Below are 65,458 nucleotides of genomic sequence, written 5' to 3'. Positions count from 1 at the left end.
CATGAGGGGCTGGAAACCTCATAAGGCTCCTAATATCTTGGGCCCAGGATACTTTGATCGCAATGCATTATATCCTTCTTGCCTGATCACTGAGGTCGAGGAGAGTTGCTGTCAGCAGACCACCATGATTCAGATGCAGGGCTCTCATCTACCAGAGCTGCACATTCAGTATTGTGGAGCCAATGCTGTGGACCTCTCTTCCTCTTGAGTTCAAACCTATTGTACTTCAGGTACCTGGTGAATTTGTTCTTTTTTTGGAGTAGGGGTTTTAAAAACAAGCCTTTCTGATTTTATGGTGAATTTAAATGATTTTATCCATTGTATCTCTAACTTCATTGTTTAATGTTAGACACTGGTTTTAAGCGGAATAAAAGTGGAATAAAAAATAATGTATTGCATTTGTTAGTTGATAGATACAAAACAAGAGAAGTCTCAAAGCAACCTAAAACACAGATAAAATCAATTAAAAGCCAAATTTTAAATGACACACATTTGTAAAATGCTCATCCAATAAGACAAGATAAAGTCCTGCCCCACTAAAATAGTACCAGAATAAAAGCTAATTTAACAATCAAAGCCTGGATAAATAAAAATGTCTTGGCCTGGAGCCTGAAAACCAACAATGATGGCACCAGACATGTTTTGCTGGGGAGAACATTCCACAGATGGGGAGCCACTATTGAAAAACTTGTTCTTATGTAGTCACCTTCCATACTTCCCTTGGAGAAGGCCTTTGTTGAAGACCACAAGGTCTCAGATGGTTCATGTGGGGAGAGGCAGTTCTTGCAACTCACTACACCCCAACTCTGTAAGTCTCATGTTTAAGTATAACAAACTTCAGAAAAAATACTTGATGTTTTTTTAAAAAGTGATAATGTCTGCAGTAGTCTGGTCAATGTCTGCAGTAGTATGGGATTTGAAGCTACTGGAGAGTACATTTTGGAAGGCAATATGATCTCAGGACACTTTTCAATCCAGAATATATCCACATAAAATGCTTTGGTTAATGCAAAACAGAAGACTTCCAAAGATGTTCAGAAAAAGACACAATACAAATTTATTTTAAATATATTATAAAAGAAAGTCCATTCATCTCTTAGAAACACTATACCTTACACCCAAATGATTTCCAATTTATCAAAGATTCTAAATTAAAGTGCTAGACATCCTTTACCTCCCCCCAACACAATAGGACAGTGTCCTGAGATGCACAAAATAAATACACTGGTTTATGCTGCAACATCCAATTTCAAACAATCTGTTAAGCATGCATTACAATGTTGAAACAAAGAGTCCCTGTATAACATCATCTCAAAACATAGTTGGCCACTTGATACTATTGTTGGAAGAGAGATGGGGTTTTATCCAACATAATCCTTACCATTTCCTCTCAGAAGTAAGGCTTACTGAAGTCAATGGGCTTACTCCCAGGTAAGTGGTGTTACGATTGCAACCTTAGCCAGTTAGCTTGATTATACAATGCAATGTCATTAACTTAGTTAATATAATTTTATTTAGGATAAAAAAAAACTCCTACCTATTTGCAACAATGGAATGTGCTTGCATGGTGCTAGCCTAATCAAATTGAAACTGGAAATCTCTGGGTGACTACAGAAGCACTATTAGGATGGTCCTGAACAGAATGCAGGTCAAAAAGCCTTTTATGAATGGGTAATGAATTTTTATCTAAAATGTCATCTTGTTCCATATATGATTACATGTGACATCTTAGAAATCATATAGAGTTTATAACACTGAGACCCTAGAAAAATCTAAAGCCAGACTACATGTGAGCATTTGCAGCTACACTTCTCTACCTCCCATCACAAATAAAGCAATTTGTATCAGATATAATTTAAAAGGTTTATTTGGGAAGACGTGCTAAACCCTAACCACTCACCCTGTCTTCAGAGCATCTCCTTGGGGGCTGTTCCCCCATGGCACTTTTTGCTCATCTAGGCTCTGATATAGGAAATGAGCCTGGCGGGGAGTGGCAGGTGTGGGGAAGGTTCAGCGCTTTCTCTTTCTCTCTGCACACAAACTCTTTCCACAGGCTCTCACAGGTACACTCTTTTTGTTTTAAGACTCCCTTCCCCATTTGTTTGCTGCCATCACATCTAATTTTGGACATGGTTACCCACAAAACAGAAGCAAATTCACAAAGTTGAGAAGACACCTCTATGCTGTTAGTATCTTGCAGACACTTTCCAGTGAAATAAAATTGGTGGAAAATGCCTCAATGTTTACAGCAAGTTAAGGAACCTTCTAGAACTCTACTTCATATCTGATAGGGTGCCTAGAAGGACTCTGCAGCAAGGCCTTTGAGCATTTCTGTACATGCTAAGCAGCAAGTCCTGTTGAAATTAGTAGGAATTCAGCTAGTTTTGATATCACAGTATATTAAAAAGCTAATCAGACTGCTTACACTAGTTTAGACTGTCTTAAACCAGGGGTGGTTATATCCATGTTAGTACTGTGAGTAGTTCTATGAAACATAAAGCAAACTACTGTAAGTCTTCTGCTCTTTTCAGATGTGGTTTTTTTTACATCACAGCTTCATAGCAAAAATCTAATCAAATTGCGGTATTGTTTTGATATTATTATTATCATCATCATCATTATTATTATTGTTTCCCCAGCCACTCTGGGCAGCTTCCAACAGAATATTAAATACAATACAGCATCAAACATTAAAAACTTCCGTAAACAGGGCTGCCTTCAGTTGTCTCTTAAAAGTAAAATAGTTGCTTACTGCCTTGACATCTGCGGGGAGGGCGTTCCACGGGGCAGGCACCACTACCGAGAAGGCCCTCTGCCTGGTTCCCTGTAACCTCACTTCTCGCAGCGAGGGAACTGCCAGCAGGCCTTCGGCGCTGGAACTGTGTCCGGGCTGGACAATGGGGTGGAGATGCTCCTTCAGGTACACAGTACCGAGGCCGTTTGATGGTGAAAATATGTCTTTTTATATATCCCACGAATCCTTGTAATGATAAAGCCACTTGTGTCACACCACTATGGCCTACAGGAACACTGTACTCACACATTGTCCTGATAGCTAACCTTTCAACTGCTTGAGATATGCTGTATAGAGGCTTTTGGGTCAAACTCTTCTAGGTGTTTGCTCCGTTGAGTGAAACAGATACCATTGTGAAAAAGGTATTCAAGCATGTATGAGTGTGGAAACAAGTTGCTTTACTGCTTCTCTGTTATGATGCTGACTAGATCAGGCTTCCTCAATCTCGGCCTCCCTGATGTTTTTGGCCTACAACTCCCATGATCCCTAGCTAGCAGGACCAGTGGTCAGGGATGATGAGAATTATAGTCTCAAAACATCTGTAGGACTGAGGTTGAGGAAGCCTGGACTAGATATTGACAAATATTTCTAATGAATGACCCGTACATTTATGGAAGCTATCCTGTTGATTTATTTTGATATTGCAGACTATTGGTGGAAGACACTGCATGGTGAACCTTGTATGCCAACATTTGGGATCAGGAGCCACTTACGAAACTGTCAGAATCAGCCATCAGAGGTATATAGGGATGCTCATTCATGTTCTTTACACCATTTTTGTTTTGAGTAATGAAACTTAGCAACTGGTTTTCTAAACCAAGACCATAAACTTTCCATTCTACAATATGAACTTGAAATTGGATATTTAAACACAAAAATCTTCCTAAAACATCACTAATTGCACATTGTACTGTACTCTTGTACATCCAACATCCCACTCCAGTCCAAGGCACTAGGAAATTGTTCAAGTTTAGGTACTTGCTGAACATTTGCATTTAAAAAGGCACTTCTTTATTTTAATGATGCTGTTAAATTTGATTTTGATAACATTACTTAAGACCACAAAAGGTGTATGTTTGAATGCAAGAATTTTTTTAACCAGATGGGGTTATTTCCTGCAGCCAAGATATTCAGATGGCTTTGAAGGATTCAGATAATATCACTGCTAGCAACAGACACATTTCAACCAAACCATTGAAAACATTTAGATTTTTGAATTGAGATGCCATGCTGAAATTACTGCAACCACGTAGGGAGCCATTTCACACAAACTGCTTGCTCAACCTACCCACCGCCCCGCCCCCACTACACTCTCTTTGATCCACCCTGTGGAGCTGCTTCTCAAGCAGCAATTATGCTGAAATCAAAAGTATAAATCAGGCCTGACTGGAACAAAACACGGACACCCAATGTGCATGTTAATACTGTGCACACTGCTTTCCTCCAAAAGCCTCAGTGTCAGCACAACTGAACAGTTTTTTTGCTTAGCACAAGGAAGTTGAGCTCAAGTAACTGAAGTGTGACCAGGAATCTTAGCTACATATCCTAAAATATTCAAGAGCAAAGTCTTTTCAGTTTTGTTATCTGACACCCTTATCATGCATGCAAATATGGTTTTATAGACTCATGCTTTAGTTATTATAAATATAAATAAAGCAGAAGATTAATTACAGTGGTACCTCGCAAGAAGAATGCCTCGCAAGACAAAAAACTCGCTAGACGAAAGGGTTTTTTGAGCTGCTTTGCAAGACGATTTTCCCTATGGGCTTGCTTCGCAAGACGGAAACGTCTTGCAAGTTTGTTTCCTTTTTCTTAACACCGTTAATACAGTTGCGACTTGACTTCGAGGAGCAACTCATAGAACGCGGTGTGGTAGCCTTTTTTGAGGTTTTTAAAGACTCTGGTGATTTTTGAAACTTTTCCAAAACTTTCCTGACACCGTGCTTCATAAAACGAAAAAAATCGCAAGACGACAAAACTTGTGGAACGAATTAATTTCGTCTTGCGAGGCACCACTGTACAGATAAAAGTAGTAAAATGCATTTTCATTTCTCAACCAGCAGGTGGCCTGCTAACAATGCTTTCAAACCATTGCCTGGGGCTTTCCAGGATTGAATGCATTACTTATGTGCAGAGATCGCCACTCAGCCAGAGTTAAATATGTTTAAGATATTTTGTAACTTGACAAATATTTATATTGCTGCAGAGAGGAAGCTCTTAAGAATATTTGAACATCTGGCTTTTGGTGTTTGGTTTCAGCAGGTTAGTAACAATCACAGAAACTTTCCTAGAGCAACATAGTAAAGTGTCTGAGATTGCAAGATAAAAATTCCCTAAATTAAAGTCTCACCTCAGTCATGACCTTGTAAGACAGCCTTGCACTAATACTGGTCTACTTTGCAGGACTGTTGTAAAGATTACTACTGCATGAACACTAAAACATTACAGTACTTCAAACTCAACCTATGTATTGACTATTCAGCATAATTATGTTTTCACCCTGCCTAGACAATGGCCTTCAGTTTTATTGCAGAGAAAACATTACAGGGAACAAAAAGATGATGGGAAGTAAGTAGAGGGGTATGTGATTCTGCAGCGAAACGGGGAATATGAAATCTGAATAAATGGCCATTTTAATTTTTAAATTCCAGTTACTTCGCCATCTGGTTAGTAGCCCACTGCAAACAGCACTAGTTCTTAGATGTATCATTAACTGAAGGTGTACTAGCTTGCTAAATTAGACACATATTACTTTTTGTTGGAAAAACATAAGGATGACTGGAACAAACTAGGAGCAGAAAATTCAGCTAGCATGGGATCAGAACTGAGGTGAAAGAAATTAGTGTTGGAAGAAATAAAGGAAAGAGGTCATGACCAGCAGTCTATACATGCACAAGGAAGTCTTCACACCCAGAACAGCTCTTTCCTTTCATATTGGTGTCCTTAACAGGAAATCCCTGCATGTGGATTATTTCCCTTAACTGAACAAAATAAATAAATCTAAGTATGAATTGATCTTCTGAGTGTACCATGAGCCATTGTTTTGATAACCAGTGACAGACTAGTGAGGTAGAACTGGAAGAGGCAAATTAGCACCTGTTAACACATGGGAAGGCATTAAAAACAATCCTCTAAAAATCCCCACAGGAAATCATCTATCACTAGTGAAATTTTAAAACAGATCTCAGCCTGAGTTGAACAAAAATGCAGGTTTAACTACGTCAAGAAAAACTAATGATATCAAGGTCTAACTGAAGCCAAGAGAATTGTGCTGTAAAATATTTTGCCCAATTCACTAACCTAAAAATATTGGGCAATGGGAAATGCTAAGTAAAACTGCAGCTAACACAGAACTGGGGAGTTTGTAAATTCAAATTTGTGAATATAAAAAACTGACAGGAATCACACTCCAGTTATTTTCAATGAAGATTTTAAAGATGATCATTTAAGTCATTTGGAATGAGATGCAGGGAGGCCTAAGCTGTGAAAGATGCTGCACTGTATGAATCCTTTACTTTTGTAGAGCACTGCAGTTGTCATTTTATTGCAGGATATTGTTGTGCATGCAGTCCCAGGTGTGGCTGGATGTTATAAGTTGGTTTAACAGGTAAGTTAACAGGTAAAGTTAAACACTAAGAATTTCACTTATTTGGAAGTCGGTCTCACCCATGTTACTGGGGAATTAAATTTCATGGAGTGATCTTAGAATTTTAGCCCTAGTTCTGTTTGTATAACTGGGTCTTTTGAGTTCAAGTCATATGTCCATGAAAAGGTATATTATCCATGACTCAGCTGATTTGCCTAACTCAGGGGTCTGGCAGAGGATCTGTCTGGTGGGTGGGATCCTGAGTTCCCCTCCCCTCCCAGGTAGACTACTTTGACAGGTGGGTAGGGCCACCCACCTGCCAATAAGCTGGCATTGCCATGTCAGGCAGCCCAGCTTCAAATGAAAGAATTGGGAGTGTACTCCAAGAGCCTTTCTGACTCTCTTCTTCCTACGTTTGAACTCAAGCTGGGCTGCAAAGGAAGATGCCTGTTGAAAGGGGTTTGCATTTAGCTTTTGACAGGGGATGGGCTGCAGTTGGAAGTTCCTCATGCAGCTAATCCCCACGGGGTTTGTAGTCCACCAACTGCAAACCTCTCTCTTGGTAGGGAACGGCTCTATCCAAGAGCTCCAGTGCAATGAACAACTTCATGCCACCAAAACTAAGGGTCAGTGTAAAAAGCCAGTGCCAACACTGCTCTTAAACCATCTGGACTGGAGATATGCATTATCTTAACACTAATCCTTGGCTGCTGTATGGATCTAAGGGTTTGGCTTTGAGACAATGTGGTGCAGGATTCATGACAGTTGCACATTACCCTTATGAAAAATATGCAGGCTTAGATGTGACCTTAATAGCTGAAAAACTAGAAGATTATGAAAGGATACGGTCCTGCATTAGATAACTAGGTTTCAATCTGTGGTGTAATTATAGCAATACAGATTTCTAGACATCTTGTTAATGGGATGCAGCATCATCAAAGTAAAGACTGGCCTGATAGTCACACCCTCTCCTGAGATTTTCCCTTTTATTGTTTTTAAAAAATTATTCTTTTAAAAAATTTGTCATCTCCCCTGTAAAAATTATAGCTGTAATATATACATATAGATAGTCTTTAAAGATCAAGGTTCTTGTTAAAGTTTTCCAAGACTGTTGAATTTGTGTGTTCAAATATCCACTGCTGTGTTGGAGAGGAAGGATTGCACGTGCTCATGAAGATTTTTCGGTCACTCTCACTACAGTCCATGCAGCTGCCACTTACTGGGTGGTAAAGAGTCTTGTCCTAAGGATGAAAATTAGAAATCAGTTTGCTGGACTTGAATATATGCCACAGACTTCAGAAAGCAGCTTAAAAGAAAAATGTATCTGTCATTTTATCACTTATCATCTAACAGCAGCTCTTCTTTAGAAGTAGCATTTCTCCACATTTATTGTACATTGCTTTAGCTAAGCAATTTCAAACAAATTAATTAAATATATCTATCTTCACAACTGAAATAAAAAAAATGAGTACTGATAAAGAAAATCACTCTTCCCTTATTCAAATCAAACCGGTTATCTACTAGACCTCACTTGGAATAGTGTTTCGCGCAAGCATATTGTTAACTTACTGTCCTTGTCTTCAACACTTGCTTGTATCCAAATCTTTCTGAAGCAGGCACTGGAATGTCTGGGCTCCACCTCACTGAACTTCAACACTTCTTCATGTGGCTTAAGAATGCTAGAATTGGGTTCACTGATATTATGAAGCAGGGGTCAATGATGAGATCTGAACCCTGAGATTCCTTGCAAAGATGTCTTGCCCTCATGACAACAGTTTACCCAAGCATGCCTTACGATTCCTTATTTTGTATCGTGGAAATTTGTACTTTATAGATACTGCAATTATCATTGCTTTTGAGTATTTCTGCCATCCATGAATATAATCCCAGGCCTTTGCTCCTTTTTAAAAAAAGGATAAACTTTTCAAAGCCTATGGCCCATCAGTTGTTGTTGTTGTTGGACTCCAATTCCCATCAGCCCCAGCTAGTTTGGCTAAGGGGAGTTTGGTGAGGGGAGTTTAAGTCCCCCTGCTCTCAAGTAGAAGCCCCCCTGCTCTCAAGTAGAAGAGTAATATATGAGTGGCATGATAGGAAAAGTTCCTACCATGGAACAGTTGAATACCACTTTATATGGTACACTTACAACAAGCAGGTTTATTTGCTATCTCTGGTAGAGATGTTACTATGCCCTATTGTTCTTTTAATAAAAAGGGGATTCCACTTAACATGTTGTCCCAAACATAGGGACAAAATATTACAATATGAATATTTTTCAAGATATTACAGGTAACCATAATGCTGAAGTAATGGTTTCCACATTCTGAGTAATAACACACTCACTTTCCTGTATTTCCATAGCTGATTCCCCTTCATTCCATGACAGTCATAGAGAGTCACTGGGCTGTTGTGGGAAACAGCATCAAAACAGAATTTCTTTGTGTGCTGGGGGTCTCCTGGACGGATGTCCTCTCGCCAGCTAAATGTGAACACCTGCTAGGACAAACATCAAACCCTCAGAACAAACGATGAGGACAAAAATCCAGACTTCTTTGTTTTATGCATCCCTGCACTTCAGTACTACTCAATGTGAAGAACAACTACCCTCTCCTTAGGACAGGGCAAGAAATATAGAAATAGAATTGTGGCATTGTTAAGAAACGCAAACACTGAAAAGGAGCTCTACAATGGCAGTTGTGTTTGAACTGGAAGCCTGCAAATGACCGCCCCCCCAGGCCATCTAATACCAGTTGTCCTGTGGAAAAGAACATCAGTTGCTCAAATGGAGCAGATTGATTTTGGTTTGGTTTAAGTGAGTGGTTCTTGAAGTATCTATTGTATGTTTATAAATATTGTGAGCCACTTTGAAGTTAAAAAACAGGATATAAATATACTAAAAAAATAAATAGATATAAGGGAAGAAAAGAAATGGAACTAATATAGGGTGCTTTTTAAATTTTATTCAGACCAAGTGAATAAAATGAACCTAACTTAATCAAGCTTATTAATTTCAATGAGTCTACTCTGGAGCAAAACCCAGCTGACCATAACCAACAATCTGCCACAGTAATTTCCCTTAGTTGAAACTGATTAGCACTGAAAGATTTAACAACAGGAAGAAAAACGAGAGACAACAAGATTCACTACAGCAAGAGCAGTTCTACAATGTGTGGTTATTGGAGCTCTATAGGCTTGTATTCTTTTGGAGGACAGCAGGAATATCTCTGGAGTTGGAAGTACCACCACACCAGTTCAGTAATGAGAGGACATGGAAGCAACTGCTTCGTGTTGCTACTGTTAGTACTAATAAAAAACAAAGGAAATCTCTTTATGGAAGAATTAGACCAAAAATATATTTCAACATCCACATTAATTTTTACAACTCAACATAAAGTGCATATAAAACTCATGCAGGCCTTTTGGATTTACCACATTTTTCTGTGTATAACACGTCCCTGTGTATAACACGACTCCAAATAAAGAAATCCCCCATATGCACTATCAGTGTATAGATGACATCCCCCCCCCCCAATTTTAAACTTGAAAAAATAGGGGAAAATATAGTCTTATACATGGAAAAATATGGTAGTTTCAAAGTCAGTTGGTTTAATTTTCCATTTCCAGGCAACTGAAATGGTAGTCAGCAACTTTTCATTTTACATATTATGTTAGAATAAAGCTGTCACTTCTAGCATCTTATACATTAGAAAATGAAAATATTCGGTGAAAATATTCCCTAACCAGTTTAATCTCTCATTAGCATCCACTGGAGTGTTAATTATACCTCCCGCAACACTAAGTGGTCACTGGATATAGTAGCAGATTCATTAATATGGTGTTTCAGAAGATACTTAGAAATGATAATGTCAGTGCATAGTACAGTTGCATGACTAGTGTCTTATTAACCTTTTCCTGTCTGCCTCCTCTCTATTCACCTCAGAATTTGGCTCCAGATAATACTGGTTTTCTGCCACAGCACTCATGCAAATAATTTAAAGTACTCATCTCCTGCACCCCAGGTGTGTTTACATACCAAGGCCTTCAGCTTGATAATCAGCATCTGTGTACTATCTAGACCAGCAGATTACATTCTACTCCCCTAGCAACCCCCCTCTTAGTCTTACATTAGTGAAGCTATTGTCGTATTTCAGTAATACATACTTTGCATGAAGTAGTTCTTTCTAAAACTGCCCGTGGAAACACTAAGAATGAGATATTTATAAAAAAGAATGCAAATACCTGCACACTGTTCCAGGCAGCTTCTCCTCTGCCTTTCACACAGGCTTCAACCCGTAGTGGGGAACCAAGGGCTCCATGTTTGGTATCTGCACAGAGGCCGGTTCCTACATTACGGACCTGAAAGATTAAGTTGCTGATTAGCTTTGCATCTAACTTCTTGACATAAGTGGCAGTCAAGGAAACTGAAGTACAGGTAAAAGGTAAAGGAGCCCTGGATGGTTAAGTCCAGTCAAAGGCAACTATGGGATGTGGCGCTCATCTCGCTTCAGGCTGAATGAGCTGATGTTTGTCCACAGACAGCTTTTTGAGTCATGTGGTCAGCATGACTAAACCACTTCTGGTGCAACGGAACACCGTGATGGAAGCCAGAGCGCTCAGAAACACCGTTTACCTTCCCACAGCAACGGTACCTATTTATCTACTTGCACTGGTGTGCTTTTGAACTGCTGGATTGGTCCCCTGCTTACACAGGGGCTACATTCTGAGGCACCGCGCATGTTATTGAAATCGCGTATAATAGAAATGCACTGAAAAAGCCTGCAAACACCCCATTCTGCCCTTTTAGTGACATTTCAGTGATGTCTTTATGATGTTTCCAGGTCATTTCTGGGTTTGGTGCGATGTGCATATACATTGTCACACACATATTAAATGTGCGTAAACAGGGGGCTGAAATAGAGGCAGCCCCCATGCTATCCCATAGCAAACGCTGGCATAAATGCAAAGACACAAGACAATATGATTTCTATATATGCATGTGTGTGGATGTGACAAGAATTCTCAAGAACTGAGAAGCCAAGAAAAGGGATCTAGAACAATCTGCTCTGTGTTTCAAAGGAAAAGAAGAAGCATGTTGAATACACATCTGAGCTTGAGAGCCATTTAACAAGTGGCTTCAGTGGAGAATTGTGAAGGCAGTGATATTAAAAAAGAAATGATCAAAGCCTTGGATTTACTTAGGTCAGGGTTAAACCTGATAATGGGCTGTCAGAGTAAGTAAATCTTAAGCAGCAAACATACCTCAGAAGTTCAGTGTGTATTGTTTTCAATAGTTTTAGTAAAGTTAGTCTTTCTGCTAATGGATTCTGAAGTGTATTGAAAACAACTTTTTCTAGCCATATTCATATACATTCATTAAATTCCTGCATGACAGGAATATGGAAACTGGTGTTGTTAGATCACACCTCCCATCATACATGGCCATTGGCTCTGTTGGCTGGCACTTATGGGAGTTGGAAGTCCAGCAACTTTGGGAAGGCCTCAGGTTTCCCATCCTTTCTGTAAAGTTCTGCACCATCAAGTATGTACAGAAGTAAGCATGCACAACAATTTCACTCAAAGATGGACTCAGCGGGTACTGGGAATCCTGTGGTTTGATCTGCAACCATACACCATGGCATGGCTGGGACTTCTTGATACAGCTGAATTTCTTGAATAAACCAACCTCTCCCCAGGCAGCTGCTGGAGGCTCCACTGGTGGATAGAACTTTTGCAAGTCCCAAGCAACTTCATTCATGAACCACTTGAAACTTTTGCAGTTGAGATTACTGCGAAGTTCTTTCTGAGCAGTCACATCTCCTGCAGACAGATGCCGATATTCAGGTCTCCTCTGGTAAATGTACTCTGCATATTCATCCATCCACACCTCAGCAACACGCTTCAGGTTCTACATAGTTGACAATATATTTGAAATGAAGAATTGAAAAAAAGCAAATCCATAAATTTGAATTATACAGGATCCACATATGAGAGATTAATTAGCTGCCTTATATGGAGACATGCATAAAGAGCTTTAGGGACTTCGAAATACTACATTAATAAGTCCAAACCCAATCAGATGGTACAGTAAGACGACTGCTCTTCCAAGGAGTCAGACAACCAGAACATTCTATAAAGGTTGAATTAAACTGGGCCCTGAGCATCTACTGTATTTCATCAAAAAGAACTTTAAAAGTAATTGTGTTCTTTAGGTAGTTAATTGTGACTGAGGGAGAGAGAAGCCTTTTCAGTCATGTTTCTTCTTCTTCTTCTGTTACTGTCTTTTCCCACCAGAGGGAGTATCTACCCTTTAAAATACATAATTCTGAATACCAAATAAAAGCACTCATCTTTGCATATGAAAATTCACCAACGTGAGAGGACAAATTCACTCATGCGAGAGGACAAACTTTTAATTTCTGGGTAGTAACAATGAGGATCCTCATGTGTACATATTTTGAATTATCCTGAAGAATATATTAATGTGAATCAATCTGATTTCAGATGTCCTGCCAGTTTAAAGGAATCATCCTATCATTGACACATTTGCCCTTCACTGGGGGGATGATGTTTGTCATGCTAATGGGTTTTTAATACATAGAAAGCTAAGGATAAAGGATAATATCAAAATGTGGCAGCCAGCTCAACCAACAGCCATTGTTATACGTAGCCTTGTTCAGTTCTTAGTCTAGTGCAGCAACCTAATCCAATGAGTATCTCACAACAGGAACAAAGGAAACTACCTTATACTGACTCAAAGTACTGATCTATCTAGCTCAGTATTGTCTACAATGACTGGCAACTGGTTACCAGGGTTTCAGACAGAGAGGTGCCATGGGCCTTCTGTATGAAAAGCAGATGCTCTACCAGAGAGCTGTGGCCCTTCCCCCAGAATATTTACCTATTTCTGTCTGGTTTTGAAATGGGACCTTCAGTGTATTAGGCAAATGTGACAACTTCTACACTACAGAAAGATGTAGCGCAACCCTTAGAGCAACTATTTTTATGGTTTGTGAGAGTTCAGCTTGTGTGCTATCATTTTCTTGCAAAACAATGTCAACTCCCAAACTTCTTGCACTAATGTTAAAAAATGCATCTCACCCACTATCTTTTTAGAAGATTGCATCTTGACTGAATACAAGGAACAAAGGAAATTTAGCAAGACAGGCTCTTACTCTTGCCAAGCTGACTCCTGAAGGAACCTTGTAAGGAACATATTTTCTGTAGATATGACCAACACGGGAACAAGGAATATCTTCCATACGACCCCCACACATCCATACCTGTCAGATGCCAGAGAGAGTAAGCACGGATCAGAATTTTCTGAATATGATGGAAATCAAAGCTTTTTCAAAGTCATATCAAGTAGTAAGTTTGTTACCTTAGTAAACTATTTTTAAAACATCATAAATGCATTCAGACCTCATGTTATACAAGCTTTTAAAGTTGTGCATCTTTGAAACTATGTCACCACTGTGACATAAAAATACCACCAGATCCAACACCAAGAAATGAACCTAGCATGAATCAAAAGCAGTATGTAGCTTAGGTAGTTTAAAGAATTCTGAAAGTTAATGCACATGTAAACACATGACTACTAAAGTTGAATACTTTTGTAGATTCTTATGTAGTGTTATTATGAAAAATCTCAGAGTTATCTGGAGAAAGTTAAAGATTTTAGGTCACACATCAACACCTTACTTGCTATTTTGTAACTCTACTACAGTGTCAACATGCCCTTCCACTGCTGCTTTTGCAGAAATACATATGCTGATGTATTCCTGAAATTAGCAAAAGTGCATAACTATTTTTTTTTAAAATGGAGCATAAATTAACTAAATGCTACTTGCAGAATTATGGCTCTATTTATGTCCAAGGAAGGTCACAAAGTGTCAGACACAACTAATCGACTAAACAACAACAACAAGGGTCAACAAAATTATTTTCTCTTCAGGAAGCATTGAATCTGTGCCAACATTCTCTAGGAACTTTCCTTGATACCTAGATTAAACATGGATATAAGTTTTGCCAGTCTAGGTAATTGAAACAGATGTAGTGTTGAGTGCATGCATTCCAGTAGGCTTATTAAATTTAAGTACTTTGATTAATAATGTACATAATCTGTATTAAAGTACCATGCCCATTTATTAACAGACTGGCTCTGAAATGTCTTAAAAAGGATTGTCTGGCTAGATTTGCTAAGGTAAACATTTTAATGATCCAACAAAGGTTTCATTAAAACATTTCCCAGCTTTTATTCTGTAGAGGAAACTAAATATTAAGCAGTCTTTGACTTGCCTGTCAAATATGAATTCAACAGTGGTGAGAATGTACTGCTCACCATTGGTTTTGATAAGTGACAACCCTGAATCAATTTTTGAATTCAAAAAGAGCAGTTTCCAGATGGGCAGTTTCATTAATGGATACAAGGAATGGGGAAGAAATTGGTATTGTTAGCATTGTAATGTGAACCTACCTCATTCACATTTACTGAGCAAATATGCAAATTGAAATGCAGCTATCCTTCATTTTTTTTTAATTTTAGGATGCAGTTCCCAAACTTAAAGTTATGTATAAAAATATGTGTATTAGGGGGAGGTGTACACATTAATGGAAATAAAGTTTAAAATGCATTATATTAGACAATTACTTATGTTAGACAAAATTGTATTAAAATGTTTATATTAGGAGAAATGCAAGTGAAAATGCTTGCCTATTTCCATGTAGGATTTTCCAAAATGTTTATGAAATAATGTGAAAATGGGACAAAAGAAGAATTAAGATAAGAAATATGAAGAACTGAGAGGAACTGAAACCGACTAATTAGTCCATTCTTAATGGATACACTGGGTGGTAATCAATTAAATTTTACTCAGCATAAATCTACTGAAAATAATGAACATGAATAAGTTGCTCTATTAATTTAAATTGGTCTACTCAGAGTAAAAATTAGTTGAATATTATTATTTTAATTTATTACCACCCCTTCACCCTAAGGTTCCAGCGGGGATTGCAACAGTTACAACAATGTTTAGGGGCATGGTTTTGGGTAACTGAGGGCAACGTGAATATACTAGCTCCACCCAGGGTAGGAGTGTGTTTAGCTATGTTAGCTGAGAACATAATCAGCCTGAGAGATTGATGCTTTTCATCTGGGCCTAAGCCTCCTTCTCGCAAGAAATGCTTGGATGGCAAAGGATCTTCAAAAGCAACTGGGGGAAAGCATTTCCCCCATGAACTTCACAGTGTGGCCATAATTGTCTCACAGCTACAAGAACACTTCCAAGCAAAGAAATTAGATCAACAGCGGACAGGCTAAAATTAAAATACAACAGGTGATATACATCTAAGTTATACTCAGAATAGGCACACTGAAATCAATAGACAGTAACTTTAAATGGGCCTATTCTGATCCTGACTAAAACTGGATAGCTCCCAATATGTAAAGGCCCAAAACGTCTAAGAAGATGGAACCAGTGTTGTCTGACTTACATAGCATTTCAGAAATATCTTCATTATGAATTAACACATTCCATTATTAAAAATTACAACTTCTGATTACACAATCTATTTGTCCACTGGCTTATGAGATCCTGTCAATGTGCTGCAGATATCCTTCTCTCACACTTACCCAGCTCAACTGCTTTTAAAAACACTCATGTTTTCAACTGATAATGTGCTACTCAAACACAAATCTAATTTCAAAAGCAGACATCCTATTCATTTTCATTGCTGCTTTGATTCATTTTATTAGCAATCCCTTTGTGTGATGACAGAATTCATTACAACCTGCATAAAGAAAACTATCATTCTCTGTAAAAAGAGAGATTGGTAGAAAGAGAGCCTTATACACTAGAAGGAAAAAGAAGGTAAGAATTAAAAAGGTAGCACTGAAATTAAAAATAGCAAGTGTCTATCAAGCAGCTGTTCTTGGTAGAAAACAGTAGCTACTAGCAGACAGATAAGATACTCCTGATTTTATGTATGTTGGGCAGCACACAGCTCATTGTTGCCTCTTAAACAATGCCAATATTTGTCCATCTGCATTCAATAACAGGATTGCACTGTTTATGCCTTGCAATCACCCTGTCGCTTGTCTTATTTTACAAGAAAGGAGTTCAGACTGGCCATACCAAGACTATCTGCTATTATGAGGAAAGTCAATGTTGTGTAGTGGTTAGGGTGTAGGGTATAATAAAAAAATTATAAACCAAAGCATATATATTATTGTGCCATAGATTACATACTTCTTAAACTTCCACCCTCCCAAACTAGTTAAAAGCTACCTAAATTCCTATCTGTGTAGCTACTGATCCCAAGCAGAGGCCTATATAAACAAAATCTATTCAACACTGTTCATAGTACAAAGCACAAAAAAGCTAGCTTTATATAAAAATCACAGCTCTGACAGGGGAGAAATAAAATATCATGAGAAGTAATAACTAGCATTAATCAGTGATATACAATAACTCTGTAGAAAACACAGCACTAAAAATGTAATCCAGTGCAAACATATTATAAGCAGCAAGAGAGAAATCTGAAAAGCAAGGTTCTTCTGTTTCTAAGTCTTCCAGAGAACAGAAACTCTGTTTCTAAGTCTTCCAGAGAGCATAAACATGTAAAAAAGTTACATGCATACATGCATTTTAATCAGCAGCATCATAATTTTATTCGTATTCTTCCTTTCCATAGTTTAAAACCATGTCATGTCTAGTTTGTCCCTTGAAGAAAGTGGATAGCTAAGAAGGAAGCAGGACTGCTGTAGAATCCCCTAAGACTTCACATCCAAAGCCAAAATAGGAAAACCATCAGAGAAGTTGGATAGAGATTCCATGTCATTATGTTACAACCAGCAATCTGATCAAGAATAAGCAGAGAATCAGAGATCTGCATCAAATCTCAAAATATAGCTGTCATTCCAAGCTTGATGGGTATCCTCATTGAACTATGAGTCTGTCTATACTTAAATGCCTATTTTATTCAATGTAAACATTTGCTCTAGAGGACAGGCTATATTTACACTACCTAATAGTCCTTAAAAATAATCTTGCAAAGAGAAATATCTTTTGGGTGAAAATTAAACACTTGGAAACATTTTTATAGTAATTCAACTAATTCCCATCAAAAGCAATACAAATTGTACATTTCTAAAATCTACCTGAAGAAAACTGGCCTCACTTGCAACCAGCACAAGGTAAAAGCTCCTTAACCGCTGACTGCATAGGACTACTTCATCCTCATCCAGAGCAGGCTATCAAAAAACTTTCAAGATACAGGAATCTTTTTGGAGAAGCAGGTCCTTCCTATAAGCTACATAAGACAAGAGACAATTAGGTTCCCTAATGTCACGCAAACATGCTCCAGTGAGTATATAAAGGAATTCCCCTACATTAAAAGAAATGAAATGATAAGTGCAGTAATTAACACTATCCTTTGTTATCTCCTAGAATTGCTGGGAACTGATAATTTCCCTTTTCTTACACAGTTCCCCAAGTAATAATTCCCTAGCAATAATCTGGAATAGATTAATGAAGGGAGGGGGGAAAGTTGGTCAAAAATGGGTTGAAAATTTGGTCTTTGAAACATAACATTTCCCATTTATTTTACTTGGAAGAAGTGCTAGGTGGATTCTTTGTGCTCCTTTGGAGGCAGCATCTTTTTATGTTTAAACAGATGCAGTTTTGAAATTGAATATGAAGTTTCATAGCTGTTAGGCCTCAAAAACCCTGTGTTCTTGTTGCTAATGAACAAATCTTTTATTCTTATTACTTTATCAGAATTTCTATCAGCCACAGATGAAAGCATCAATCTATCATAACTCCTGAAAACACACCATTTCAGTGAAACATCTTTTTCTGTTGAACAATACAAAGAAAGGACGACTTCTGCTGGGATTTAATTAGAGTGAATTTAACCCACCATAAATTATCATCCTTGGCCTGAAATAAAACTCTGCAATACAGTGTGCAAGTAGGCAGATGAATGAAGTATTCTTATTTCCTGCAGATCGAATAGTGTCTGCTCCAGCATTTCAAAGACAAAGAGCTTGCAGAGTCACTGTCATCACTCTTGGAAACTACTGTTTTTGAAAATGTCCGAATTGGAAGAGATGAATGCTGCTTTTACCATCTCCTGCAGAGAATTACATTATTACCCTATTTCTTTACCCACACTAGTAAAAGGGATAAATGGAACCTACTGTAAAGAAATCTCACAGAGGAAATAAGAAACCTTCAATATGTCTTTATCACTTAGCTTTTTGTAGTTAAACAATAAGATGAAAATGTTGTTTGCTGCATGTTAATTGTCAAATTAATGTAGTTTGATGGCTTTTTGCATCACAGTTCAGATTTGAAAAACTACTTGGGGTGAGCAGGAAAAAAAAGTAATTATAATATTCAGGGAAGGGCTGTTGGCATGGCAAAATTATCCCCTGTGATCTTTGCAAGTTGGTTGGATTCATATTGAGGCAGTGGGGCTTATTTACTTGGATGCAGGACCTACTAGAATGGCTATGTATTAAAAAAAATTTCAGAAATAATTGCAAACACAAGGCAAAACTAAAGCTAAAACACAAAAGCATTGGAGAATAAAGACATTAAAATATTTGCTAACTACAGTAACCAAGTTGTTAATTAATCTAATGTTTGCCTTTTAATCACCAGAAGTACTGCTGAAGACCTCAGTTGTATTTATTCTACTTAACAAATTCTGGTAAGTAAACTCATAGCTCACATAGGTCAATGAACAAGCTGATCCATGAGTAGCTAGCTTCTTAATTTGATGAGGTGGCCACATGAATTTATTCATTTGTTCCAGCTTATGACAATAGAGTGTTCTATGTACAGAAGACTATAGCAGCAAGCCATTTTGTTTCATGACACTTACAAAAATAATATTCTATTCATTCATTATGCTCCTGCTTCCTTGGCTTACTATTGGCTACGTAACCAGCTTAGCAGAAACCGATTGCCTTTCAGTTTGTCTATCAATCACTCAAATATTCACTTCTCATATTACAGATCAGGTATCATTTAGCAGTTAGCATGTAACCTCACAGAGGCTTTCGATTCTTAGCCATATTTTTGGTTTATTACAGTAAAATGTTCTTTTCAAGAAATGTTGCAGAAATCCTTTCAACACTTTTATTTTATAAACACACAAAAAAACAAAGACTGCAAACTGGTGCTTCATGTCTATAAACTACTTCATTATTCAGCATTTTTTCAAATAAAAGTTTTCAGGGAACATAACTCACCTTAAATGATATTTCATACTGTTCTCCACCCCATATTTCCAGGCCTGCATCATATCCTCCCAGCTCCCAGAACCACTTTCTGTCGACTGCAAACAGTCCTCCAGCCATTACAGGAGATCTTAAGGGGGGAGGGGGAAATCCTTCACATTACAAAACCTATCATTATAGTTATGCCACCATTACATCCATATATCAATAAATTACATTCCTGAAATCACATTTCATACTTAAATATTTTTTCTACTGCTCCACCTTAATATTTTTAATCTATGTGATGTTGTTGCACAGTATATCTTTAAACTATGAACCCAGGAGAACTTGGCAGTTTACTTCAGAATGAATTAACGAGACCTCCAATAGTGGAAGGTGTCAATCTGTGTGGGAATACAGCCCACATTATCTAACAAGAGCCCAATGTTGTACCTTTTAACATTCTTCCTCCCCTTAATTGGTCTAGGCGGCAAAGCGGCCTCGGTCCCGTATACCTGAAGGAGCGTCTCCACCCCCATCGTTCAGCCTGGACACTGAGATCCAGCTTTGAGGGCCTTTTAGCAGTTCCCTCATTGCAAGAAGTGAGGTTACAGGGAACCAGACAGAGGGCCTTCTTGGTAGTGGCGCCTGCCCTGTGGAACACCCTCCCATCAGATGTCAAGGAAATAAGCGGCTATCCTAAAGACGCCTGAAGGCAGCCCTGTTTAGGGAAGTTTTTAATATTTAATGCTGTATTGTTTTTAACACTAGATTGGGAGCTGCCCCCGGAGTGGCTGGGGAAACTCAGCCAGATGGGCGGGGTATAAATAATAATAATAATAAATACTCTGAATCAAATCTTTAATTTAACAATGCTGCATTTTTACCCACACATAGCAACAAAGGTTAAGAAAAAATAAAGTGTGCTGAGGTTACCAAAGCATGGACCAACCTGGCGAGGCTATTCTACCACTATATTAACTGAATTCATAATTATTAAGAAAATAAAGTTTACGTTTTGATTTAATTTGTACCAGCATGCAATATGTTCTATTAAATACCCACCATTCTGACTTATTTCAATTATGCAATTGAAATTATTTTTATACATCTGAAATGGACCTTATTATCTCTTTTCAAAAAGTTGTAGTAGACAGAGATAACACAAAAGAATTTTATCTTTTGAAATGAAACATTACTTGTGATGGCCAAGGATAGTTTCTATCCGTTTGAAAGCACCAGTGTCAAGAGCCTAGCTGGTTAAACACCTATTCACACTTTGTTTCATGAACTTACTCAAAAGGGTCACTCGGGTCAGGTTTCTGTAATTCAGGAGGAATGGGTATCCGCTTGTAATACATCTCCCAGTCAAATGCACCTCGCATTGCATCTCCAGCTTGTGTTTCATAGCCAAAGTGGTCATGGTCAATTACATCAATCATTGGACAAACAATAGTTTTGCGATTTCGAGCAATGCGGTCTGGGGAATAGATAGAAACATGTAACATTATTTTGCTACAGATGAAAGGAGTTGCAAACACAATTGTTTCTACAATACTCCATAAAGAATATATTCAGAAGAACAGTTACACGATTTTGTGATTTTTCTCCTCTTTCCACGAAACACACATGGGTAATCTAATTCAAATGTGAACTATCTACCAATCAGGAAAAAATTATAGTCTTGCTGAATACAGGAGTTTCACATTCATTGGTGATTTTTCATGCTCTCCCAAAGACTACATAAAATAATAGTGTTGGAAAGGTAACGTTTGGGAGCACATATACACTTGGAGTTGAATTTAGTCTACCTATTCAGATTTACACCTATTAACAAGTTGAGGTAGGGGATTGCACAATGCACAATGCTTGTGAAGCTGAAGTCCCCAATGCCAGTTGGCAGAACTAGTGATAGTCATTGAGAACTGCAACTGCTTGAGGATCAGAGCCCTTAATGTCTGTGAGATCACCTTCCAAGAGGGAAGTCCATCAGTCTGGCACTATCCAGGTCCTAATGACAGCAGTAGCTGTGTGGGACAGGCAGACCTCTGGGAAGAGGTGCCATGAAACCAGGAAACTATGGTTCAGAAGCAAGGTGACTGAAGGATAAGAACTGAGAGACAGACAAAGGACAGTGAACAGAGGCAATGGGCTAATCAAAGAGGAGTCTCTGAAGAAATTTCAGCACTAAGGTTATGAAACACTATGGGTGAACGAAGAAAGTGCAACAGAAGCTTAATAAAATGGGACAATGGGGGAAGCTGTCTAAAAATTGTGGAGCTGTGGAGACACTGAGGAAAGAAGGGAAAAAGAAGTTTAGAGCAAAACCTCATGCAGTCCTGGGGGTAGCATTGGCTGCACTTTATTGGCATAAGGGAAGTAAAAACCAGGGAAGGCCCAAAAACTTTGTGGTGGTTCTTAAAGATTTGAAGCATTGGCTGGGTAACTGTATTTTAACAGCTACATAGATAGGGAATGCACTTACTAGGGCTGCAGCACTGTGACATTGTAGCCTTAAGAGGACAATTAGGGCCAAGCAGCAAGAGAAGGCCATTTTTCACATATTATATGTGAACTAAGCAGGCCAGTTGCAGGCTTCTAATGTTGAATGTCTATACACACACATCTGAAAAGCCTGTTTACCTTGGTATTAGACAAAAATTAACAGATATCCAAATGCCTCACTATTTTGTCATCCAAATGTTATATTCTTTTCTGTTTATCTGTCAACCAAAACAAAACAAAGCAAAAATAATAATTCAAAGTGAGAGACTACTCTGCGTGGAGCAAGCAAACAATTACCAGCCAAGCCTTGTTTTAAACAATGGTCTGTTAATAGCCTATTTTTTCTATAAGTTCAAAACTATTTCCACAAGCCAATATGCCAGTCAGCCATAATGTGTTTAAGTTCTGTGTTAGATTCAGGCAGGAAATAATTCAGGCAAAACATCCTCACAAAACAAATAAAACGACTTTCTAACTTGAATTCACCAACACAGCTGGATTATATATTTCACTGGGCTTCAGCGGTTGCAGCCTGATCCATGGTGAGTCACAACAGGACCATCATCCAAGTATATGGTAAAATGCATGTTTTATATATCTTTGCCTAGACTATTAGACATGAAACATAGCTAAATGTGAATCAACTGCAGCTAAAAAACTGAAATCAGAAAAACATCTGAAATTAGAAACACTTTTTAAAGATCACTTTGCAAGCGTTGAAAGGAAGACATGATCAAGCAACACAGCCAGAGCCATTAAAAAGACAATCCTATTTTGAACCTTCATTTTATCCAAGTACCTTCTCACCCTTTCTCAAAGAGAATCACACTGAGGCATTATCTGAGTAACTCATGTCAGCAGTCTTTATATATGCCAGATACTGACTTTTTGTAGAAAAAAGTTCTGAGAAGTCCCAGAGCAATAAAATTAAATTATGGATGAAATTTTAGTTTTAAGTCAGATTGTAAGCCTCTGTATTTCATATAGCTAGAAAGTATAGCTAGAAATGCCATATCAGGACATGTGATTATCAGACTGAAATACATGTTGATATTGGGAATTTATTACGAAATTGTAGTGTTACTTGTTATGCACTGGCTTGAGTGATGTGAATGCATTAGAAAGGTGGGATAAAAATCATATAAATAAACAATGAATGAGATAGTCTGCTTACCTAAAAGGGGTGGCAACCAGTTCACATTGGCCTCACAGTGAGAGTCCAAAAAAGTAATAACATCTCCTATAGCAACAGAAGCTCCCAGCATACGAGTTCTTATCAACCCTTCTCTCTTCTTAGTTCGGAGAATCCTCACTTTGGGAAACTGGGCCATATAGTCCTCCAAGCGCTTTTTTAAGTGTTCTGCATGGAAAATTAAATGATTTCTCATCCAGTCCTTTACTCTTTATTTCTCCCCAACTTTAAAACCCAATTTCCAGAATCTGGAACACCTTTAAGGTTTAATAGTTTTGTGTTTTCATAATTTTGCTATCTTATCATTTTTATATACTGGTATCTTATATCTAGACTATTAGACATGAAACATATCTAAATGTGAAACAGCTGTAAATGAAGCAGCTAGAAAACTGAAATAAGAAAAACACCAGAAATTAGGAAAAAACTTTTTTTAAAAAATCACTTTGCAAGCTTTGAAAGGAAGACCTGATCAAACAGCACAGCTTGAACCATTAAAAATACAATCCCATTTTAGACCTTTCATGTTGGTCAGGTTAGATATCCTGAGAAAAGCAAAGTTTCATAATAGATCACTGCCATTGCTTTATTCTAGCTACAAACTTTAAGATAATAAAGTATTGGTAGTTGCACAGAACCTTCACCAGGAAATTAAAGTATTACATATAATTCAATAACATACATCAGGCCAATAAAACACAAACACGTGGACAGTAATGGTTTAATTTTGATAGGCATACAACAGGCAAGTAGTTAATCCATAAGCATACTATAATAGTACAAACAATTTTCTTAACCACTAATCAAATAATTTGCTTGACACTAGAGTAAGAATGTATATTACCAACATTGTCAGATCTAAATTTCAAGTATGGGGTATCATATGAAGGGGCTGGAGTTTTTGGGTGTGTGTGTTTTTTACATCGCTAACTACAGTGTGGCTTAAGTCTACAGTTGTAGGAGCCCATACCACTTTGCCAAATCCAGATAACCACCCTGGGATCTTTGGAAGAAGGGAAGTATACAAATGGAATAGAAGATACAAGCTCTCTCTCTCTTAAAACCAAAACTCTTATTAAAAATTGCAATATGTGTGAGCTATATGATGTGAGAATATATTTGCAAGCTACTTCAAAACTGAATAAATGTTCATTTAACTGTCACATAGCTCTTTTTTTAACTGGAGAAAATAGCTATCAGGAGTAGTAATGAACCACTGTGGGACAGCTTTGCATAATTTCACATCATTAGACATGCATTATCTTAGCCAAAAGGCAAGAATAGGACCTGAAAAACTCACTCACTATTTAATATAAAAACTCACTCTCTATTAAATATTTCTAAAAATCTAATGATAATACAAACACATGTTCTCCATTTCAACAACTATAAATGATTTCCATGCTTGATAAAGCATTAGCTATTTGAGCCACTCTGAACACAATAATATAATTAGCATTCTGAAAGCCAGTATATGAAATAATTTAATTTAAACAAGATAAAGGAATAGTGGTTGAAATTAAAACACAAATCCACAAAAAGCTCCTATGACTTAACGTAAGAGATTCTGGAGTCAGTTTGCAATAAAGGAATTTTGATGGCAGTTCCTGTTCTAACAACCTTTGTGTATGTTTTAGTTAGCTATGGATATTTCCAGAATGGCAGTTCTTAGTGTTGGTTATCCACATTGTGTTGTTATCCACATAGTGTTGGTTATAACATTGGTTATCCACCATAAGCTGAATATAGAATTGCAAACAATCTTCCACACCTTGGAGAGGAGCATTTTGTGTATGAATATATGCCATTATATGCAACAACATTTGGAATACTGGGCAGGGTTCACTTAATGAATTTTGTCAGCAGAATATCTGCACAAGTAATCTGCTATATACCTTTTTTTTGTTCAGTCATATGTCTGCATAAATAAATATTATAATGAAAGTACCTCTGTCACTGAAATCATCCACCAGTACAATTTCAGCTATGAGTTCAGGAGGAGAGCGATTGAGAACACTGTGCACTGTTCTGAGAAGTGATGACCACCCTTCGTTGTGGAATGGGATTATTACACTGGTGTTGGGGAGGTTTTCCAGGTATAGCTTGCTATTGCAGCTACAAGACAGATGAACACAGTAACTAGCTTGACCAGCATACAAAGAATGGTTACTACTATTATTTGAGTTTTTTCGCTTATTGTAGCTAAATATTAAACATACAGTTGAATAATAGCCTGTATTAGGACAGATTCAGGAAGAACAAGATTCTAACTGGGTCCATAGGCCAGAGGTTCCCCATTGGTGCTATAGTAGATCGAAGACTTAAAAAATGATACCTCTTAGTGGGATGGAGGAGATATTTTAAAAACTTTTTGGATGGAATGTCAAAGAGATGAGAGATCATATCAAACACCAAAAGAAGGATGACTGTCAGGCAGCACTTTTTGAATGTAATTTGTTTACAAAATACGTATCATACAAGCTGTGAGTGATTGCTGAAGAGAATTTTAAGGGCATTGCATAGCCCTGGGTACATCCAAATCTCAAAGTGAGGATACATCCAAAGTAAACAGATGTTCCGTGATCCACAGGGTTCTTTTCTATTCCTCATTTATTCAGATAGTTTCAATGTTTTAATTGTGTGTTTATATGGGATCTTCTGGTGAAGGATGGGCAAGAAAATAACAACAGCAACAACACTGACAATAAAACATATCCACTCTATAGCAAACCTATTAAAATAAATCACCAATAACATAAAATACAGAGGAGAGTTTATTTGCAACTGTTGGAATCTCTATACATAAATATTTATGCTTTATTTCTTGGCTCTGATGACAGAGTTAAGAGTTGCTGAACTATCAGGTTTCTTGTTTAATACATTAGATAATTCAACCTATCAAGATACTGCAGACGTATGTAACAAGCAAGGGCAATACAAATTGGAATGACACTCAAGTTAGGATACAGAAAAGCCAATTTTGGAAATAGAAACCTTCATACTTTCAGTAACAAGAAAAGTTTGTACTTACTTTGGGTGTCGTATATCTGGTAGGGATCGATTGAGAGAAACTTTGTCACTCACAAAAATATTAAAGCCATTTTCTCTGTATGCCTGGTCCACTCGCTCGGCATCTGTCATAGGATACGGTTTTCCCTGTTCTCCATTTCCTACAGCAAAAGAAATGGAGCCATTAATACTTATAAAACTCCAGTGGCTGAAAGCTGAATTCTGAATTTTGTCAATCTGGTCCCTCTAGATGTTATGGACTACAACTCCCACTAGTCTCAGCTAGCACGGCTGGCTAGGCAATACTCATTATGCCACATTCTATCAAGGACACAGTATGATGTCCAAACACCACACTTTACATCTGTTAAAACTATTGAGCAGTTGAGAAGCGGATGATAAAACTGAAAGAACTATAGGAACACTTAACGGTGTTTATAACAAATACCTTGTTAACTGTTATTTTGAAAAAAAGGTCAGATTTAGGACTAGATTTATCTCAATTTATAGGATGCAAAATATACACAACCTAGGAAGGCCAATCAGTTTCTTAAAAATATGTGGGGAACTTTCCTGCCCTTGTTCTCTGTTGGCCCCAATATTTGGTTTTGGGGGACACAAATCAGGTCTGGCAAACACTCAATTTCTATCTAGATCAATCTGATTAACTCTTATAACTCCCTCCTATTGCATAAAGTCTAGCAGGATGCTGTTGTCAGCACAACCTTCCCTCTCTCCACCAATGGGTACTACTGTACCACACAGAAGGCTGCCAAAATCAGGGATGAAAGCCCAAACAACCCCTAACTCCGTTCTAGGGCTGGTATGACAAATCTTCACCAATTTCAGGCTTACATTTTTTGCCACTTTAACTGGAAAAGGGAGATTTTGCATGGCCTCCACACTCACATACCAAATTACATCATTCTCCTTCAAAATAGCAAGTTACGGCAGTCTCTGGTTTGCTTAACATCAGTCATCATTTTTCTCCCTTCCATTTATGTCCCACTGATGCTTTGAAGGCCTTTGCAATGGAAACTTGGGCATTTAAGCCTTCCAGTGAAGATTTAAATGGGGTGGTGTGCCACATGCAGTTCTTCCTTCTTTCCTTCTTGTCCTGCCCTTTGTGATACATCAAATTGTACTCTCAAGTGGCTAGCTTAAAAGACCTTGAAAGACCTTGAAAGACATCATGCTTGTAGAATGGTTGGGAGCAAGCAGCATACAAACATAGCTGCTGTTCCTTTCTAGTTTGAAGTCTGAGGTCCTGTTGCATTTTTCAGTTTCCTCTCTTGGAACAAACGAACACCTATATGATAATATAGCAAATTATCAGAACTGAAAAGAAAAACAGAAGTAGTAGACTTATTTGCTCAACCACTGCCCGAAGCACCATCCAGACACTTGCTAGCAAAGGCTTGCTGACTTTCTTGTAAACTCTGCTAACAGTAATCAATACTGCGTTACATAAAGTATACCCTCCCCCAGTAATTTGTGCTCAGTTCCATTTACTGAATATGTAATTCAATATTACATGCCTTAAGGCTGAATGAGTTATCATACACACCTGTACGTCGCAAGTCTTTCTTTATAGCATCCCTGTCATGCCAGTCCTTTTTCCTTTGTCTGTTTTCAAGATAAGCTTCTTTCTTCTGCCTTGTATGGAAACCCTTTTAAATAAACATTATCTATAAGTTTGGGAAAGCATTCAAGGCTAAACTGAATTAAAGATAAGCCATATTTTCAAAACATAGACTCATAGAACTGTAGAGTTGGATGGGACCCCAACGCTCATCTATCCAACCCCCTTCAATGCACAACTCTCAACTAGAACATAAATGACAGATGGTCATCCAACCTCTGCTTAAAAACCTCCAAGGAAGGGGAATCCACCAGAATGGTGAATGCTGACCTACAGAATGACCCTGCCCTGGTGCGTCATCAAAGAACATTTCAAAAGCTGTGGGGTTTAACTTATGTGGCATTTTAAGAAAGGTCAAAGGAGTATTGCATCAATACCTTTGACAGTGATATTTGGTTTGCCATGGTTTAGATTTGCTTTCTGCTAACAATCCATTGCATAGGGCTTTACTTAGTTGTTTTCTGTACCAAGTCAATGCATCTGAGTGAGGTACGTTTCCCTCTAAAATGAAGAATTACAGACTTGAAGCTAATCTTTCCTTCATTGTTTTCATCCCTTGCTTTAATGAAAGTGAGGTCAGAGTAGAAAGAAATATTAAATAATACTCTAAAAATGGATTTAGACTAATAGTTGTAAACAGCCCTTTCTGTTGCCTACCAAGCTTAAAAATCACCAAAGAAATCTAGTAACGTTCAATAGCTAAACATACACAAAAATGTAATTTTAATCTTTTGTTTAGTTGCTATTTGGTGTGCCTGGTTCCAGCTATGAATGGTTATTTAAGCCATGTAAATGCTATATAAAAATATAATAAAATCACCAATTAAGTGGCAGCATTATATAATGTTAGACAGAAATAGTAAAAAGCATTATTTTATTTCTAGTCAGATCAAATAACAAAACGTTTTTTATAATATATAAAGTGGTGAACAAAACAACAGATTCAGGTTTAGACCTTTTGTTTAAAAATTCTCATTAGTTATAAGAAATCCAACTCACTCTTAAATTACAGTATTTATAAGCTTTTTTGCAAAGTGCACCAATGTGATGAACAAATGACATACATAAAAATACAGAAATATAATAAAACTTTAAAATAAAAAAATATATAGAATGATTCTTAGCATATTTTCTTATACATTTTGTGGCATATCTCATATAATTGGATTGCTAGAATTATGCCCAATACAGTACAAGATGAAATGCCTTTGTGTCAAGGTGTTCTTTGTTTGATATTTTGGGTGGGGGGTGGTAATCTGGAACTTCTCAAGATTACAACTTTACACCTTGCACAAAAATCAAGATCATAAACTTAAACAGAGCCTAGCATGTAGCCTTAAGAAAAATCCTTGTTTAAGATGGGCCTGCATTTGTGGGTACAGTTTCTCCTGCGTCAGAGATTGCACAAAAAATGCAATAAACATGGGGCTCTTGTGCTATGTAATAGGAGGATGTTCCAAAGGTTAGTGCTGCAACACTAAATGCCTCTGAATACAAGTTGATAGGGAACCAAAGTAGGAGAAGGATATTGCCATTGTGACTTGCTTTTGGTTGCGACGGTGAGAAACACAATGCTGGGCTAGATAGATCACTGATCTGATCCAACAGGACTCTTATGTTTTATGGAGCAATATAAAGCTATTGCAATAACAGACCATTTTTTCTGTTCTTTTGGAACAATATATTTTCACCATGGCAATACAGGCACCATTACCTTGAAGTAAGGTTACCAGATTTTTTTCAGTGAATCCGGGGACACTTTCCAACTTCAGTAGGAATGATAGGATTTTGTCAGGGGACTGATTTGTAAATCCGGGGACTGTCCTTGGGAAATGGGGACATCTGGTAACCTTACCTTAAAGTAGGTGTCAATCTCCTTTTGACAATTAAAACACACACACACACACACACAGACACACGCACAATTTTATTTCTTTTTTTAAAAAATGCAAAACACCACACAGACACCCTTCAAAAACCATATCCTTTGGCTGGACTGACATTTGCAAGGGGCTACAAGTTTAATCCAAAATTTGATCCATCATGGGTATGGAATGAAAACTCATTTTCCTTTTAAGAACAAACATTTGTCTGTGGCAAGACCATCCTGAGAGATTGCTCCATTCTATTTCCTACTGGTGAAACGATTTGCTCTGGTGCTATTTCCTCCTTGGAATACTGTTGTATTCTGAATTGGAAATTATGTATTAAAACCAGCATAATACAAATGCGCAAAATAGAGGTATGCAGCAGCCAGAAGGTAAATTAGCAACCCAAATGTTAAGGCTGAAGAGCATGCATGTATTTGTGGGAGAGAACCAGTTATGGTGCCAAGCTCCTTTTTTAGACAAAGCAGTAGCTGGCCTCTAACTGCCATAACAAGGACAAAAAAGCAAAGCTGTGGCTGCTGGCACTGTTTTTACTCACATGTGCGTAAACTTTCTTTTAATTCTAACACAACCCCCCTTTTTTCAAATGGAGAAAGAGGAATTCAGAAGGCTGATTATTAGTAAGATTATTATTATGAATCCATCAGCACACTGAACTAGTGTAGCACAGTGGATAAGTTGTGAACCTAGAAATTTCTACTTCAAAGCTCACTACAGCTATTATCTAGTTAGACGGCTTTAGGCGAACTCTATCAGTCTCAGTAGCCTCATCGACAATAAAGGGAAAGCAATGCTGACCTACTTTAATGGGTGGTTGTGGCAATTGCAATAAAATCATGTATGTGAAGTTCTTAGAATGTTCTAAATGTGCTATATAAATTCCAAATATTATTACTTCAAGGAAAAATGCAGTCCTTTTTGGAGATATTGTTTGAAACAGCCATCTTTAATGAAGTAAAAATAACATGATATAAAGCTCCTTTATATCAACATTTTGTAGATAATGTTTAAACATATTGGTGATAGATCATAACAAAGCACTCTTCGGTACATCGTGTGTCTCAGTGCTGTTGACTCTGATCCAGAGGGACAAACATGTCCCTTCAAAGTGCTCTGCAAGTTCCAAATTTACAAAGAGAGCACAATTTAGCAGAAAGAATTTTTAATGGTGAAAAATGAGGAAAGGTGTCTATGCATTCACAGTATAATTTTCTCTTTTAAATCATTCTTGTGCCATGTTTGCTGAACCCACTTTTTTAACTCAAAGGTTTAAAGGTCTGGGAATTCTGTGTGGGGAAAGCTTTTGAGGACTCAAAATATGAATACACATGGATGGCACTTTTTTGACTCATGAAAACAGAACTCTCACACTTCACTGAATAAATTAGTGCAGAACTATTTTGATGAAGTAATTTGTATGCAAAGAGTGATTACTGTTTGTTTACATCTTGCGCCCCCCCCCCCCAGTTTTAGCATTTTGATAAACATTGAACATTCACCAACAGTGATAGCAGTTGACTGAATGCAGGAGAAGGCCTGGAAATGATCCGGTTAACCTCCACAAGAGCCAAAAACCACACCTTAAGAGAATATGTTTTTCTTCAAACAGCAAATAATGGAATAAAACAAAATATGCTTGATCATGTGGTAGTGATGCAACAATTGGACCTCCTTTCATGTAAGACAGGTGTATTTACGGCTGAGTACAGTATGGCCTGAAAAGCAAAGACTTAAGAATCTCTAACCTTTTAGATACCGTATTTTTCGCCCCATAAGACGCACTCCCCCCCCAAAAAAAAATGAAGGGGAAATCGGGGTGCGTCTTATGGGGCGAATGCCTGCAAGCCTCGCGCGCCCGGCAGGAGGTCCCACCGGGTGCGCGAGGCCTGGGGCGGCAGCCTGTCGCCCGAAGCAGGGGGAGCCCTCCGGAGGGCTCTCCCTGCTTCAGGCGAGTGTCTGCAAGCCTTGCGCACCCGGCAGGAGGTCCCACCGGGTGCGCGAGGCTTGGGGCGGCAGCCTGTCGCACGAAGCACGGGGAGCCCTGGGAGGGCTCTCCCTGCTTCGGGCGAGTGTCTGCAAGCCTCGCGCACCTGGCAGGAGGTCCCACCGGGTGCGCGAGGCTTGGGGCGGCAGCCTGTTGCCCGAAGCACAGGGAGTCCTCGGGAGGGCTCTCCCTGCTTCGGGCGAGTGTCTGCAAACCTCGCGCACCCGGCAGGAGGTCCCACCGGGTGCGCGAGGCTTGGGGCGGCAGCGGACTGCTTGCGCGCACCTAGAAGCTTGGAGCGCGCTGAGCTCAGCACGCCCCAAGCTCCTGGTGTAGCGCAGCGATCCGCTAGCCCTGGGAGAGCCCCGCGCCTCTCCCAAGGCTAGCGGACTGCTTGCGCGCACCTAGAAGCTTGGGGCACGCTGAGCTCAGCTCGCCCCAAGCTTCTGGATTAGCGCAGGGGTCCGCTAGCCCTGGGAGAGGCGCCTGGCTCTCCCACGCTAGCGGAGACCTTGCCGGCACGCAGAAGCTTGGGGCGCGCTGAGCTCCGCACGCCCCAAGCTCCTGGTGTAGCGCAGCGCACCTGGGGGGGGGGAAATAAAATTTTTTTCCTTTATTTTCCCCAAAAAAAACTAGGTGCGTCTTATGGGCCGGTGCGTCTTATGGGGCGAAAAATACGGTAGCTATAAGTACAGTGGTACCTTGGGTTACATACGCTTCAGGTTACAGACTCTGCTAACCCAGAAGTATTACCTTGGGTTAAGAACTTTGCTTGAGGATAAAAACAGAAATTGTGCTCCGGCGGCGTGGCAGCAGCAGGAGGCCCCATTAGCTAAAGTGGTGCTTCAGGTTAAGAACAGTTTCAGGTTAAGAACAGACCTCCAGAACGAATTAAGTATGTAACCAGAGGTACCACTGTATCTATATAGCACAACTTAGGCTGTGAAATGTCAGGGACTCAACACAAATTATGAGCACATCTTTAAACTGTATAAGGAAGTGCAGCAGTTTATCTTCCCTGTCCTAAAACTAGGACAGCATCAAGTCCTAAAAAATTAATATGACTTTTCTGGATAATATATAAATATTTTCCATCACCTATTTTACAAGAAAAGAGAGTATTGAATGCTTAACTCTCAAGAGTTTAGACTCCATGAAACCTGATTCACAGGGACTTATTTCTATCTCACATTCACAATATATTTATAGCCCACTCAAAATTTGCCAAACAGCTGGCTTTTAGAAGGCACTGTCAAAGCCCATTAAGAAATGATGTCCAAAACATCTGTAGATTGTTATAATACAACAGGAAAATAGAACTGTCTTTTGTACCAGTTCTTGAAAGGCAAATCAAAATCATGTGTTTTGATCTGGGCTTATTCTGAAATTATCCATATTTTATGTATGTCAATACAAAGATGTGGATTTAATTAATTGCACCTCAGACTTTTTCTGGGATGAGCTAAAGGATCCCACACCAACCATATATTGCTACTTCACAAGAGCAGAAGAGAAATACAGCCTCTCCTACTTTTATGAATAGAGGCAGAAGTTTGGAAAGGTTACTTTGCAAAATGAATATACACATAGTGGTAATAAAAATAAATCAGGATTTTATATTGGATAGGAACTGCTGATTGCAAAATGATAAATGTAAATTCAGCGGGAAGCTTTAGATTATTGTATACCACTAATCACAGGCAATTGATGGGAAGATGTGTATGAAGTGTGCTGCGTGCAAGAGATATTGATTATATGGTTATAGTCACCCTAGCTGGTAGTTCATATAGACAGATAGATATGAATAATGTAGCAAAAGGTGAATAAAACTTTTTAATCCCTCTATTAAGGATTGACCACTTACGTTTATGTGCAGCATATTCGAAACAGGGAAAATAAAGTATTGCTAACAACATTTAATCATTAACTTATGAAATTCACTACTGCAAGATGTTGAGAAGATGCCAAAGGGCTATTACTCACTGGGCATCCATATACAAAATACTGTGTTTCTGAATTTTGGATGTTAACATAACCTTATGCCTTGTTTGTCATATTCCAGAAGCATCTTGTTGTCTACTGTTTGAAATGCAATACTTCTTAATTCTTATTTTGTCTTTGTGTTCAATCTCTTTTTGGCTTTGTAGCAACATGTGTAATATACTATCATCAATTGTTCCCTGCAGATATATTGATTGAAATGTAGTGTCTTTTACACTGTAGACCAAAATTTGTTTTAAAGACATCTCATATCATAAACATTAATCTTAGCCAGGACAATAAAACAGCTACAACTAAAATACACTTCCTACAAAGTAAAACCAAGCTGTGGTTGAAAACAAAGCTAAAACTGCAATTAGGAGCAACAAAAAGATGAAACATATAAGGAAGTTTTTCGTCTGGTACACAAAACTCACCAGGATGTTTGCCAGGTGAAAACCCCTAAGAAAAGCATTCCACATAAAATGCAATTTCCTGCTTGTTGTGTTATGGCACAACACAGAGAAAAGGGCATCGTTTGACCTTAGATGGTAGCCAAGTTCATGTGGGAATCAAAACAGACAGAAAAATAAAAAATAAAATAAAATAAATTGTCCAGTAGCACCTTATAGACCAACTAAGTTTGGTCTTCGTGCATGCACACGAAAGCTTATACCAGAACAAACTTAGTTGGTCTATAAGGTACTACTGGACAATTTATTATTTTTTATTATTTTTATTTTGACTGTGTCAGACCAACACAGCTACCTACCTGAAGACAGAAAACTGTAATTCTGGAAGCAGACAGGAATCCAATGGAGCTTGTTAATACTGGTGAAATGTATTACCACTGCTTAGTCCTGATCAGCAGTTCAACCACCATGTTTTAGTTTTCAAAAAGGTTACACATTTTGCAGCAAGTGAGGGAGAAATGCCCTGGAAAGTGTGGGATAATACTTGCTTTAATGCAACATCATCTAACCTTCCAGCAAATGACAATGAATGCTCATTAAATAGCCAACACCATCTAATTTCCCTGAATACAAATCAGGATGCATGCTCAATAGATAAGAACATAAGAAGAGCCTGCTGGATCAGGCAAATGCCTCATGTAGTCCAGCATCCTGTTCTCACAGTGAGCCTGAATCCTGTTAAAATTAGTCTGAATCCTAGCAAAATGAAAGCTCTGTAGGTGAGTGTCCCCAATCTGGGAAATCATTAATTTGCGTGCCCTGGGTGAGGTCACACTCTCTCTGAAGGAGCTAGTGTTCTGCCACTAGACACACATGTGCCCTACGTGGCCGGGACTGCATTTCACCAACTTTGGTTGTTAAGACAGCTATAGGCTTTCCTGGATCAGGGTAGCTTGTCCACAGTTGTCTGTGCATTGGTAACCATGTGGCTGAATTACTGCAATGTGCTGTATGTGAGGCTATTCTTGGTATGGAGGTGGAGGCTGAAACTGGTGCAGAATGGTTGTTTGTCGGTGAAACCGCCGCCAGCATACAATACTTTGCTTGTGGGATTTTCACTGGTTGCCAATTTGCTACTAGGCCAAGTTCAAGGAGATCAGGACCAGTTTACTTGAAAGCCTGTCTTATCCCTTATATACCCAGTAGATCACTATGGTCTGCAAGATAATTTCTTCTTTAAATTCCAAAGATTTCAGAAGCTCATTCTGCAGTAACTCAAAGCAGGGCTTTCAATGTGACTGCCCCTGTTCTGTGCAATAACATTCCTATTGAGATATGGCACTCTTCCTATAAGACTCAGCATTCCTACAACTGATTTCCCCCTCTGACATAGCCACATGCCACTCAACAGGCTTTGCAGAATATGTACGTTAACTTGTCTGAGCAGCAAGGTAGATGGAAATATGTGAACCTTCCAGAAATGTAGATCAGCTATAGAAAAATCTTGCTTATGGAAGCCATAAACAGAGGTCAGTTTGGCATATAGAAGTGGCCCCACACTTCCTTTCCTGGGATATAAGCTTTAAATTGTTTTAAATGATGTAAGCTATCATGGGAAAGTAATGTATTTTGAATGGCAACTAACAAATTACTTTAAATAAATAACTGTGGAACAGATTCCCCTTCCTTGCACTGCCCTGTTGTTCTGCCTTTGCGTATGTTGAGGGAGCTAGGGGATACAGAACTCTGTTAAAACTTGTGGGGAATGGGCCATACTTTGATGTAGTGCTGACATTGGGAATGATCATATCATCAGTTTAAAATTATTTCTTTCAGTAAGCCTTTGTATCATGAATCCTGTTCTGTTTTATTCTCTGATGTTTTAATTCATGTTTTAAATTTTGTATTTTGTATGCTTTTACTTTTTGAAAGATGCTTTGAGACTCAGATGTTGTGAAAAGCAAGGCATGTCTTTAAAAAAACAAATAGATAAAAATATACTTTCCACCTTACAAAAAACACAGATTACAAAAAACAAACAAACTCTGGACTTTAGAAAGTTCTGTCACTTAAGTCTGAGTAGGCGATCTTGGTCAGCATCCTGACAGAGAAACAAATCCACAACTTCCCTTTTATGTCTACAAATAAATACAACCATAAACAATGAACTGAAAGCATGAGCAAAGGCCTAGGGTTTTCTGTACTCAAATGTACTACAGAAACTACCGTATTTTTCACCCCATAAGACGCACTTTTTCCCCTCCAAAAATGAAGGGGAAATCGGGGTGCGTCTTATGGGGCGAATGCCTGCAAGCCTCGCGCGCCCGGCAGGAGGTCCCACCGGGTGCGCGAGGCTTGGGGCGGCAGCCTGTCACCCGAAGCACGGGGAGCCCTCTGGAGGGCTCCCCCTGCTTCGGGCGAGTATCTGCAAGCCTGGCGCACCCGGCAGGAGGTCCCACCGGGTGCGCGAGGCTTGGGGCGGCAGCGGACTGCTTGCGCGCACCTAGAAGCTTGGGGCGCGCTGAGCTCAGCACGCCCCAAGCTCCTGGTGTAGCGCAGCGATCCGCTAGCCCTGGGAGAGCCCCGCGGCTCTCCCAAGGCTAGCGGACTGCTTGCGCGCACCTAGAAGCTTGGGGCGCGCTGAGCTCAGCACGCCCCAAGCTTCTAGGTGCGCGCGAGCAGTCCGCTGCCGTCCCAAGCCTCGTGCACCCGGTGGGACCTCCTGCCGGGTGCGCGAGGCTTGGGGCGGCAGCGGACTGCTTGCGCGCACCTAGAAGCTTGGGGCGCGCTGAGCTCCGCACGCCCCAAGCTCCTGGTGTAGCGCAGCGCACCTGGGGGGGAAATAAATTTTTTCCCTTTATTTCCCCCCAAAAAATCTAGGTGCGTCTTATGGGCCGGTGCGTCTTATGGGGCGAAAAATACGGTAGTTAGAATTTTGTTTAGAAATGTAGTTACAAAATGAGGAAGTTTAATTATTGAAATAAGCATTTTCTGGTTCATAGAATTGGAAAGAACCCTCATGGGTCATCATGTCCAACCCCCTGCAACACAGGAATCTCAAATAATCGTGCTGTGTTTGAAAATAGTGGGGGTGGGGAGACATTTGCTTCTAGGGTGCCGATTTAGTTCCAGACTTAGCACTTTTTACTCACTATCACACAACAGGCTTCCTTTCCTTACCAGATGTTCTGGTGACTACAATATTATCAAGAGTTTTTGTGATATGGACTACAATATATCATTCAAGATGCAACATAGCCAGCACATGACACACTGGTTGGTACTGTTACAATACTTGAATAATTTGCCCTCCATGTCCACAGTACAGTCTTAAAACTGAGAATAAGATGACTGCATGGCAGATGACTTCTTTTGCATGCTTGCCAAATATACAAACAAGAGGATACTGCTTGACTTTACAACAGACAGTCCTCTGAGAGGTGTTAACACATCCAGAAAACTAAAATGCAAAAACTAGCTTGTGGATGTTACTGAGAATGCAGTTTCCATCCTCCATCACCAGGTGTTATTATGACAATGGTACTAATATTCCCATGCACCGCGCAGTTCATAGTCTTGTATTACAGTGAACAGCACTGCACATCTATATTTTTTGTAATTGTAGGGCTAGATTTTTTTAAAATGACATGCTAACTAACAGACTAAGAGGAGGCTTAGAAAATTAATCACAGCTTTGCAGGAGTAATCTAACAAATGTTTTCCTAATGAGGAGAAAGATGAAAATGCATTATTAATTATAAGCTTTATGATCCAACTATACTCAGCTTTGTGAGATCATTTTGTAATAAACTAATGCTGCAACAGAGAGCCACTAAATGTTGTAGTCTTTTGGGTAAACAAATACTTGCATTTCTACCATTATTGGTTTCCACTCCACTGCTGAGTTAAAGAGCTATGATAGGTACATTAAATTCGGCATGACTTATAAGGACCAGAAACCAATATTAATTATTTTAAAAGTTTTACAGGTAATTATGAACCATGTTAAATGGCATCTGCAAAGCCACTGATTTCTCACAGCACTAATCTCCCTACAATTTAAATTAAACCAATACATTGAAGGCATTCATTCATTCATTACACGGACAAGCTGTAGCAACCTCCTGGCTCACATACTGACTCCAGCACAGCTGCAAAGACAATATCTGGCATGTCTCTTTCCATTTTAGATCAACCACAATTTAGTGTTACATCCCAGCACTAAACTGTGGTTAATCTTTACTATGGTAAGTGAAAAGCCAGCTTCATAAACCATTGCTGGAAGCTGGTTTCCTCTCCCCACCCTCACTGATGATACTTAAGAATACTGGATTTTATCTAGGTTCAGATGTTATGGCATGTTATAATCTAATATAGAAGCAAAAGCTAACTCCTCCTCATGGCCTCAACAGAGGAGGTAGCCACTGTTCCCAACTGCAAGCACAGCAGAAGGCTACACTTCATCAAAGCACACACCTCTTCCCCCAATCCCAGCCTATGGTATAGCAGCCGAGAGATTTGAAATGAGGTTCAACATAATTGAGAAGAAGATAACTTTCCAGTTCTCTGTCTGCATCTCTGGTACATTTCCCTTCTTCCATAAACCCAATAATATATCCTGAATGCACCCTGCCCATGACTCCTCTCTCCAAGGCCTACCTGGTTCTTCTCACAACTGTGTTTAAACACTTGTTAAAGATTGGTCTGTTCCCTCTTTGAAACGCAAACATAACAAATTTCTCTGATAATATTTTCCACCTCAGACACTCTCCCCTTTCCTAGTGTGTGCCAAAAAATGCACATAATTTATATATAATACCTAATTAGGTACCCCTAAGAATATTTTTTTCCCCTTGAAATCTGAATATCAGTGAGGGCAATAAAGTGTGAAAATAGAAGAACAAACAAAAGTCCATGAAATGGCAACAGAAGGGATTCATGTTTAGGGCATTCAAGTGAAGACAGAACAAGTTTATAACTGACATACCAGCAGGAACTTTCAAAACTCATTGTACACATTGCTAAGATTTATGATTATTATTTTGGGAGACACTGCACAATTGTGTGTCACAGCATTTTGTCTTGAATGAAGCCTTTTTCATTAACACTAAAGAAATAAAGTTACCATAGCTGTACAATACAGAACTAAATGTATATATATTTAGATAAATGAAAAGAACATTACCTTAAGTAGCTGATTGAGGCCCTTTCTCTATAAGACTCACAGATAAAATATAAAACTGATCACCTTAATGAGTCGTGTGTGCTCACTCAAAACTAAAACACATATACGCCAATGAATTCCCAAGTTAAAACAACAAGTAGTCTTGCAGCAGTAACAGATTTACTCTGCCATAACAGTCCACTTCTACCAGCATGACGAAACTGCTGCTGCCATTAGATATGCACAGGATTGCAACCTTACACCCTTAACTCTGAGGTGACCTAAACAATGAGAGCCTTATAACAAAGAAGATTAGTTTACCAATGACAGCTCATGCTCTTCACCTTATTTTGCTCCTTAATGACAGGGTGCCAAAACAAGAATAACGCCAGCACGTTAATTTAAAAGGGAAACCCAGAAACTCTTAATACAAAAGATGCCCAATCAGGTTTTTTTTCCCCTTAAAAAAAAAAGAACAACAACCTGGTAATCTACAGCTCTTCTGCGTGAGCACTTGCAAAATCAACCTATGATTCAGTCTGGTTCAAAACGGCAACTGCCTATTCCCCTCCAAAAAGAAAGAAAGGAGGAAGAAAACTCTGCCTTACTTTCTCCACCTCCACCTGGTTCACTTATTAGTAGGAACAGGCAAGATTAGGTAAGCCAACTATGACTTACAAGTCTTGCAAAGGGTATTAGCCTAGGAGAGGAGGGTAATGGCTGAGGAGCCGAGCCTGCCAAAAGCCACAGAGCATTGGGGGGGGGGTGTCACAAAGCCTCCCTCCACCCCACCCCACCCCAGACAGCTCTTGGCCTGAAAGGAAGTGTGGCTTCCTTCCTCTGCCCCCCTCACCCCTTCATACTAATGGGTCAATGCCCTGGATGTGTGTATGTGTGTGTGAGAGAGAGTAAGTAAGAGAGAGAAACGTCTGTGTAGTTCAGCCATCCTTTCCCTCTGTGTGTGTGTGTCACGGACGTGTGTGTGTCTGTGTGAGTGTGTGTGTAAGACAGAGAAACCTCTATGCGGCTCAGCTATCCCTCTGTGTGTGTGTACACATATACATACATATGTGTATAGACATATATACACACATATATAATGTAAACGTATAGGCAATGCAGAGGCCCTTCACCCCATAGAGAGCGGCCGCTTCCTCTTCCGTCACCACTGACTATAGAAATGAGGATGAAAGGCAGATTTTTTTAAATAAAAAAAATAATAGTCCGAGTCGTCCCCTCAGGAGGATCCTCGTCGTCCGGCTACATCCGAAGTAGCAACCGCTCTTCCCCACAAGACCCCAGACGTGAGGCGAAGAGACAGAGAGAGAGGGAGGAGAAAAAATATGCGGCTCCCTCCACTTCTCACCTGCGCTTCTCCTCGGGCTGCTGCCGCCGCCGCTGCCGCCGGTACCGCCCCGGCTGCCGCCGCCCCGCGGGCTCCCCCCGCGCCTCCGCCGCCTGCCGCTTCTCTGCCATCGCCGCCGCCGCCGCCGCCATCCAGCTGCCGCTCCCGGTAAAGCGACCAAAGCCCCACGTTGGGAAGGAAGACGAGGGCGGCCAGCGCCAGCCCCACCGCCTGCAGCAGCCGCTTCTGCTTCCGCCGCATCCGAGAAGCCGCCGGGAAGCCCCCACCCCAACTTTCCCCTCACACAAGGGGCTGAGGCGGCGGTTACGGCGGTTACCGCGGCGGCGGCAGCAGCAGCACTCGAGCAGCGCGCGAGGCGAAGCCGACCCGCCAACTCCGCTCCGTCAGGCACTTCCGCTCCGGAGGGGTGGGCACTACCACTCCCACCGCGAGCGGGTGGGGGGGGGAAGAAGCTTGGCGTTGGAGCGCCGCCCAGAAACCTCGAGGCTAGGCCACGCCCACCGATAGTGCCCGGCACCGAGCGGGGGGGGGGGATAGAAGCGTGGCAGCTCCGGCTCCTCTCGCCGCCAACCGCCCCCCCTCAAATGTTTTGTAAATGGTACTGGCCGTAGTCTTCCCCTGTGGGCTGGTGGTGGAGCTGACAGGGCCAGAAGCTTAAATAGGAGCGAGTGCGAGGAAGAGGGTAGACCGGGCGGAACCTGCCTGCCAGCAAGGCTGCCTTTCCTGCGCTGTGCCATAGGGTTGTAATTAGGCACCGCTTACATTACTGAATGTGAAGGGAAGAAGTTTGCAGCGGAGGAGCCCTTATGCTGGGGCGGGGGGGGGCACGGGCAGGTTAGAAGGCGGGGAATGATAGCGCTAGCAGAGATCAAGCGGGACGGAACAGCCCAAGTGTTGTTAAAAGAGGGCAGTACCCAGGATTAGGAAACTGAAAGGGCTCAGCTTCAAAGCATTTAATTCCTTTACCGCCTTGAGCAATATGTTGGAGGAGACTTGTAGGGTTTGTTTGTTTTTTAATTAATGACTGAAGTAAAGCCTTCTGGGAGCGCCAGGGAAGTGATGGAGCAATGTGGAGGGACTTTCAATGCTCTTAAAATAATGCGATACGCTTGTATTAGGTTTGTCAAACGTCAGAGCCCTGCTGTGAATTTGGATCTTAAGTAAACAAAAGAAGCGAGCCCAGTATACATAGAGAAGTTCAAAATTTCCCCCAAGGTGCTGCTCCTCTAACCACGGAGTGCTGTGCAGCCTTTCCACCTTAGCACCTTGTTAAATTGTATATTTAACTATATTCTAATCTTGTAAATACCGCCTTTTGTTTGCCAACTGCAGCGGTTTTTTGTTCTTTTCAAACTCATTGCGCACTTGCTAGAATTCAATAGCTGAAGGTTTTATTTTGACTTTATATAATTGTCAGTAATTATAGTCATAACGGGGAATTAAAAAGGCTTCTTTTCACTGCCACTGCTAGGAGATGTAAATAACTTTGAATATCATAAAATGGTAATGCAAAATAAGCTAGTGTCTTTGAATTTAACTTTAATGTCACTTCCAAACCAGAGACAAAATAGCTTCATAGTACTGACAGCATATTGGTTAGGATCCCCAAAGCTAAAAAAATGTTCATTTTAAGTGTGCACGTGCTTGCTTGTAAATCAGAATATTCAATACACATTGTAAAAGTTGATACTTCAGTCCTATATACTTCCAGCTTATGGCTGGTATCTGCTTTGAATCTTACATAGAACTGAGATACACCATCTGCAACTACTTGTTGGTTTGTGAACATGTGTAGCTTCAAATTATGCAGAAGAATCAAGCCTTTTCAGCAGTAAATCTTAAAAGTTGTTCCACAAACGATAACAGGACATTAGCATGCCTTTTCTTCCAGACCCAGGGAGAACTGTGTTCTTTCTTCTCACTTTTGGATCTTGAATGGGTGTGGCATGTAACCTACATAGCGAAATATACTGGATGAGATCCAGTTAAATCATACTGTTGATTTAGATCTGTGGGAATGAATGGACTTGTCCATTGATTTCAATGGTTCTTCTCTGAATACGACTAACATTGGATATTGTCTACCGTTCTCCAAAGATTTTATGTTTGCAGGAATATTAATACACAGCACTAGAGATGAAGCCACTTCAGTGTTTCAGATTTCCACTCTGAAATGCCATTGAAGAAAACCTCCGCATATTGCAAGTGAAACCGTTGCTTCCAAAGTTTCAAAGCTATTGTTTCACTTACAACTTTGCAAGAATGAACCATGTGATAAATTGAAGCAGCTGTAACCTAGCAGTTTGAAAGTAAAAACAATTTCCCCATAGGGTTGGAAGGATGCAGAGAGCATTTCTGAAGTCTCTGGTTTTGCTAATATTGCTAGATGTATTTAGTGTCAATTTTTGGCACTGATAAATATTATTCCATGACATGATCAAAATAAGTAAATGCGTGTCTTGTGAAGGGAAAGGCAATTTTTTCAAACTTGGCATACAGGAAATATCACACCACACTGTTAGTCTTTCATGTACCAAGAGGGAAAGTTGTTTAGACTTCCCACGGTTACTTGAGCCATTAATTCTTTGTTTGGCATCTGCAGCCACAGCAGCTGCTATAGCTGACACTGGCAATTGTTCATCAGCCTACTGCTTGAGTGTGTTCCACCATATCATAAACAAATCAAGTCTTGGCCATGACACAGCATTTCAAATAACTGTTCTTTCTCCCCCTAACAATTTCTTAACACTGCAGTCCAGTGCATGTTGACTCTCTAGTGTTTAGGATTGTAGCCTAAGTTAAGAACAAACAACCTGTATAATTAGGAAGAGGAATGCTGAGCAAGAGCATTTTAAGTTAAATAGCTGAACTATGGCAAAAGCACATCCTGCTGGGTTTGCATCTTAAATAAATTAGTGTCTTGCAAGTGGAATTTCTACATTTACATTTTAATTTTTATTGCATTAAAATGTTCTATTTTAAAATTTAAAGTTGCATTTTCCCTTGCCTCCACACATATTTTCTCTCCCCCCTCCACCACCTAACCCTCCTGTGAAGAAATATAAATTTAAACTCAGCACATAATCCGCTAGGTGGCAATCTTCCAGCTAATTTTGAATTCATCAGATGCCAGGCAAATTATCCAACAATTCATTTTAAGTACAAGTTACAGCCCCTACATTTGTATAACCTGTAAGGCTTTGGAGTTGCTCACTGTTTCCATGGCATATTAATGGCAGAGATCCCCACAGATTCATTTTTTCATCTCACTGTGTTCCTCTTTGTCATCACTGTATTATCATCAGTGGTTGAAGTGAATAATACTCTGCCCGTTCATAAATAATGCATAACCACTTAAATTGTAAACCAGTAAAGAAAGATGTATAATACAAGAAGCTTTCTTTAGAGATTTATACCTTAAATTGCCGTGAGGGCAATTGTTATATTTACTATTTTATATTTACCAACCTGAGGTGGCTGCACCAGCATATTAGCCACAGAAAAGTCTCTTTTGTTGCCATTTTAATTCCGTATTTTCTTTGTAATCCTTTTTGGTAACTCCTTTAATCTCTGTGCCCAATAATGGGCATTTTTCTCTAATCCTCTTCTATTAAACCCTCTCCTTTTTTTCCTTTCTGCTGCAAAACTGCTTTTTTCCTTCTCTTTCTGTATCCCTTCTCTTTCTCTTTTCTTCAGCCTATCCTCCCATTTTCCTAGTTTACCGGCCTCTTTTTCATAGCACCATTTCAACCTGTGCTTTTTGTGTGGCTATTCACTTGTATGGAGTACAGTCACCTCTCCTTTTTTTGCTGCCTGTTGCAGCCATTTTGTGCTGGCACCCATGGCACGTTGATCAAGATATGAGTACTCTTCAACTTCTTTTGACTCTAATGCTCTCTCTTGAATTGTAAAATTTTCCACTAATGTTGTAAGCAGCCCATTGCTTGCTGTAAGAAAGGGTTACTGATGAGGGTTAATTCAGAGCAAACCATATGAAGCTGTTCCTGGAGTTGAGTGTCTCTCTTTCGTGTTTGTGTGCATTTAGAAATGGCTTGTTGCAGTGGCGTAGCGTGGGGGGTGCCAGGGGTGCCAGTCGCACCGGGCGCAACATCTGGGGGGGCGCGAGTCCAGAGGGAAGGGATAAGTTCCTTCCTCCGCCGGGCTCCCCACCGCCACCGCCACCGCCAGCCTTGCGCCGTAGCGCGCGTACCCCCCGCCGCTGCTGCGGCTGCGCTCCACTCACTGCTCGCAGGAGGAGCAGCCGCTGCAGCAGCGCCGACACCGCCACTGACGCCTGGCCGGGCACTGGCAGCCTCCGCACCCCGCCGCCGCCGCCATCCCCTCAGCCCAGCCACAGGCGGCGGCTGCTTCTGCCGACTGGGAGGGAGGAGAGCTCTGAGGGGCCTCGCTGCACCCTGCGCTCCCCAAAACCCTCCGAGAGGAAGCCGGCGGGTGGGTGAGGGTCTCCCGGCAGAAGGGGGCGCCGCTGGCTCCGGCTCTCAGCGCAAGTCTCAGCCGCGCGGGGGGGGGGGGGGGAGCCGAGGACGGAGCATGGCTGGAAGCCCCCAGACCCGGCCGGGAGGAGGAGAGGCGCTCGCCAAGCCCGGATCTGGAGCTCCACCTACAGCCCAAGGAGAGGAGTGGGCGGGGAGGCGCCCGAGGGGAGGGGGCTTTGGCTGCCTCGGCCCGCGGGGGCTCCGCAAATAATAAATTTAATAAATTCTTGCTGAGCCTTGGGGGGGGGGTCCTTGGCTCCTTCGCTCGCCCCCAGCCCCAGTGGCGTAGCGTGGGGGGTGCAGGGGGCCGGGCGCAACATCTGGGGGTTGCGCTCGCACTCGAGTGCTAAAATCCACGGGTTAGGGGGCGCAAATTACTTGCCTTGCCCCGGGTGCTGACAACCCACGCTACACCACTGGCTTGTTGTCTGGGTGGGCTTTTACTTAGGTCAAAAGACTGCCTCTGTATAAGCTCGCCGGTTTGCCCCAATTTATTTCTCAAATTAGCCTTGTTTATGTCCTCTGCCAAGGCCAATTCTATGGTCAAATTTATTGAAGGACTTGTATTCCTAGATTCTTGCATGCAGTGGCGTAGCATGGGTTGTCAGCACCCGGGGCAAGGCAAGTAATTTGCGCCCCCTAACCCATGGATTTGCGCCCCCTAACCCGTGGATTTGCGCCCCCTAACCCTAACCCCCAGATGTTGCGCCCGGTGCGGCCGGCCCCCCCTGCACCCCCCACGCTACGCCACTGCTTGCATGTGCCCTTTAAGATTTATTGACAGTCCAAAGCAGGAAATATCTTGTATCTTGTATCAGCTTGCTCGACTCTTTTTTACTCTCCTGAAGGAAAAACTGTGTGATTTTATTTTGTCTTTTCTGAAGTTCAGGAGAGCTACTTGTAAAGTTTGGCATAATTCCCCGGGCTTTACATGCCTTCCTTGTGTACACCATATTGGTCAACCATTCGGGGAGACAAGAGAGCAAAGCCTAAAGCCTTAAGCTTGTGCAGAGTGCCACAAAGAGTTACATCCAACAAAATGGAGAGGGGTTAATTCTTCAATTAAGAATTCATTTCTCTAGTAGTAGTTTCTTCTTCTTCTTCTTTGGTGATCACTCGTAGCCGAGTAAGATTGTCTTCCATGAACACGGTTTTAACAGTGATTCCGTAAGTGACTGTGGAGGGCAATTCTGAATCCACATGTCCTTCCACAGTGGGAACATAGGTTTCTGGGCAGGAGTTGATCATGGTGAGGGTTTGCCAAACCTGCCAAACTCTTAGCATGTTTCTCCCTTTTGTCCTGAGTTCGAGTGTCTTCAAAGTCCATGACTTTGGCAATGGTTGCTCTCCAATTGGAGCGCTTGCAGGCCAGTGCTTCCCAGTTGTTGGTGTTTATATAACATTTTTTTAGATTTGCCTTGAGAGAGTCTTTAAACCTCTTTTGTTGACCACCAGCATTATGCTGCCCATTTTTAAGTTCAGAATAGAGTAGTTGCTTTGGAAGACAATAATCAGGCATCCACACAACATGACCAGTCTAATGAAGCTGATGTTGAAGAATCATTGCTGCTCATCTTATTTTTACCAAAACACTGATTATTACTATCTCTTTCCCCTCTGTGCACCTCAGAATCCAGCATAGGTCTCTCTTTACCTCCATCTCTCAGCTGCCTCCTCAGTCCTTATTGCACAATCTGGAAAGTATAGAAAGCCACTTGCTTTCCAGACCATGGATGTACTTGTTCTCACAGTGAAAACTTGATTGATTTGAGAAGCTCATAAATCTGCCACTAGATGATGAAATCTGAGGAAGACTGAATTGGTAGAAAAGAATTCTGGCATTTTCAACTAGACAGCCTTGCAACTGAGCACTCCACCACAGATATTCTCCTTCAGAGGACCACAGATATTTCTTTGTCCAAGAACTTCTTATGTAGTCCTGTTATAGGACTGCTTAGATTCCAAAGTCACCTGGAGCCGAATCTAGGAGCACACCAACCTTTGTGTTTTGGTCAAAGCTGACACCCAAAAATGGGTGTTGGAACTCCTCCAATTAAAAACTTCATTGAATAGTCCTGATACTGGACTACAAGACTGCCCTGCAATCTCCTTGCCCTCTCTCTTTGGATTAGTTTAGGCAGAGACTTAGATGTTCTCACAAAGATGCAAGACATGTATAATGGTTCTTTGAAATTCTTTGAGCCTTTTGGCCTTATATTGTATAAGGCTATTCTAGAAGTATCTAGGTTATAAATTTGCCGTAGCAAAAGAATTCCTGATGGAATAATCTGTGCTTTTGTTTATACACCCTTATTATAACATACGTGCCTTGGCTTTGGAATACATTTCAGTAAAAAGACTGATGCCTTCATTAGACACTTTTAGGTGGCAGGTGAAAACATTCCTCTTCAACCAGGCCTTTGGCTTATATCCTTTTTCAATGGGTTTGTGAGAAGGGAACGAATGGGAGAGGGGGAGGTTATTGGTTTGTGCACAGGTTCTTTTTGTTCTTTTCTTATGTATTTTGTTTTTTTATATTGTATTTTTAGGTTTGTGAACTGCCCTGAGATCTATGGATGAAGGATGGTATACAAATTTAACAAATAATACGGTATCCAGAAGAGAATTCATCCCTTGTGATTCACATATGATGGTTTTGTATGTGTGAGAGACAAAGAAATGGCAAAATCAGCCATATGCTTCCTTGCACAGAAATTCTGTTAGCATTAAAATCAACATAGTGTACATAAATTGTTCTTGTGTATATAGTTTTATCCGAAATCCTGGTTTTTTTCATAGTTATCTGCTTTTTAGATCAGGTAGCTATGAATGAGGTTGGCTTGCTAGCGCTTAAGGAAATTACATATTCATAGGAACATCGCTGAATACCCCAGAGTATAAGAAACATTAAATTAAATTAAGGATGCAACCTATCCAATCAATTTCCCACTGACAAGGTATGTTCTATATACTAAATGAATTAGTAAATGGGAGTGCAAACCCAATTAGATTTGAGCATAATTTTTGAATGTTGACTGACTCCCAAAATTCATTACACTTAGTTAAATAATGCACCCAGCACATAGCTAGCTATCCCAACATAGTCACTTCCCAGAAATGTTAAAATATATTCTAGATAAGATCTACAGATCTAAGGCATGCTGCGCACCGTGGCTTCTCCTGCAAAAAAATTGTGGACAGGTTGTGTTTTAGTTGGAACAATTTTATTCCACATTTACAAGCCTTTCATGTTTCAGAAACAGGAACTCCTAATTCCTGTACTTAATTTTTCAACAATGTTAGCTCTCCTCCTGATTTCATGTAAGTTTCACTGTGGTATCCAGTGAAATGTAAACTGGAATAGTTTGCCTCCAGCCTAGTTCAGCACTGCAGACAGCTCCTCAGTGACAATGGGTATGGCACACATACATTTTTGGGATTGCAATAAATCTTGCAAGACTGTGTCACTCTTCAATTCTGTATTAGGATTTCTGCTAACAAAGTTGCTCTGAATGAATGAATAAAAATAATAATTCTTTTAAAATTTATATCCCGCCCTCCCCAGCCGAGGCTGGGCTCAGGGTGGCTAACAACAATCAAAATAATCCAACGTTCTAAAAACATTTCATTATAAAACTTAATTAAAATCAAATTGATGGCAACCATTAAGCAAAATTATGTGCAGGTTGCCAGAGGAGGGGGTCAGGCTGCGCCCTGACCAAAGGCCTGGTGGAACAGCTCTGTCTTGCAGGCCGTGCGGAGAGATGTCAGGTGCCGCAGGGCCCTAGTCTCTTGTGACAGAGCGTTCCACCAGATTGGAGCCGTGGCCGAGAAAGCCCTGGCTCTAATTGAGGCCAGCCTAACCTCTCTGTGGCCTGGGATCTTCAAGATGTTTTTATTTGCAGACCATAAGTTCCTCTGTGGGGCATACCAGGAGAGGCGTTCCCGTAGGTACGAGGGTCCTAGGCCATATAGGGCTTTAAAGGTTAAAACCAGCACCTTAAACCTGATCCTGTACTCCACCGGGAGCCAGTGCAGCTGAAACCAAAAGCTGAGCTTTTCCTATCCAAAACCAAGTTCTATTATGGATCAGTCAGTGAAGACTTGCCACCCCAAAATCAGTACCAGAACTTAGAGGTGTCATTACAGGTGGACTCTTCAAACATGAGAACTGTGATCAATGTTTGTTCTTTTTAATTCCTGATGCCTTCAATATTTTACTATTGTTTTATGAGCTGTATTATTTCTGTACACCACTGAAGTATTCTTGAATGTAGAACACTCTATATATTCTGTGATAAATAAAACATCCATCATTATGGTAGTAGCTTCGTAAAGCTACTAATATTCTTCTATTCTAAAAAGGAGAGCTTATTTTTCCCACATCACATTCCATGATTAATTTTATGACACTATTTAAAAAAGAACAGTGCCAGATACTTTGCTACAGTAACATGAGGGTTACATCACAGTGAAATTAATGTTTTTCATTCCAGCTTTGCTTGTAATTTGTTTTTCATATAGTGAATTATTTTTGCAATGGTTTCAACCTTCCCCTTCAAAGGGCATGAATTTTTATGCACCGAACCACTGAACGGCATCTTTTTTTAGAATCAATGAATGAGTCAGTCTGTAAATATTGGGTGAAAACATTCCGCTGTTTCCCTAGAACATTCAACAACACCCTTCTGTGCGTTCCAAGTCTATTTCAATTGAAATGATTCTGTAATATGAAGGGAATTTAATTATAAATAAATATTATTCTATAGAATAACATTTGGAGCACAGAACACCCTTCTCATTTAATACACATTGTCCTGAACGCCCAGCCTACCTAGCGGCAAGTCCCATACAGTATGTCAAGTCCAAAGTTCAACAAACAGGAAACACGGTGCGGGGTCAATCCATGTAAGCCAAGTTTTAAGTCCACCAGCCAGGAAACACAGTTCAGAGGTGAACCCAAAGGTCCTGGAAAATCCAAGCCAAGGTCCATTAACATGAGCAGTTGAGCAGGCAGCCCCATGGTTCTCCCCTTTTTTCTCTTGAGTCTTGATTGTAGTACCTGGGCTTGGTGAGGCACGTAACCCTCACCTGTCCTGAGCCAAATCCAACTGAGGAATCATACACCTCTTCTTAGAGCCAAGAGCCCCACCTGGCCAGCTAGTGAGTCGGGCTGTGTGTCCTGGCCTGCCTTAGCCTCCCAGAGCATATCTCCCGCTGCACCCTATGCTTCAGAACCTGCCTTGTTCATGGAGACGGGTGCCTCTCTGGCTCTGATGATGCTCTTCTGGTCCTTGCAGACTGACCCCCATCCTCTGTCATCCTCTGTCATCCTGTATGCACTTTCTGCAACACCAACATCTCCTTTTCCATCACTGGCTTGCCCCGGTAGGTTCCAGTCGTGGCTACATCCCTCACTGGGATCCTCTTCCTCTTCCCCATTCATCACACACACACACACACACACACACACACACACACACTACACTTTAGGATGGTCCTGGGTCTACATAAGTCAGGCCTAACCCTCCATCAACAGATGGGGGTCAAATTCACCCTGACAACACTGGGGGAAAAAAATCAATGTTCCAGGTAGCCCTTAACCATGATGAGGTATGAATTTCCATGTGACATTTCAGGGACTCTCCCCCTTAATTTTGTAAATGACGGATGCATTTACTCCTACAGCTTTCCAGTTCTACACCTATTGGAATGAATGTGAAAATTAAAAAATTATACAAGTAAGATAAAATGCTGTTCATTATCCATGGCCAGTAATGGCTCTTGACAAGCCCTTTACAAACTACAATTTATTAATCTTACTCTGAAGTAAGAAGCACTGTCATGGTGTTCTAGGGATGGGAGGATGACAGGTGGGTGAAGTCCCATTGCACGAGTGAATGCCTGCTCATGTTCAATTGGATCTTGCTTTATGCCTTGAAAATTCAGGAGGGGATAGAACTTCACAGTGATGGGCAATGGGATCTCATCTCCCTCCTCAGTCACATGCTCAAATCCTAGCACCTTGGATGCCACATATAATGAAATTGCTTCTGAGAACTTTTAACGGAACTGAAATTGACGAGGCCTATATTGATGGTTTGATATGACTTTCTAAAAATAGAGCATGACAAAACTAGCCCTGACACAGGATGCATATTATTGAAGGATTTTCTTTCTGATCCTACTGGATTAAGATTGTTTACAGTCATAAAACACATCCCAAAAGTCAATGTTAGCAGCTGCCTTAGTTTACTTTTAACAAGCCCAGGCTTAGCTGGGCAAAAATGAATGCCCTGGTTGCTAAAGCCTCCTTTTCTTTTGTGAAACAACACTCGTAAAGCTATTCAGCAGTATGTTTAAGGGGAGCAAGGAATATCTCTTAGTTCAAAAAGAGACTTGTGCTGTTATAATTTTCATGGTCCATAGTGGGAAGGCAGAGGAATGTGAAAAATAGTTCTATAGGCATGCCATGTTTATCTGTGTTATCAAGGATCCTTTGGAAGAGCTTCCTGCTGTGTAACTCTTTAACCCAGTTCTGCCCTTTATATTAGCCATATGATTTTGATTATCTTTCATGGCAGGAAGAGATTGCAGCTGTGTAAGCTTCAAAACAGCTGTTGAAGAGAGCAGTGATGGTGACTCACTGGGAGGTTAAACAAGGAAAGGTGATTCATTCCACCATGGGCTAGTGCTGAAACACCATGTGGCGAGAGTACGGTTGTGCTCACGTCCCGCTTGTGGGCTTCGCATAGACATCAGGTTGACTACTGGCAGAACAGGATGAAGGACTCGATGGGCCATTGTTGTGATCTGGCAGGGCTCTTCTGATGTAAGAAGTAACACAAAGAAGCAATTTGGTCTTCTTCACAAACACATTTCTCTATTTTCTTTTCCATTGCAGGTTCTTGAATAATAGCATATTTGTGGCTTATCTTACAACCCTGTACCCACTTTCCTGGGAGTAAGCCCCTCTCAACTAGATGGTTGGTTTTTTTAAACTTCTGAACAGATAATAATAATAATAATAATTTTATTATTTATACCCTGTCCATCTGGCTGGGTTTCCCCAGCCACTCTGGGCGGCTCCCAGCAGAACACTAAAAACAGAATAAAACTTCAAACATTTAAAACTTCCCTAAACATGTGTAAGATTGCCCTTTCAGATTTGAACAATCATCATTGCCTGCTCTATGAAACAGGAAAAAGAAAAAGGCGTTTTTCATAATGCAGAATGTTCCTTTAAAAAAGAAATGAAAGTCAGGCACATTTGAAAATATTAATGCTGAGGTCCTAAAGAATAAAACATATAACCAAGTCCCATGGGCTATATTTCCAAATAAAAGTGCTTAAGATTCATCCCATTGCATAAACACTGCAAATGTTAGCATGTAGTTTTGAGAACTCCTCCCATTGGGAGAGGTGCAAAAGACCAGTAGAAGAAAGCTTGTGAGGAATGTGTTTTATTGGCCATCATGAAGATGAGGAATGACACTACGTATAATTTTTAAGAGGGTACATAAGCTCTTATACCCTTCAGCCTAAGCTGCATTGGTTTATGTTAGGATAAAGAGTCTTTGTTAGGGGTAGCTGTGACATTTACAATGGTGGTGGGAAGGAAAAGGTTAAAATCTCCAGACTGAATGTTGGTCTTCAGCTATTTCTGCTGCACCTTTCTGATCTCCTCCAATTGCTATTTTTTCTATACATATTTGGGTGCTTTGGTGGTCCAAAAGGTGGAGTATATATTTTTTGGAGACCACCTTCCTTATATAACTTCACAATGTTCCAAATGATGCTAATATTCTAAAGCAGATCTGAGGCAAGAGGTGCTTGAAACTCTGTGCAGTTTTGATTTTCTCTCTGCATAGAAGAACTATTCTAACTTTCCCTTTTTATCTTGGACCTCTGCTTTGGAAGCCAATAACAATTATTCAAACATCCCCATTGGATTCCATCTTTGTTCACTGTTGGCTAATGTAGCTTTTTAATACTAATAGGCCAAAAGAAACTGGATGTGTCAATAGCACCATTCTCTTGATGATGTGTAATAAGGGGAAGAAGAATCAGAAGCTGCACTGTTAGAGACACTTGTGTGCATAATAAAATCTGTTAGTCACAGTGAGACCACTGTCTGTTAAAACGAGCACAGACACAGATTTTCTTCCTCATGCACACCACTACTGCAGGAAACCAGTAGGGCATCATTAATGTTGTCCTCCGAACATCATTTCTAAACCGGGCAAGAGCAAGAGACATCTCCTTTCACATTCCTTTTGAGTTATTTTTTGCATGCGTCTGTGAACTCCATGGGCCCCATTAAAATACATAGGATTCTAGAAAAGGAATGAGAGACAAAACAATTTCTTGACTCAGCACAAAACACTTAAATATTAAACCAATGAAGTGGGGGAGGGAAATAGGCTGTGACAAAACTTACAGATGCATAAAAGCTCAGATTTTTGTGTGTGTATATATATATTACTGTAGAACCAGTAATATTTATGATGTGATGTTTATTTATAACTCAGTTATTTAAAATTTATTGAGTGGTATCTAGTTGCAGCAGCCCACTTGCGCAATTGCCATTCCAGTAGTGTTGGAATAGTGTCATTCCTCTTCTTGTTGTTGTTTAGTCGTTTAGTCGTGTCCGACTCTTTGTGACCCCATGGACCAGAGCACACCAGGCACTCCTGTCTTCCACTGCCTCCTGCAGTTTGGTCAAACTCATGTTCGTGGCTTCGAGAACACCGTCCAACCATCTCGTCCTCTGACATCCCCTTCTCCTTGTGCCCTCAATCTTTCCCAACATCAGGGTCTTTTCCAGGGAGACTTCTCTTTTCATGAGTGTGTCATTCTTAGTGTGGAATAGCAACCAAACCCAGCGGGTTCCTTCTGCTTACAAATCTATTGTGAAACTCCTAGCACAACTGCTATAATTATATTTGGTTAACAGTTACGCTTGCGTGCTACTGACTGTGGAACAACAGCCCCTCTCAAACTTCTTGTGTTAACACCATGTGTGATCTCATCCATTATAAGTAAAAAGCAAAATAACTAATGATGAAGTTACCTATTACATTCTGTACACTCAGAGAAGAGAACAAGGAAAAATTATACGGAGGTTTGTAGCAAATTTTGTTTCCTACAATTGTGCTGTTTTTACTATCTGCATTTTAACAGATTCGTTTTTATGTCTTAAATCCATTATAGTTTAATTACCGTACTTTTTAACCATTATCTTTTATATGCTTTTAGCTATCTGTATTTTATCCATGCTCTTTTAATTTTCTGAGCCTCAGTCCTGGGAGCATGGTGGGATATAAATCAATAAGTAATAGTAACACAGCAGTTCTCATTCAGCTTTCCTATTTCCAGCATAGTATTATAAAAGTGTGAATGGTCTACTAAGCAAATTATTGCAGCAAAAGCCACATGAGTTTGGATGAAACAGAACTTGGTCATGGTCGTAAGCAATGCTATAATATGCTTAACGCAATTCTGAGTTCCATATTGTTTTAAATTAACATGGCAGAATTATAGTATTCCAGAGTCACATACCAGGTTATTCCTCTACAATATCAAATTTATTATTTTTTTAATTTGCAAGTCAGCTTTAAAAGAACAAAGCAGATCTTTTGATTACGCCTTATGTGCAGACACACACCTATTTCCACCCCTCTCTCAGGATTAGAACTATTTAGAAGTATTTCCTTTTCCAAATGCATAATGAGAAGGTTTATACATCCTATGGCAAAGTTGTGTAAGTGATATATCATACCCTTCAACATTTCTCAGATGAAAATAGGGACATTCTAGTCTACTTCAAAATCACTGCTTGAGCATCCCCTCTTCTTACCCTAAGCATTGTTAGACAGCCATATTCAGTTGCTCGCCTGATGTTTACAAGCAGGGGTACATGCATCCCCATGTGTGCCAGCCCCAAGTTCCTGTGTTGAGTGGGGAAGATCTGTAGGGGATTTTATTCACATTCACTTGAACCTAAGCTGAACCCTCCGGAAAACTGGGAATGCTGCTTTATTAGGATACAGGATTGTGTGAAGCACTAAAGCCACCTGCTGATATTACCCACAACACAGAACGATTGGGGAGTCACCCCCCCCCCCGGGCCAAAATAGGATCAGCAATTTACCATGGACAATTACCAGGGCTTATAGCAGAATATATTAGAAGGAGGATTTGAAAGGAAATTAAAATCTTGTCTGTGAACATTTTTTTCTAGACAGAATGATTATCCTTAAAAAGAAAAAGAAAAATCTCCTAAAGGTAGTTTTCTATTTGTATTACATAGGGTTATAGTTAAGACGCCTGATACTTGAAGGTCCTAGTGGCTTGCCTAATAATTTTATTTGTATCTTTCCCCTTCCTTTCTTCAGTTTGTTCTATAGTTCCCTCAGCTATTGCTCCTCAAGCACACTTCATGTCCATAAAGAAGCCTGCTACATGCCTGCAAAACTCTGGGCCAAAGTGTGATTCTTAGTGTAGCACGATTCCATGGCAACCACCTTCAGTTCCTTTCCCATGTACCTGCCTGCGTTCTTCACTTTGGACAATTGTTTTTTATCTTAACTGTATATTCTTCAGGGTGACATGAAACATGCCCGTAGGGCATTCATTTCTGTGGGCCTGAGTTGTAATTAATTCATTCCCTTCACATTTCAAATGTGCAGACCATAAAATGAATTGGAAACAGATCTCTCATTGTGAAAAGGTTTTATGGCTATAAAACAGCAAAAACAATAAACAGCAAGCAGATCATCATCATCATCATCATTTATTATTTATACCCTGCCCATCTGGCTGGGTTTGCCCAGCCGCTCTGGGCAGCTTCCAACAAAATATTAAAAATACGTTAAAACATCAGTCATTAAAAACTTCCCTAAATAGGGTTGCCTTCAGATGTCTTCTAAAAGTCAGATAGTTGTTTATTTCTTTGACATCTGATGGGAGTGCGTTCCACAGGGCAGGTGTCACTACTGAGAAGGCCCTCTGCCTGGTTCCCTGTAACTTCACTTCTCGCAGTGAGGGAACCATCAGAAGGCCCTCAGTGTACGGGCAGAACGATGGGGGTGGAGACGCTCCTTCGGGTTTACTTGATTCTGGCAAGGGACCACAAAGGTATACAAACTCCTATACAGCTTCTGTCTGAGTTTTATTCCACCAGAGTACTGGATAAAATATAAGGTCCATAGAGTTCCTGGTAAAAATTGGGAAGGGGAAGACTAAGGCCAACAGCAACTATTATTATTTCACCACAGTAAGACCTAAACATAGGCAGGGGTTATGTTCTGAGGACCACACCCAAAGCTAAAATCACATATAGCCAAAACACATTGGGTGCAATGGTGGGTGTGACTGCCAGAGTCTTTCTTCCCCAGACAACCACCCCTTCTCCACCCCATTTTTATTTTTTTAAAAAATCTTTTGCCAAGCATGTAAAGCTGAATAATGCATTATGAATGTTAAAAGTAGGACGTCCTGTGTCCATCTACGTTATGAAAACCATTCCTTAACGCTTCCTTAACATTAAAAACCATGAGTGCAGATCTGCCCTGGGTCATATCCGAAGTTGCTGCTCTGCTAGTGCAAGCATTCAGCATGGGCAAAGGAACTTTCATCTTCCCACTCCGGCTCTCATTGGATGAAAGACTCAGACTCGGATCATTCATATACAGTGGTGCCCCGCAAGACGAATGCCTCGCAAGACGGAAAACCCGCTAGACGAAAGGGTTTTCCGTTTTTGAGCTGCTTCGCAAGATGAATTTCCCTATGGGCTTGCTTCACAAGACGAAAACATCTTGCGAGTGTTCCGATTTTTCCCCGCTCCCCCCCTTTTCTAAGCCGCTAAGCCGCTAATAGCCTTTTAGCCACTAAGCCGCTAAGCCTTTAATAACTGCTAAACCACTAATAGCGCTAATCCGCTAAGCCGCTAATAGGGTTGCTTCGCAAGACGAAAAAACCGCTAGACGAAGAGACTCGCGGAACGGATTAATTTCGTCTTGCGAGGCACCACTGTTTGCTCTTTATTGCTCAGAGTGGTACAAAGTTATAAAGCAGGCAAGAGGCAATCAGGGCCATGGCTAGGGGGTGACAAGGATGGCCCCCACCAGGGGTGCAGGCGAGCCCCCCCAAAAAAAATTGGCTAAAAATATGTCCATAAATATGTCTATAAATAAGAGCTAATTTGTCCTTGCCTAGGGGGCACAATCTGGACGGTCTGCCAGGGGCACAAGATCACCTAGGTATGGCTCTGGTGGCAATGCACAGCAGGTGCCATGCATGTCTAAGTAGACCAAGTTGTTGATCAACAAACAGCAGCCCCCCTGCAATCCCATTATAAAGGGCTGGGGCAAGCACAACTTAGGACTGTTTGCTGAGATGGCTGAACTTGACCTGTCTGTTTGCACCTGCGCTAGCATCGCTGTGACCTGGGGGATGGAGGAGGCATTAGGAACACCTCTGGAACAAACTGAGTGGTAGCCTCCTCTTTGGAAGCTAAGCTGGGGATGAGTTCTGCTGGCTCTGGAGGGAGAGTGATTCAAGAGGTGCATTTGGCCCAGAAGCTGGAGTGAAGCAGATACTGTGCACTAGGGTGGCTGGGGAGGAAGTGGAATGGTGTAAAGCATGGGTAGGCAAACTAAAGTCCGTGGGCTGGATCAGGCCCAATTGCCTTCTGGATCCAGCCTGCGGACAGTCCAGGAATCACCACATGGATCGCCAGTGGTGATCCCTCCCTCTCCCTTACACGGTGGTGGTGCTGGTAGTGCCTCCTCCCTCCCTCCTGGCTTCTCCCTGCCCTGCCTAGAGGAGGAAGGGGGCTGGGCTTTGTTGGTGCCAGCAGCAGCGCTTGAGCGGCCGCCATTTTAAGCAGCCCCTCTCCAGAGCCCTTTCACACGCCACTCATCATCCCGCCGCCAGCCCCTGCTGCTCGCAAGACTCAGGTAAGCAGCCACCGGGGCTCGTGGTGCTCTTGCATCACCCCCACCCCAAATATAGTCCGGCCCCCCACAAGGTCTGAGGGACAGTAGACCGGCTGAAAAAGTTTGCTGACCCCTGGTGTAAAGGGAGGAGAGGATCCTACTGCCAGGGTGACTCCTCGGGATCCTAGGACCTGCTGTGTCCAGTCCCAGCTTGCTGGGCTCTTCCCTGAGATCATCCATGGGCAAATCCTTCCGCCCCTTGTCCTGGTCTGGCCAGCCCTTCCATGACATCTCCTCAGGACCCATGGCATAGCTGCACACAGTCAATCAATCTGCTCCACAGCATTGATAAACACTCTGGAGCGGATTTTTAGGCTGTATAGGGAGTGGAGAGGAAGGGGAAGTTCTGCTGTGCAAGCAAAACCTCAGAACCAATCGATAACAAGGTAAAAGACCCAGAAAATCTTATAGGCAGCCCTGTTTAGGCACACATTTAAGTTCCCCCCCTTTCATACATGGTTTGTTTGCATCATTCGGTCAAGGGAAATTTCCATCTGTGCTGAGGCAGTGCTATTTATTTTATTCAGTTAAGAGAATTAATCAGTTACAAGCAATTAATCAGAAGTTAATGGACTGAAAACCCTTTAATTGAACGAGCTTAGTTGTTTTATTTACCTCTACAGGACTTTCAGTGGTATTTTTCCCCAACCAGCATTTATGTGTCCTAACGTATCGTGCGCAGCTTCAGCCATAAATAAAAGAAATAGAAACTGAAAGCAGAAAAAATGTTTTTACACTTTCTGGCTTGCGAAGGATAAGTACAGGAAATGAATGCATTCATCAAGAAAGAAAAGGCAGGGGGAGGGAACACGCACAAATCTTTGCTTCGTCTCAGCAGCCACCAGCTGCGCCAATTCTGCTTAGGATAATTCTGAAGCAAACTGTACAGGTAGCTTGGTGAGCTTGTTTGCATGTAAATGCCTGGAAACGTTTTCCTGCTCTTGGTTATTTCCTAACAGAACTAGATCTGAGCTCTGAGCACAAACAAAAAAGGTTGGACACACAAGAGTGCGCTCTCTCTCTCTCTCTCTCTCTCACACACACACACACACAAACATTCAAAATTCATGAAAAATGCTTTGCTGCTAATTTCACATAAGCCTTTTTAAATTTCACTTTAAAAACTTAAAATATCAGGCAATCACACAGAAGTCTTTAATTCACATTGACTGTTACATATGAGGAAACAAGAAGGAGAAGCTGCACAATACCATGTGAGTTATTGCAGAAAATAAAAACCAACCTTTTCCATCCAGGTGATGAGTTTTCTCTCTTTACAGTCAGCTTTGTTGCTTACACATACACTTTGTTGCTTTCTTTTCCAACTGAGGCTTGGTTTATGGGTCTTTCTCATTTTAGGACTCCCCAAGCAAGATTATAAGTAAAGGTTTCAGGAAATGCAGATGGTGGCTGAAAGTGATTAAAAACTAAGTGAAATGAAATAAAATCCCTACTGTAGTTTTTCTCCTTTCAGGGCACTTGTCATATTTGGGTGATCTTCGATCACATCCTGGCAAACTCAGTTGATTTGGAGGTCTTTCACAACAAATCTAGTTCCCAAAACAATTGAACTTATTACAGTGAGGAAAGATGGGGAAACGAACTGGAAAGTATGGGTGGGGTAGCTCTTGCTTTGATGCATCATCATGTAACCTCCCCACCAACAAATCGCAAATGGGAGGCTCTGAGAATGGGTACCATTCTAGCAATTGCCCTTCTCAGGGGTTGCTGGGGGCAGCCCTACACCCCTACCCCCATGAAAGGAATGATAGGAAAACAATAGTGATGCAAAGGGTAGGGATGGAAATTAACTTGTGGACTTGATTCCAAATATTCTGGAATTAAATCCCCCTGAAGGCTGCTTAAATTGGTGAGGCTTTACACTACAGTATTTCTTAAAACTAATACAGTGATACCTCAGGTTAAGTACTTAATTCATTCCGGAGGTCCGTTCTTAACCGGAAACTGTTCTTAACCTGAAGCACCACTTTAGCTAATGGGGCCTCCTGCTGCTGCCGCGCCGCCGGAGCACAATTTCTGTTCTCATCCTGAAGCAAAGTTCTTAACCTGAAGCACTATTTCTGGGTTAGCGGAGTCTGTAACCTGAAGCGTATGTAATCCGAGGTACCACTGTAAAAAAATTTAAAAATTGTTCAGTAGCACCTTAGAGACCAACTAAGTTTGTTCTGGATATAAGCTTTTATTTCGACTGCATCAGACCAACACGGCTACCTACCTGAATCTTAAAACTACGGACGCTTAGGCAAAAGCAGATTTCACTGAGCAGCATATTCCTCTCTGTCCTAACATAGCCACTCTTGCAGAGATGACTGAGCAGGGCCTTTGCCAGCTTTCCTTCCCCCTAAATGATGCCTTTGATAACACATCAGAGACATGGAAGGAGAAGCAGCAGCCGTATTGCATAGCTCTGCTCCAGCTGTGGCATCGCAGTGACTCTTATGGTGTAATGCTGGCAAGGTAAAAACAGCACAGGTGCTTAAGCCCCATCCTGCCTGTGTGCTCTGGAAATGGAGAGCTGGACAACAGGATCAGGCCGTTAATCCGATTTTAATAAATCGGGTCAGTTTAATAAAAGCAACGGCCTTGCACTAGGTAAACTGCAAACGCTTCCATTTCAGTGGCTTGGGAGCAGCAGCCACAGTTGGCCATTGTGTAGCTTTAGTCACTCTTTAATTTGCTTAAGGTGTTTGGAAGCCCCAAATAAAAATGCATTGTGCAGGCTGCTTGCACTTGTGAATGAGAGAGAGGGGGAGGGAGAGATGACAAGCAGTTGTGGGAAAGCCCAGCCACCCCTGCATATAGCTTGTTTCTTTAACGTGCTATGTCTTGACCTTCCCTGAGAATTTCAGCGGTGAGGCTGGACTGCAGAATCTCTGTAGCTGGCACAGCATACAAACCAATGCAGCTGCAGGAAGAGAGGTTTCCTGGGCATTGCTGTTCCTTTGCCAGTGATTCATTTCTGGCAAACACTGATGCAGAGCATATGCAGTGAGAGTAAGGGGGAGGGGAAGGGGAAGAGCCTAGCAGAGAAACAGCATTTCCAAAGCTGTTGTGAAATTTTCATGCATTTGGAAGTTGGTCAAAGAGAGGACAAATCCAGACAAACTTCTGCCTGCATGATGAGCCTGACTCTGCCTTGTAAGGTATGAAGGGAACTTGAACTATTCATTAAACTATATTAAAAATGGCCGCATCTGGATCAATTGATGTTCAAATAAGTGTGACACCCCCCTCCCATTTTTAAACCTATTGATTAACAAAGACTCTCCTCCCTGGAAGAGAGGGGAGTGGTTGTGGGCGGGAGCCCTTGCATCGCCCCTAGCAGGGGGCATTAGCCCCCTGCCTCCTCCTCTCACCTGGCTGGCGCCCACGCCCCCTCGGCAGGCATCCAACCAGGTGCCTTCGAGGGGGCGTGTTCAGCAGCCTTTTGCGGCAGCGCCAGCCTCTCCTCGGCCTCATTCTTCTTCGTCCTCTCGTCGTGAGTCACCCACCCTCCACTCCCTTTTAGCTCAGGGTCTTTGTTCTTTGGCCTTGCTATGGACCTTAGGTTGGTCGCCCTGGTTGTCTAGGCGGCCTGGTAGGAATTTTTCCATTTGGCATTTGGCATTAGGCTTTTTGGTTTTTTCGCCTACCTCGTAGCAATCGTCACAACTTTTTGTGGTATTGGTGGGTAGGTTAGGCATTGGAATAATGTGTTGTGGTGTGTTGAAGGGCTGGGTGTGGCCATCGCCTATGCCTTCAATTTTTGGGTATTCCGTTAAAGGAATCTGGCGGTCGTGTACTCTGTCCGATGCCTGCTTGGTGGGAGGCCATGGCACGACCCCCCCCGGTGACATCAGGGGAGAGCCTATAGTTGGATTAGCATCAACAGGCTCCACCTACTGGTGAATAAACCCCCACTTGTTTTAGACATCCAGTGCCTAAGCCAATACCTTTTCACTGCTGTAATCAATAAAGTTGTGGCCTTTTCTTGCCCATTAACCTTATATCACGTGTCCTTGTGTATTTATTTCACATCGCGGGGGTCGGGTCCTCGAACCACAAATAAATCCTCTTGAGGGACTCTCAGGCCTGATTCATGCAAGCCACATTCACACCATACAATTAAGGACTACAATATCACTTTAGACATGCAGGGATTCCCCCAAAGCACTCTGGGAGCATCTCGTGCATTGGGCTGCAGGTTGTTCTAAGGCCAAATATAGAGGAGCTCTTTTTTGAACCATGTAGTTAGAAATAATTTATATAGATTTTGGGAGAAATACAAAAACCTGCTTGAAAGGAAAACACCGTTTTCTGGCTCTCACCCACAGAAGATTGAAAAGATTGAATATGGACCGACGTTGGGCAACATAAAGAGACCTTTTGGACTCTTCAGAGCAAGAGGTAAAATGGAAGAAATTAGAAGATGTTAGCAATACAGTAGCAGATTGGTGCTGCAATTCTCTGTTCTTCGGAGATAGTTCTCTGATTGTCAGAGATTGGTCTCTGTAGAGCAGAAACAGCAATTTTCCTCCCAGAGGATATGTCTGCTTGTGTATAATTGCACACGTTTGCCTCTGTACACGAACATGTCTGCCCATGTGTGTGTATTTGAAAATGAGAAAGGTGGGTATGGGGTGACCATGCCAAGTTTGATGATGCCCATTTTAACTTTGGGCATGCCATCTGCTAGCATATGGTCTTGGAAGGTTGGCCAACAATGAACACAGACTGTGGGCCAAAAGAGGGTACCCACCCCTGCCTGTGATAAACTCCTACTGGGATTTAATGAGCTGAATGGCAAAACAAACTGGATGAAGGGATTAGATAAAAATATACAGATTATTCCTAGGCAATACTTTATCACCAGTTGCTATCTGCACAAGGTGCTTTGTGTCTCAGTTTGCTTGAGGCAAGTGAGACAAAGTGAATCAGGATGATGATGCCTAATAAGAAACCCAATATATGCCAGAGAGTTCAAATTGTGAACAGTCATTTGCAATCTTAAAAAGGCTTTATTTGCTCCACTTTCGAGTGCCTCTCTGCTTTTCAGCTGAAAATCTCACTGCTCCCTCTGCATAGCTCAATGGAAATAAGGAAAGCATATAAATATGAATGGGACCAAGTCTTTCAATAAACTTGTTTTTCAGTGGTGTGGCTGAAAGGATGAAGGAGAGAGGTATGCTCATAAATCAAGTAACACGAATAGGCTTTTCTATGCTGCTCTTGATCTGTCAGAAAGTGGAAAGCTGGCAACAATTTATCAAATTCTTTCATTTGGTATTGACCTTTGGCCAATACTCTCCAGGGGCTCAACAATTCATGTTTCAATCCAGGCCACAGCCAGAGAGTCGATTTCCTATCTTTCCCTCCACCACACAAATCTAGTATTTATGAGCTGGAAGGCAGTTTCCCCTCTAGCTGGTGAAAGAAGGTCTGAAGCTAATAACCTTTTCCTTTTCCAGTTTCCTTTTGGGGAACAGGACTCAGTTGTCACATTGCGTTATCATGGCCTCAGTCCAGTTAACAGAGATTAATGCAAAGTGTGCTCACTACTACTCTGCTTCCGTAACGGAGAGAAAAAGGCGAAATAATGAATGGACAAATGAACACGGCAAAGTCATCCATCTGAAATATTGTGAGGGAGCTGACTCAAACCAACGTGGTATGATAACTCAGTCTAATGGTGTACGTAGTAAGAATAATGAATTGCTGTCATAAGCTTATGCAAGCAGCCAAGCTGCCTCTGAATGTATCACTCCTCAATACCTTGAAGACAGAAAACAAATAATTTAACCAGGGTGGCAGTAAATCATTCGGTAGTCCCGCCCTGCCAAATGTGGGAATTAAGGCTGCGTGTTAACAGCAAAGTTTGCATGCCCCAGATGCAGCCTGCAAAAACTGCACCTGGAACCTTAAAGAAAGAAGGTGTAAGTATGGAAAGAAGCAATGTCCCCGCAGGCGCATAATTTGCGCATCCCAAATCTGGCTTCCTTACAGTGCTGAGCTTGCCCTTGGTTGTAAATGCCAGCTTTCTGAGCAAATAAAAGCCAGAGCATCGCTCATTAATAGAAACATGCAAAAATGCTGGAGCAGAGAAAGGAAGATGAACCAGGGAGGGGAGAGAGGGTAATGGGTGAGTTTGTATTCTTTCTCAGAGGCAAAATATGGGAGCTGTATATACTAGTAAATATCAATGGTTCTCCCTGGGGATTCCTCAAGGAATTTAATTGGCTGCTTTCCTCATCACCCCCACTTTAAACCTCAGTTTTGCAATGAGACTAGGCATAGCGTGGTAGAATCCATATGGCAGCTAACATGTGATGAACTCCCAGACCACCATGTGATATGCAGGAAAGACTTTTGCAGCTTTCCCAAAGGGTAGTGGCTACTTTTGCATGCATGAGAACAACTCACTTCAAAGGCAGTAACCACTGACTCAAAGCCCCATGAGGATATAGCATGGCTCGGTGGTAGATCCAATGCTTTGCATACAGAAGATCTCAGGTCCAATCTTGGATTCTCGGATTCAAAGGGTCAGGGGTAGAGATGGGGGAATCTGTCCATTTTGGTCCCTCCCTTTTCCAGTGTTAAAAGTTGAGTTCTCCACATTTCCACATCAGTTTGCAATTTACTAAAAAATAAAAAATTAGTCCTTAGGAAAATTCATCAGCATTGTAGTGCAAGGTTCTATTATACACATGTTCACATTTTTATATGTGAACATTTTCCATGTCTAATATACATTTTTGCAAAGTAAATTTCCCCAATACAATGCATTTTGTATGTTATTTTCACCAATAGATGCATTTCATGTATACAGTGGTACCTCGGGTTACATACGCTTCAGGTTACAGACTCTGCTAACCCAAAAATAGTGCCTCGGGTTAAGAACTTTGCTTCAGGATAAGAACAGAAATCGTGCTCCAGCGGCGCGGCAGCAGCAGGAGGGCCCATTAGCTAAAGTGGTACCTCAGGTTAAGAACAGTTTCAGGTTAAGTACGGACCTCCGGAATGAATTAAGTACTTAACCCGAGGTACCACTGTACTTTACCCATGCATATGCTTTTTTGTACACATTACTTGGTTTACTTGGCTGAAGAAATGCATTACACAACTGTACCTAGCCATCTTTAAATGCAATGTGAATCAAATTTCTTTCCCTGTCCCTATGTAGGGAGCAGGTGATGGTGAAGACCTCTGTATAACAGC

The 65,458-nt window shown here is 40.9% G+C and overlaps 1 protein-coding gene across 1 annotated transcript; it reads right to left on the bottom strand.

Moving 5' to 3' along the window:
* Positions 1 to 7,352: 7,352 nt before the first annotated feature.
* On the bottom strand, positions 7,353 to 41,121 carry GALNT10 (polypeptide N-acetylgalactosaminyltransferase 10). The gene is made up of 12 exons (XM_082212029.1): positions 40,747 to 41,121; positions 27,876 to 27,978; positions 26,331 to 26,469; positions 25,248 to 25,414; positions 23,282 to 23,467; positions 20,899 to 21,082; positions 19,633 to 19,750; positions 13,550 to 13,657; positions 12,061 to 12,282; positions 10,617 to 10,733; positions 8,721 to 8,870; positions 7,353 to 7,621 (listed from the first exon to the last, which is right to left on the bottom strand). The coding sequence occupies exons 1-12, from the start codon at positions 40,984 to 40,986 to the stop codon at positions 7,454 to 7,456; spliced, it is 1,902 nt and encodes a 633-aa protein (XP_082068155.1). The 5' UTR covers positions 40,987 to 41,121; the 3' UTR covers positions 7,353 to 7,453.
* Positions 41,122 to 65,458: the final 24,337 nt, after the last annotated feature.

This window comes from Podarcis vaucheri, assembly GCF_965113315.1.
Source record: "Podarcis vaucheri genome assembly, chromosome: 2".
Classification (NCBI taxonomy): Eukaryota; Metazoa; Chordata; class Lepidosauria; order Squamata; family Lacertidae; genus Podarcis; species Podarcis vaucheri.
The sequence above is the reverse complement of the archived record's forward strand: the minus strand, read 5'-3'. Positions and strand labels throughout refer to the sequence as shown.

Bases quoted from the DNA above. Each gene is read 5' to 3' on its own strand.
- GALNT10 (XM_082212029.1), bottom strand. From the start codon at position 40,986: ATGCGGCGGAAGCAGAAGCGGCTGCTGCAGGCGGTGGGGCTGGCGCTG. The intron at 21,083-23,281 runs GTAAGCAGACTA...TCTATTCCCCAG, and splicing joins CTGGTTGCCACCCCTTTTAG to ACCGCATTGCTCGAAATCGC. The intron at 7,622-8,720 runs GTGAGTGTGTTA...TTTCATCCTTAG, and splicing joins AGCTATGGAAATACAGGAAA to GACAAGACTCTTTACCACCC.